Here is a 71,085-nt window from a genome sequence, read left to right on the forward strand (position 1 = left end):
ATAATCTAGTAATAATAAATATTTATGATGTAAATATTTTTTGACGACGTCACTGCTAAAGATTACTTGTGTCGTTGCGGTGTTGTTTCCTTTTTCTCTAATATAGGGACGTTATCGACATTCATTTAACTAACTTTGAATGTTGATTTCTTTATAGAGTATGTTATCATATTTTATGGAAAAAATGCCTCATATTTTATTAAAGAGGAATAGTATTATTTTGCGCCTATCAAAATAAGTGACAAATTTTCACATCACATCGGGTGCATTCGATTTAAGACTCTGTGGAAGTAAAGTTTAGCTACCAACAATGTCCAGTCATTATTTTACTCTTGATTTATGCAAGATTAATTACTCATAATTACTTTCCAATAGATTTCGCTGCACGTGGATGAGGTTGCCGGTTTAGGCTTAGATGGGAAGTTAATTATGTAGATTTCGAGGGCAATTTAATAGTTTAACTTGTTTATTTTTTTTATTTTATTGAAAAAAAAGTGGATTCCCTGTGCCTCCTGGCAGGTAGCCGCCACTGGTGTTTATTGTCATTTAATTGAGAATAAAACGATTTGTGATTTGATTTGCGAACGTGTGTCATGAATCGGTTGACTATTTTTGTGCATCGAGCGTTTTAATTCCCAATTTAACAAATATTAAAAACGCTACATTGGTGTGAGATGTGAAATAAACGCTAGACAACTGAACATTGGTGAAAAATAAATAATAGTGAACTAAGTTAATAAATTAGATTAATGGGTGAAAATGGCAAGATTTGTGTAAGTTACTGAGCTGAAGAGGGAGAGATATAGAGGAAACAAACTGCGGGAAGAAAGCGGTTTTACAGGAGCGGCTTTGTAAAGCATTATTTGAGGAAGTCGATGACCCGGCAACTTTGCTTTTGCTAGTATAAGAGAGGTTGGATAAAGGTTGCACGAGTTGAAACTGAAAATACGAGAAAATTCCGCGAATCTGGAAGCTAAGTTAATAGAAAATTTTGAAAAGATCAAAGAAGGTTTAAAAAATCAATTACTAGAATGCCATCGATTAAGCTGGTGCGCTTCAATTTGATGGTACTACATTATGGAATATTTATCACCATCAGTAATAATAAACTGCTTTATTGTCAAAAAAAATATAGAAATTTTGTAAACAAAGCTAGTAAAAAAACCAATAAAAACATAAAAACATAAAATAGTTTAAAACGGAAAAGCAAACAACCTACTCAGAGAAAGGGCGACTGCCCTTATTGCCTTAAGGTAAGATGCTGCTGCCATAATACAAATAATATTCTCTGAAGAGCAATAAATTTACGACGACCTAGTGAGGCATTTGAAGATGCGTTATGGTTAGTCAAATCTGGAATAGATTTATCACATGAAATCGGTGCTAAAAATCAGTCCTGGACGGACTTCGCGATGCTGAAATGAGAAAGGCTTTTATTACTAGCACATCCTCCTAAGCTACAAGATGCACTAAAACGGGTTCTTAAATTCGAAGCTGCCAAGAGCACGAATAAGAGCCAGGCTCGTGTCCGGCAAGTAATTGCTGGAGAAGAGGACTTTAAGGAATCGGTTAAGCAGATTATTGGGCAGGATATTAGACAACGTAGCCACCAACCAAGTATTGGAAATGCGGCAAAGCAGGTCACATAAGAAGACACTGTCCAGAAGGCGCTAGTTCCACTCCCGCCAATCGAGAGGTTGATAAGAAGAGGCGATCATCGACCTGTATTCAGCAAGTTCCAGATAAATACCACCCAGATCTCCTCCCCGCAAAACCTATAACAGTGTTTTCGTCGACGCGTATGCTCTTCACATTGTGCTGCTGAATATAGGTGCGACAAAAGCAATCAATGAGATCCGACATAGTAAAATCTGTAGCTAAGTCTCGACAATCACAATGACGTTTATGAACAGCGACGGGAGATCGAGCAAATGTGCATTGTGAAACAAATGTCACGTTTACCATAGGAAAAGCCACATTTAAACATTCTGTGACAGTGTCTGAGATTAAGGATGTGGTGATCATTGGGATAGACATATTGAACACACAGGGCTTCAAGTTAAGCGTTAAGCAGTGAGTACCGAAGGTGGACGATGCGGAAGTTGAGTGATCGAGTCCTATTTCCGAAAGAAACCTTGATACCAGAATGAAGCCAGATCGTTTTGTACAACTGCGTTAATAGCAGGACTACAAATAGTAAAATAGTCATGTTTAAACCCGCAGTATGTGACGAGGCTGTTGAATTGGGATCGTAAAAAGACTTTTATACGTGCTTGCACAAGCATTGACTAGGCTGACAAAAGGAGAACGACTATTGTAATAGTTTCAAGCTATCAATCACCTACAAAGGGTTCTGACAAGCGTACCTATGCTGGGCTATCCCTTACCTAAAGGAAAATTTGTACTGGATACTGACGCTAGCAATGTGAGCATAGGAGCCACGCTGTCCCAAATCCAGGATTGCCAAGAAGAAAAAGTCATTATCTATTTTATTAAGACGCTGTCCAAGCCAGAACGTAACGATTGCGTTACCCGCCGAGCGTTGCTAGCTATTGGCAAAGCGATGAAACCCGTACACAAGTACAAGTACAAGTACAAGGAGGAAGTTCGTGCTGTGAACTGACCATACAGCTTTAAAATCGCTACCTCAGCCTAAAAATCCGGAGGATCAAGTGACAAGATGGATAGAGAGCCTACAGGAGTAGGAAGAATCCAGAGAAATTCAGATGCTTTATTAAAAAGACTGTAAAGAAGACTGTAATCATTGTCAGCGGGCAGAGCAGAAAAATTATCATTTCTTAAGAACCACCACCGTCGGTGATATTTGACAAAAGGGGAATCTTATAAAAGGCCAGATCCCGATATCCAAACATAATTAAACTAGATAAAGTCAAAAATAAAAGTCAACTTGGGAAGAAATTGCCAAGTATTTTCTCAACGTCAAGTCATATTGGGAACAATAGGATTTCTGTTGATCTGGCAGGTAGCCGCCACTAGGATTTCTGTTGGAAGATGAACTCTTGCGAAAGCAAATGTTGACCACGATGGCAAAATGGAAAGAAGGAAAGTTTTTGTACCTAAATGTCGGATATCGAAATCACTAGAGAAAATCAATGCCAATGCATCAGGAAGAGATCGTTAAGTACCAAAGACTCTAGAAAAAGTGAGGGATAGATCTTACAAAGTCAATAGCAAGACATACTTAAAGGACATGTGCAGGAAATGCATTGTATGTTACCACCCGTTGAAGTTTGTCTGTGTATTTTTGAGATACCCTGTATATACGAATACATCACTACAAGTAGGTTAACTTAAAAAATTGGTATATTCACTCATCTTTAAAAATATATGTAAAATTTATACATATAGTTGTAATAAATTCATAATTTTATTAATTACTTTTTCTGTTGGTGCGACGTAATCGCTATTTAAGTCTTTAAACTGACAGTTTGAATGTTAAACTGAATGTTTGATTTAGAGGCATTGATAACTAAGTTGTGTTTATGGGCATAGAAAGAATTCTTATTCTGATTGTTGATAATTTTTTAAATTTAAAGTTTAGTACAGCTGTGAGTCGTGAGCATACTGTAGAATTTTAAAGTATTTTTCGGATTTTTTTATATCTGCAACATACACTAAAAAAAGTAGCTGTGACAATATTGACCCTTGTGGAACTCCCCTCTTTAATAGGGTAAATGTTGATTTTAAACTATGATTTTCATTTTTAATAACTACACAGCAACACCTATTCTAAAAAATAGCTTTGATATAATTTAACATAACTGGGAGAAGAACTAAAATAATATAGTTTCGATAAAAACAGGTCGTGTTCCAAGGTATCAAACACCTTACCAAAATCCAGCATTTTTAAGTCTTTTTTTCTTCATTGCATCCTATGTCATCGGTTATTTTAAAATCATATTATGCTAAAACCTTTCTAAAGCCAGATTGGCACTCCGAAATCAACTGATTTTTTAAATAAAATTAAACATTTGATTATATAAGAATTTTTCTATTATCTTGGACACAACTGGCAAAATACTTATTGGCCTAAGGTCTTTTTCGCCCTTGGGATCATTATTTTTTGTTAGAGGTTTAATATTAGCCCGTTTCCATATATCTGGAAATACACCGTTTAAAAAACATGAATTTATTATGTTTATTAGTCCATTTATACAGTAAGGGAGGCAAATATTTAGGTCTCTAATTGATATATTATCTTCACCAACAGCATTTGTTTTAATTTGTTTCACTATGTTACTTACTGTTTGTTTATCTATTAAACTAAATGCAAATCATTCTATATTTAGTATTATATTTCTATGTACATTTGAGTTAAGAAAATTAATGGTGTTTATTTTTAAGGGGCTGCTGTGCCTATACTAGGGGTCAAAAAATTAGTGTTCAGTTTTTTGGGGTCTTTTAAGAATTGTGGAATGTCAGGAGTTTTACGTTGATTTACAATTTTTAATTTTGTCGCTGTAGCCTAAAATTCTTTGCCAGTTTTTTGTGACATTTGCTTAAAGTAACTCACTTTTTCTCTTATTATGGGATATTTTATAACATTTCACAGTGATCGTACTATAGATTTAATAGTTTTAACTTATTTTCAGTTTTGACTTACGTTCAGTTTGCAATCACGCCTTACTTTATCCCTGAGTTTTTTTTGGAATTTCATATTTTCTGTTATCCGTGAATTAAACATTTTTTTTTTGTAAATTTTCTTGTTGCGAAAAGGTGCATGTTTATGAAGCAGGTTGGTAATAGAGGAATTAAACATAGTCTGTTTCTCATTTACCTCGCTAATTGAAAAAATTTGGTGCCAGGGTATACTTAGAGCATCGGTTTCAAAGTCTATTAGGTTTATATTTTTATAAACTCTATTCGATATTGATTTTTTAAACTGTGTTCATTAGTGATATTAAAATTTGCAAAAATTAGGTTAGGCTCAGATTCAGCTTCTGAAATCGCTACAGAAGATTACCCAATACGCAAAATTACCCAAATTTGTAAATATTACAGGGTTTGAGAATTTGCGTTTTTGGTTACCATGAACGCTGATTCATTAATCGTCCAAGAAGACTTTTTCCTACTGCTGCCCGGGTTTTTTTTTTAAATAGCGCTAGACTGTTTTTCTCGTATTGTTTTTCACACTTTACTGTGAACTTCAACTTAAGCTGCTATGGCTCTAGTACTCATTGTTGGGTCATCTTCGACTATTTCTAAACCGTCTTTCTCAATTTGTAATCTCATTGTTCTTTTAATAACCCTGTGTCATGAAGTCTAATAGCTGAATTTACAAACGTACGTGGAGCATGGAGTAAAAGAAACGTTTTCGCATACAACCTGCATGCTGCATTTTGTTGGCTTTCTTCACATGTCCACTAGTTCATTATTTTCGTAAAAATGAGCCATTTTTTCCGCACAAAATTTTCAGACCAATGAAATCGCACTATTAAAAGGCTGATACAACTGATCAGCATAAAATCAGCAAAGAATTTACACGACGTTCAATCACAATATCAAATAATTTGTTATTATTTTAAATTTTAAATATTTTACAATCTCTTTTATTATGGAACAAGATAATGTTAGGGAATATCTCGTAAATGCATTACAGCGGATAAACCCACTTTCTTTTAAAACTATTTAAAGATAATATTATTGAACCTTGGTATTTTGCGGAGAATGCAACGCTCAACATTTGCGTGAAAATTTTATTTAAAAAATAATACTAATTTGTCTTTAGTCACTTTCTGCGCTTAAGTGCGCGGTATTTCCTCAACTTCCCTTACCTGCTTTTATTACTTACAATAAATACTATCAAATCCGGACTTAAAATGTAGCCACGGTTCCAAATAATCAATTTTCTTCAAGTCACTTTCTCTGAAGGGGGAAGGGCCATTTTATGTTTATAGGAAAAAAGTCTTTTGACTCATATAATACGCTCTTAAAATATTTGCATCGAATTTTGTAACACCCTGTATATCCTCAGAACTCAGAATAAATAAGGAAACTTAATTTTGAAATATAATGCCTTTAAATCCAATTTACGCATATTTTTATTAATTTTTGATATTATACGCTTTGTACATTATTAGTTTTAAACAAATTTTTGCTTCTAAGATCTTCCAGAACTTTAGCACTACAAAGTGGTACCTCTTGTGGAACTGTTTGATGAAATAGCTTTTTATTTACTAAGTATTCTTGTTTATTGGGGTCATATTCAAGACAGCGGCCAAATTGACATCCCCACATTATTTCTTTGTTTAGATAGGAACATTGGCTCTTGGTTGGCTGACCAGTTTTGACTGAACTGCCTGATATGACGAGTATGATTTCTAATCTAAAAAAAAAATTAAATAAAAGCTCATTTAAATAGATATACTTGTATATTTAGTTATTGCTTAAATTAGTAGTCATACAGCTATTCTTTTGGCTTCTTACGTACTTTGTAGTCATTAGTTCCTCAGCAGATATCTCCCATAAAGGACTAGAGGCTGTAATTACATGAACTATTTCTATTGGCCAAAAAGGCATACCAAATGGTTGAATATCTAACTCGATAAAGTAATTGAGAGTAATATCTCCTTCATCTGTAATTAATTCTCTTACGAAGTATATGTGTATGTCTGTGTGAATCCAGTGCCTTCCGTCTCTGTCGTTTATTTTTATTACAAGGCATAATTTATTGTTTCGAAGAGAAATCTATAGAAAAATTGATTCAGGATCATAAACTAGTAAGCTTACAATCAACAACCAACTACTTGAGCAATACGTACCACTCCTTTTTTACTAAATATTTGTCCATAAATATTATTTTCCTTCGGCTTGTTTAGTTTTGCATATACAACTGATACAAATGCACCGTCAATGGTTATACTGGTAAGAGTACTAAAAGTAAGCACTAAAATAAAAAGCTGACAGTATTCGGTTGGGTGTAAGTAGCCATATCCTGTGGTAGTGATTGTTTCAATGCCTAACATGAAGTATTCAACGATATTTTTGGTACCGATAATGCAAATGGTAGAATTGCCTAGTCCTAAAAATATTTATAAATATAGATACTATTTTCAATATAGGGTATTCAATACATTGCACTTTTTTTTCAGCATCGTGTACACGAGTTTATTATTTTCGTTAAGACTCCATATTGAAAAAAAAATTACAAACTATCAGATTTACTATTTATTATAACAAATTTTGTTAATAATGTTGCCCTGTTGCCCTGCGAACGACTCTTCTGAAAGAACTAACTTGATCTAAATCATTAATGCATCATTACAATTCCTTGCAATTCGATTATTTCCTAAGTCTTTAATAATGTTTGTGTTTCTAGATAACGTCGTCTTGATACTACATTTTCATAAATTCTCCATTCTCAGTGTTCAATGTCAAAATAAACTTCGGTAGCCTTTCATTCTTCTTGCCACTTGACCCTCTGGATTTTTAAACTTAAAGGGCCATCCATGGCCAATATGAGCCATTAATTCCATTGCATGGTCACTTTGCAGCAGAAACTTCATACAACTACTACTATAAAGATACCTGTAGAAGTGTTCCATTGCTTTAACAACAACTAGCAACTCTCGGGGAATGACGCAATAATTACGCTCTGACTTAGCAAGAATCTTACTACAATAGCCGATGGCTTTTCATCCTGGCCGTAGTGATGGACTTTTCCTTGGCCAAGAGCCTGGCCTTTGTTGGTGTTGTTTTTGGCCCGGAATAGTGCATCTGCTAACTTAGGTGGATATGTAAGTAAGGCCGTGGTCATTTCACCATGGCGGAGTCTATTCAGGAATGCTTGAATTGCCAAACATTCCATAGTCCTTTCTTGGACATCTGGAAATGCCAGTCGAACCAACTGTGCATATCAGCTTTAAAGTCTTACAAGGATTCCCCTGACTTTTGGCACCAAATTGTCAACTGCGTGTGGTAGACATGTGCCAGGTATGACTGGCCATAACGCATCTCCAAATGCCTGACTAGGTGGTCGTACACTTCTTGTTCTTCGGCAGACTTCTTGTTCTTTACAGGGTGGTAGCACCATCTCCTCTCAAGGCCGATGTAAGGGCAGCGGCCTTCTCCCTGGATGACCAACCGTTTTTATTCTGTAAAAAAAGCGAATTTTTGCAGTTGAATAAGTTCGTTTTCTGGGGCGGCTTCTAAATCCTCAAAATATGTTTTGACAAGTGTTTTCGCATTTTTCTCGAATTCTTTCGATTCCGTACTTAGCATGTACTAGCATACTTATGTAGCTATGACACAATTTTTTCTGTGAGTCGCTCGATTATTTCCCAAGCCGGTCAGATGAGCCACCCGGCTCATCCCTTATAGCCAGTATATTTAAATATATTATATATAATCTATATTGTATACAGGGTGTCCCAGCGAAAACGAAACAGAGCTATTTTCGGTATGAAAAATTTTTTTTTTTCAAAAATCTCGGACACGTCGATTTTATTTTTGACGGGGACAACTTTTCCTTACCAAGGCAGCCTCATACCAGCAACCCCCTTCGAGGGGGTGGAATCACCCCTAAAATCCTAAATAGAAAAAGGGGTCGTATGATACCTTATTTTAAAGGTCTTTTAATTCTGAATATAACTGCCAAATTTGAAGGGGATAAAATTATTTCTCTGGATAAAACAGCTTGTCAAAATTGCGGAAACAGCGAAAATGAAAAAGGTATTATGGACTCTATTTTGGATAATATTTTTAAAAGAACAAGGAAATCCTATTTTCGAAGGGGTCACTTATTAATTAAGATGCCACCTAATACCTGGAATCCTTTACGAGGGGTTGAAAGCACCCCTTAAATCTTAAACAGAAAGAGGGATCGTGTTATGCCTTTTGTTGAAAGCGTTTTCACTTAAAATTAAATGGTGACTTCTGAGTGACTGATGGATTTCTTCTGGATATGAAAGCCAAATAAAATTCTGGAAAAAATGCTTTTAATAAACCTTAATGCCTGAAAACCTTTCTTACAATTTTTTTTATTGGATCATTAAAACATGATTAAAAATTTATTAGTATTGTTAATATTATTGTTATTACACCTTATCAGAATATCATAAATAAAAACAAAATACCAAATAAAATGCAAACACAAGTATCTGAAGAATTTATTTAGCTTGCTAAATATCATTGGTACTTTTTTCATAAAGCAGCATTTATTTAAATAGTTTTAAATTATTACCCAGTCTTTTACGTGTTGAAACACTGTTAGCAATGGTTTATTCTACTGCAGAGAGGGTTGAGATGATAGAGTTTTTCTTTCGGCATAACAATTGTGTCAATAGAACGGTACAAGAATTTAATGACCTTCATCCAGAAAAACGAGTCAACAGAAAATACGTTCTAGAAATAGTTGCTAAATTTAGGGAATCTGGCAGTGTCTTAAATAAAAAGCGTGAGGTTCAAAATGCTGTTGTTGTCAATGAAGCAATGCAAATAACTGTCCTAGGTCAACTTCATGCCGAGCCAGGAATAAGTGTCAGAAAATTGGCGACGAGTACAGGAGTAAGCAAAAGTAGTGTTCATAGGATACTTAAGCATAATAAATTCCATGCTTACAAAATTCATCTGGTGCAAGAACTGAATGAGGACGATTTTGACAGACGAGTGCAATTTTGTGAATCGCTTAGTGATATGATAACTGTTAATCCGCGTCTTATTTACAACATTTGCTTTTCAGATAAATGTACTTTTTTTCTTAATGGCAACGTAAATCGTCATAACTGCCGCTACTGGCCAAATGCAAATCCGGGCCAGTTTCGTGAAGTTCATACCCAGTTCCCTGAGAAGTTAAATGTTTGGGCGGGAATCTTGGGCGGCTCCATTGTTGGTCCGTTTTTTCTGCCCGGAAATTTGAATGGAGAAATGTACCGAGATCTCTTGGAAAATGCCGTATATTCAAGAATAGTAGAAATAATGGAAGGCGGAAATCATTCTGATGATGATCAAGTCGTTTTCCAACAAGACGGAGCGCCTCCACATTATGTTGCTGGTGTGAGGCAATATCTTGATGAGATATTTCCTGATCGTTGGATTGGAAGGAGAGGACCTTTTATGAAATGGCCAGCTAGGTCACCTGATTTAACCCCATTAGATTTTTTTTATGGGGGCATTTAAAAACAAAAGTTTACGCTACCCAACCAGACACCCTAGAAGACTTACGCCAGAGAATTATAAATGAGTGTCAGATGATAGGTAACACCTGAAGTTCTACAAAACGTCAGGCATCGTTTTGAGCAAAACCTGTATTCCTGCATGGAAGTAGGCGGGGCACAATTTGAACATTTAATAAATTAACATAATTTAAATAAACTTGTTTTATTTAAAAGACACAAAAGGAAAAGGGTAGGTATTTCTTATCTCTCCACTTTTACTGGCAGTAAAGATATTTCTTGCTATTTTTATATCCACAAGATATCCATCAGTCACTCAGAAGTCACCATTTAAATTCAGAGTAAAATGGCCTTCAAAATAAGGAATGACACGACCCCTTTTTCTATTTAAGATTTAAGGGGTGCTTTCAACCCCTCGTAAAGGATTCCAGGTATTAGGGTGGCCTCTTAATTAATAAGTGACCCCTTTGAAATTAGGACTTCCTTATTCTTTTAAAAATATTATCCAAAACAGAGTTTAAAATACCTTTTTCATTTTCGCTGTTTCTACAATTTTGACAAGCTGTCATATCCGGATAAAAAATTTTAGCCACTTCAAATTTGGCAGTTATATTCAGAATTAAAAGACCTTTAAAATAAGGTATCACACGACCCCTTTTTCTATTTAAGATTTTAGGGGTGATCCCACCCCCTCGAAGAGGGTTACTGGTATGAGGGTGCCTTGGTAAGGAAAAATTGTCTCCCTCGAAAATAAAATCGACGTGTTCGAGATTTTTGTAAAAAAAATTTTTTTCATACCAAAAATACCTCTGTTTTTTTCGCTGGGACACCCTGTATATTATATATTAAATATTTGATTCCTTTTGAACATTTAATTAAATATTAATAAAAAATGCCAAAAATATGGTTTCCTTGAAAAACAGAGAAAAGTTTTCTAAAATGTGGCTTTCTATAGTATCATTGGATTCCCTACAATTAGCACAACTGAGATTTGTCAGAGTGCCCAACATCGAAAGAACACAATCACGTAAAATGGCGGCCCCCTGTTAGTGGTAATTTACTTTTTATTGAATTGGCAGTCCAGGTATATTTATTAAAATCGTGCCTAAATGGCACCACTGTGTTTGTTTAAAAAAATAATAATAAAAACATACTTGGTAGCATCATCCATGCCTTAAAAATATAACCAACAAAGCCGCGTACTGCGTAGCCGGAGATTCCAGCCTCGTTGAAAACCTCACTCAAAGAAGCCAAGTTCAAGCAGCTTAAATGAATCGTTCCTGGATTTGCCGCTTCGTGGCAGCACCACACAGTAAACAAAACTGAACGGCTATCGATAGTTGACCGGGTACATTTTAAAACACAGGATTGCGTATCTTCCCAAATATTCAATCAACCGTTCTACTCTTTATCTTTTACCCACTGCTTTCATTAATGCCACGAAGTTTTCTTCCATATATGTTCTTTGCTAAACTTTTAATAGTACCGTTTTAACAATATAAATGTAGAGTTTCAAAAATTAAATTATTTTTGTTACTCGAATTATGTTATAGTTATAAGAACATATAAACTCTAAATAAAACTTCATTTTTTGTATGTATCTTATTGGGATCTTCAATGAATATAATTGAATTTGCTTTTGTGCCTGTTGAGCTAAGTAAATACATAAAATAATTTACAATAAAATTAATTTATTATACATCTAACTACAAATTTACTTACCATCGATTATTTCTGAATCACCACTCACCCAAGAATCAAAATAAAACAAGAGTGCACACACAAAATATGCCAAAGTATTTACAACTGCTACAATTAATATAAGCCATCGCCATTGCATGTTTACCAAGGTATTCCAAAGATCTTTAGCATAGTACATTGACTTATTAGAAATTCCTTTAAAGTACACTTGGATCCGTCCTCTCTTATTTACTAGTCTGGCATCTCGCTTGTGATAGTAGGAATGGGAACGATTCAGCGGGATGTTTCTTCTAAGTGTATCGTATTTGCCACTGAGAAGAAAAAATCTAATATAGTTCTGGATAAAAAAATCTGGTAAAATTAGCTTTTCTTGAAATTCAATCTAAATACTCTTCGTATTATTTTAAATTTAGATTAACTCATCGTTGAATACTAAGTTTACAAAAAGTTTTAGGCATTATAATTCTAATGCTTTTTACGTATAAGGTTTGTCAAATGTAAAGATTAGCGAGGCAGAGTCAACTTGTAGTTCCACACCCTTCAGTAGAGGAAGCGAGTTTGTTGATTCTTGCCAGAAGCAAGCTCGTTGCAGGTCTAATCTCACACTTATATTCATTCCAGTAGAAAAGAGTAGAGAAGCGCATCATTGTGAGTTAGACGCTCTTCTTGAGATTTATGTCCGGCGTCAGACACAGCATAATTTTTAAAACCCGGGTTGGTGTGGTTCTCATTGCTCTCGTTATATTCAGACAAGCCATTCTCTAAGCATTGTCTAGTTTTCGAGGAATTGTGACATTTTACACACTCACTTTATACCTACTTTGGGCGAGAAGCTCCAAGCCTCGCCTATATTGCGCCTATACTGTTCATAAGAGATATATGCTTTCTGTAATCTCTTTATAATGTGAGAGTTCCAATTTTGTATACTATCGAATACTTTATTTACGAATTATCAGACAACTTAGTAAGTTGTCTGATAATTTGGATGCTAGAAGAACGTTACTTTTCCCTTTTTAGTGAATACACCATTTAAGTCTTTTTGGGGTGTATAGTATGAGAGTATTCTGCACACTTTTTTTCTATAATTTGAAGAGCCGCTTACATTTGTTTGCAAAGCGATTGCATAAATTTACCTGTTTGCAGAATGACTTTTCCAGGAGCAACATTTAAGACCGAAGATATTTGATGGAGATATCTTTTGGTAGGTAGAACTAAAAATTCTCTTAACCTATTACAAGTTGATGATGACTGAGAAAATATTATTAATGAAAATAGTAATGTAGACATCGAGTATGGCCTGGTCATCATATTAACTGTAAAGTTGTTGCAAACTCGCAAATGTTGCAATTTGAGCAGAAAGAGTACTTGAAAAGAATAGATTAAGAGAAAAAAAATTGCGTATTATTCATATTTACTTTAAATTATGCCAAAAAAGAGGTCTACTCTAGTCTATTTGATGATCAAAACTCGTTGCTATTGATAATTACATTGTCAAACTTTTGACTTATGAACTCGCACTTGCCAAATTGTGTATATTTTCTATAATAAATATTTATTATAGAATGTGATTATTACGCTAAATCTGAACGTAAGTGATAAGAAACAAGCATGTCTAAAAATCACATCCTATATAAAAAGAGAAAACACGGAATACATCTAAAGCTATCTGGCAAAATGATAGCAGAGTTTTCACATTCTAATAATAAACGGGTTTTTAGTTTTTTTTTTTTTTTTTTTAATATCAAGCTAATACCCAGCGCTGAAAAATTCATACCCTTATGCAGAGTTTCGTAGCCTCCATATTTTCAAACATTTTGAGATTCTATTCATATGAAAAAATATATAGAGAAATATATAGGGGCTTACTTTATATGCCTATATACTTTATAGGGCTTACTAGGCTAAAAATATATAGAGGTAGTAAAAATATATATAGGATAGAAAAAATATATGTCAAAATGAATGAAAATCATGAAAAAAATATATAGAAAAAATAAGCGCCGGTTTTGAGCACATGGGGGGGCTTACGCCTTATTAGTTTTAATCTTCTCCCGAAGATCCTAAAACGATGAAACCTTTGATAATCAAGGAGGCGTGAACTGTTTAGATCTTGCAACGTCGTAAGTGGTGCTTTGTATCGAAAATCCGAAGTTGAGTTATGTGTTATGTTATTAGTTTTATACTTTTATGTATTAATACTTAAATAATACGTAAGAAAAACAACCAAAGTTCTGAATCATCGAATCTCGAATCGAATCGACGAGTGTTTAGAATCATCAAGTAACACATCAATCGAATAGAGAAATTAAGCATTTTAGGGTTGACTGTTTTGACAAAGGAAGTATATTTCCTTAGGTTAAAAAATAAAATCAAAATAACAATAATAATTATCTATATAATTTAAGTCCTATGGTTGGAACCTTTGGTGTGTGATGCTCAAATTACGAGACAGTTTTACCTCTAACCAAAACTCTTTATTTTTACTCTCGACACGTGTTTCATCGTTTTAGGATCTTCGGGAGAAGATTAAAACTAATAAGGCGTAAGCCTCCCCATGTGCTCAAAACCGGCGCTTTCCAAAGGGAGGAGCCATCTTAAAATATCATCTAAGGGATGCGTGGCATGGACTCACAGAACCAGGCAAATACGAACTTAATAAATATACCTGGACTGCCAATTTAATGAAAAGTAAATGACCACTACTAGGGGGTACATTTTGCGTGATTCTGTCCTTTCTATGTTGGAAACTCTGACAAATTTCAGTTCTGTCAATTGCAGGGAACAAAACAATTGTTTTTGTTTACAAATACAAAATAGAAAGTTACATTTAATTAAGAATTCAAGATATCTTTTATCTTATAAATTCTAATACCATGAGAATGATGATCATTATTTAATTTTTTGCTTGTATTTATTAAACAAATTCAGTTAAAAACACTTAGGTACAACCATCTATAAAAATCAAAATATAGTTTGTAATTAGCAAGGGTTTATATAAAAATAAACAACTCCTTAATTATTACAATACTATTATAATTATAATTATAATTACAACTCTATTATATATATTATTCTATCATAAACACAGACAGACAATTCACAATAATTCGGTTTTGAGAAACAGTGAACCAAATACGTTTAAATAAGGATGGTCATACACTATTAACGTATTGAATAAGGAAGAAGCTATATCGCCTGTTGTAGACGATATACCCAAGCGCCGTTTACAAATCGTCAAAAACTAGGCAATTTGCTGTACTCGCATGTTAAACGTCAGCGTCGTCAACTTCATTACCGTTATTTAATATATTTTTTGTTGGCACACTGAAAACAGTGAATATGTTCAGAGTGACCAACATCAAAAGGACACAACCACAACTTCAGCAACAATATGCCGCCGCTTTGATGTCATGCCAAACACAATAGCACTTATTCAAAAACCCTGGATAACACAAAATAAATTCTTGGGTTTGAGTTCACCAACTGGCCGTATTTTTAACTTTCCCAGTAATAAGCAACCTAAGGACAGCCATCTAAAGTTCGCGCATGAATTAGTCGTGGACGCATGAGACGTGCGAGGGGAAATTCGGATGGAATTTTTCCGTGTCATTGGCGTGCATCCTTTTTTTATTAATAATTTATTTTTCTTTTTGCGAATAAATTAAGATTTTGACCAAATAAATAAATACTTAAAACTTTTTTTGATGTAGTAATTATGTTATAGAATTTAAAAAAAATTATTACATATTTTTTAATTTAAAAAGCTAAATATATTTTATTCTTATATTATATAATTTTCTTGACCTTATTTCAGCCTATTTTGCAATTTTATGCTTTGATGTTATTTTCTATAATCCAAAATATGCCGTTGTTAAAAATGTAAAAGCTATCCTAATCTTTAACCTACAACGTAATTTTAAAATTCTATGATTTTGGGACTCTTTTTTTGTATCTCTGTTATTATTTAAAATTTTAAAAAAGTAAACAACAGTTTTTATTGGATTTTATCCACATTGATATGTTTTATTATGTGTCTGGTTTACTGTAGTGTTTTTGAATTTTGAGATAAAAAACTAAATTCTGAATTCCCTTTTGAGCAATTTAACACACTTACACATCAAATAAGTGATTCCAGTATACTATTCAGGACTCACTTATCTGATGTGCAATACTTTCTATTAGAATTATATGAGAGGGAAAGAATCTCATTTACAAGGAGAGCATCTCTCTTCCTTTTACAGGTTCTTATTGGAAATACACGAACCCCGGCTATATCTGGCAATCTATCATTATATGCTTGTATGATATATCGTTAAACAAAGAATTAATTAGTCTATCTACTAGTGCTAAAATATAGAGGGTTTCCTATTAAAAAAAACATAAGTATATTTTTTTATCTCAAAATCCTACATCTCTACAATAGAACAGATAAAATAATCGTGTTCTACCAAAAAACCATATCAAGATAAGTTTTACTTTTTAAATATAGTATATATTAATGGAGATACAATTAAATATAATCACAAGATAAAAAAAAATAAATAAAATTGCCTTGTAGAATAAAAACTATGACATCTTTCAAATTTTTGACAATAGCAAATTTCATTTCATAAAAAAATAGCAATGCAAAACCGCAAGGTTCTGCTACCTCCTACATAGCAAACCAATAACCTAACAGAGTGTGCGAATTTGGACACCCTGTACATACAAGTAAATCCTTAGATATGAAATATCTGCTGCCCTAAATATTATTAAGAATATTTGTATGTAGATATAATAATTTATTAATATTCCCTATATCAGCTTTTTAATTTAAATTAAAAAAATTGTTAAATAACTCTTATCATAATATTATAGGGATATTAGTGGCCCTTGAAATAGAGGAAAATATTAACAAAACAATTTCACCAACAAAATATACCACAAGAAAAAACAAGTAATAAAGTCAATGAAAGAAGAAAAATGGAAACACAACACAAATATCGAAGCAGAGAGTGCCAAAAGCTATAAATTATATTGGACGCCTATGATCAAAACCAGATTCAAATACAAATCAGATACAGAAGTAAAAGAAAAAGTGGGATATTTGATTGCTAAACAATTAAAAAATCGCGTACTTTGAGTGCAGAGAAGATCCCACCCACTTTGACCCCGAAATTGTGTCGTCTCACCACTAGTCATTTGAAAACGTAATATTCCTTGGGTATTTTAATTAAAACTTTAATTTAACAACTAGACTATTGATAGTACAAAGCTATGAAACTTATTATTATTAGTTTCATAGTTTTATTGTTCTAGATATTTTTAGCAAAATTAGTCCTATTTAAAAGAAATTTTAAGACATTTTTAATACAAAATATCATAAATAATAGATAACGAAGTTCGTAAATGAAGTCTAACAATTTCGTAAATGCCACAAATATTTGTTTTCTGTATTCTATAAATTCTTTCCGTCCACGTCTATTTGCTGGGCGAACTAAACATGCTTAGGCTATATGCAGCCCAATCTCTATCGCATCTCTGTCCGTCGGGCCTTCCAGTAGCTTAACTGACCTTGGAAGGTGATGGGAAAAAGAGAACCATTTAGAGAGTCCTGCATCTGTCTACCTACCAGTGGATGCGGAGACCCGACCACCCAATAGGGATCTGGTGGAAATGGTAGAATACTACACAGAAAAAACATATTTTCAAATAATGTATTTAGATATTCTTATTAATATTTATTTATAATAAATTTACAAATTCTTATGGAGTTTCGTCATGACATGCTTATAGTAATTATAGTTTATTAACTTTAATTTTCTTTTGATCAATACTTAGTAATACTTTAATTTTAATTTAATTCTTTGGTTATATTTAATAATTATGCATTGAAAAATACATTTTGCTAATAACTTATGAAGCAACTTTACAATACATAATTTGCCTTACACCTTTTCCTTTTCCCACCTTTTGTATATTCCTGAACATACATATCTGACCTTAAAATAAATACAAATGCGCAAAGAGTGGGAGAAAAGGAGAAGAAGGTCGTGCTAAGCTGTGAACTGAGTAGCAGCAATTCTGGCATTGACCGAAGACCGGATTCATCGATAAGGTGTCGACACCGTTTTACGCGCTTATTTTTCGGTACGTGCCCTACTACTCCCATCCCCAAATATCCAGAGTAAGTTACTAAAAGGAATATTTCAAAATTATTAATAAAATTATATCATATCCTCAGTATATATTTTCAGATATTTTTGTTTTATTTCAGATATATTTGTTTTAAGTATTCGTATTATTATATTTACTTAGAATAGCACATTTACTTTATTAAGCCAGTAAATTGATAAAAGTAGCTTGTGGCAACATGTTTATCATGTTTTGTTTTAGTAACTTCTAATGTTAATATTTTCTCTTAGGGTGTGCTAAATAGTTATACAGATGATTTGTGATTATTGAACTAAAATTGAAATACTGTAGCCTTATATTAATATTAATATGCTTAAATTAAGTATTTTATTTTTTTTCCACGTACCAGTCACAATGCATCGACCAGGTAATCGGATGTGAATCCAACTCATGTCAACTGTGGTAGCCAAGACAATAATCCTAGAGGTAAATATCTCTTTGTGTGCAGTATTGGAACTTTACTAACCTTCATTAACTCTCGTAGTCAAACTGTCATAGATATAATACTGTGCACTTCACATATATCAAATTCAATAGTTAATTGGGGTGTTTCTAATGAAGTTTTTGTGTCAGATCATCCCTGGATAAATTTTACCTTAAACTGCAATGTTATACCCTCTAGAAATTATCGAGACCCTAGAAAAGCCGATAAATCTCTTTACTGGAATTGTTCGGGTAGGGTCCTACAAACAGTAGTAATTGAAATATTCGATGATGAGAATAAATCGGAGCAGTACGCTACTAGCATCCAAATCCACATCATAAAGACATACAAAAAGTCATGGCCATTGAGGCGATTCCAGAACTCTGGAAAACCTCGGTTTGTGGAACCAAGAACTAGACAACTTTAGGGCAGAGTCAAGAAAAGTCTCCAATAAACCAAAAAAAAAACAAAGAACGAGCACCTTTTTTTTTCAAGACAAAAGCAGAGAGAAGCATGAGGAACGTACTGCAGCGAAAAAGAGAACTATATCGATGCTGCGAGATTCCAAAAAGCTCCCAATAAGGTCTTTATTCTCATGTCATGTCTAGAAATAGGAAGAATGGATCCTCTCCTCTTAAAATTTCAGGACCTGACGGCATCTCTCCAGCACTACTTCCCTGGGCCCTGCAACAGTTATTGCCGCACCTGGCGGAGATGTTCAGAGCGCATTTGATGGAAAGATACATTCTTAAAGCAGGGAGAGAAGCCAGGGTTGTTTCTTCCAAAATTAGATATGCTGGACAATAGTATCAAAGCTTATCACTCTATTAGCCTACTCTACATCCTTTTGCTTTAAATCCATGGAAAGAATGTGCGAAAAATATATAAGGAATAAAGTCCTGATTTGTAACCCGCTTCATCGGAATGATACGCATACATTCCAGGGAGATCAACAAACTCAGCCCTAAAATTAATAATACGATGGGTGAAAAGGCCGTGGGTATATTCATTGACATCAAGGGTGTGTTTGACAAAACAATCTTCTGTAAAATAGGCCAGTCGCTAGAAAGTAGAAACACTCCATACACGTTGATCGGGTTATTCGGACGCTTCCGAAACTAAAACACGTTCAGGCTGCGGCGTATACTTTAAAAACCTCCAGTTGAACACAGTGGTTGTATTAGACACCACGAGAATTATCATGTGTTAAACCCAAATTTATAGCATAACCCTGGCAGCAGAACAAATAATCGGTGGCAACGGTACTAATAAAATAGTAATAATCTGCACAGATTGCAGCCAGGCCGTTCCTCATGTCGGAACTAGTGCAACAATGCCATCATACCCTCGTGGAGGCCTCTTCAAAAAACAAAGTGGAAGTCAGCTAGATTAAGAGGCACAATCACAGCAAATGAAATCGGACTATTGACTCCATTGCCAAAAGGGCTGCCGCTCTTCAACCAGTAGTACCAGAGCCCTTCGTAGGACTGATCATGGTGAATTTCAAAGAGCTAATAAAATCACACTTTTACACGTTTTTCAAAAAGCGGTGGGATTTACTCAAGGCTGAATTTATCCAAGGAGTTTCTCAGCTACCCGGACAAACTAGAGGCAATCCGCAAATTGTCTCTAATTAAAGGGAAACTACGTCTTATAATAGGCATCCATTAATTATATCTTTAGTATATAAGGCCACTTGTAATTAGTTTTAGTTTCTAAAACTAACTTCGTTAGCGAAACATGTTTTGGTTCGTGGTAAAGCTTTTTTGTAGTTTCATTGAAATATGGTGGTAATAGATCTATAATCTTTATTTAACAGCTGTTAAATTTACCATTTTTAACATCACTGTTATTAGAGCATACTTATTACTTTTTAAAATTATTCTTATACCCCAAATAAATAGTATTCGTAGAGATATAAAAGATTTTTTACATTAAGTATAATATTTTTAGGTCGTATATTTGCACTACTAAATTTTTATTAAGCAATAAGAGTCTAAAAATAAATAAATAAAATTTTACTTACTTCATACTATGATGGGTTTTAAGTATTACAGGAAAATCAAATCTATTTTCCTTTTCCCTCTCCAAAAAGTTCAACAACACATCGTTTTCTGTAGACATTGTTAAACGTTAAAAAAAAATAGATTATGGTTTGCAGCAGTATATAAGCATTGATAAGATATGAATGTGATGATTTTAGGATTTGATGGTCGGAGAATTAATTATTATTTATAATCTGATAATGAGATATTATTTATTAACATAAAATATTATTATGGGGAATATTTTACTTAAGATATTTCTTTATTAATCTAGTAACATACTTAAGATAGTTACGCAATTTGTCTTCTATACCTATACATAAAACTGAATGTCTGTTCATTTGGTGATATAACTTTTCCCTCGCGGCAAGGTTTGACGTAAATATTTGCATGAGAATTTGTTTTAACCCCAGGGAGACTTAAGGAATATATTTAGTCAAAGACGAACAAGATCCTTCCAAGACTGTCACTGTAATCAAGTACCACGCGGCCCGCGGGCCGAGCAGCGGGTTTAGTCGTGGCCGATCGATAGTTCTAGCCTGGACACTTATTCCCGCTTCCATCGATACCTCACAACAGAAGCCGAAATCATGCGAGGCGACGACCGCATCGCGATGGCAAAAATTCCGCGCTGGCGCACATATTTTGCCTTGATTCGAAATAATATCTTACTGCAGTTATTATTGTAGTTTATAGTAAGATTACGCATTTAAAATTTTAAACTACCAAACTATTTTGATACTCGCTTTGAGTTTTAAAAAGAATAAAAATTCGGTATTTAAATTAGGTGGGTAAATTAACAATTTTATTTTTAACTTACATTTTATAATCTTAATTTTATTTTGAATAATGCCTACCTCTTGCTGCATTCCTGTTTAAGCTCAGAAAAAATTAAAATGGATTTTAAATTTTTTTTTTTGGTTCTTTTTGATTATCTTCGGAATCATTCAAATTTTCGATTTTTTAAATAAGCAACAAAAATTTGCCGTAGGTACCTACCTAATTTTGTTTTCGGCATTAACATTTTTACGAAAAAGTAATACAGCAATGCAAAAACTTTCCGATAGCAACCAAGATAATCCACAAAAGTGTCAAGAATAAGTTTTTGAAAAATTATTTTTTTTTCAATAATCTTCAAAACCACATAAAATATAATATATATTATAATTTTTTATATAGCATATTCTTTAACAAGTAAATAATATGCAGCTTTGGGGTAAATTATCCATTTTCGTATTTTGAGGGTAGACAAATTTGAAACACCGTTTATGTATATTTCTCCAATAAAATAAATAATAAAAAATATTTAAAACATTTATCATATACCTAAAAATACGTAATAATAAAAAAAATCTTGTAAAATGTAAAATATTAGGTCCCGCGGTATCTCCACTTAGTCGTTCCACTGTACGGCGTGCGCCACCAAATCTCGGCTTCAATTTTGACGCCACGAAACCAGTGTCACGGCTAGAACTCTCGATCGGCTACGGTTTAGTCTAGTACTATATAAATACCACCAGCAAATTACCGTGCGTACTATTAACCGCGTGTCAATGCTCTGTTATTGTTCAAAACTACTGTTAACCATAATTTTAGTATAATTCATTCTTGTACGTAGTTAAGTAATGAAAAAGTTTACCCTTTTAGTAAAATAAATCTCCTTTACAAAAATCTTCGCAAATCTTGGCATTTAACTGGCGCTAAGAACAGGATAGTGAAATTTCGTTTAATTTTTTTCCTTTTAAATATCCAAAAGATACAGTGTATGTAGTGTTAAAGATTGATAAACCGTTAGATTGCCTGCTGAGTAATCGCAAGGTGTACCAGTTAAACTAAACTAACCAAACCAGATTTGCTGTATTTGGATATCCACATATGAGTTTGGTACCTATCTGGCTTTATGATCGAACTATGCAAATATGGTAAGTAGTTGCCAAATTCCCATTTCTATTTTAATGTATGTATTTAACCATCAGGCAAGTTTAACCTTTTTGCTGATAACAAGATGGTTGCATGTGCCGAGGACTCTTTTGAGGCTGTGGAGATAAAAAGACTTGGCAGGAGCAAATCCTGGAGTGGTCCAGCACGAATCGGTTGCATCTTAATGCACACAAGTTACTTTTACCCTGAGAGTTAAATTAAAATTATTTAAGGTTTCCCATTTATAAACAGAGTATTTTATCCACGATAAACCGACCGTATTGTCAGTAAATGCAAAAATCGAATCAATTTTATTTGAACACAAACCTGTGACAAAATTCATTAATTTAGCTAACAAGCGACAACCTAAAAGTTCCAGTCGGGGTAAAGTTAATTTCGGCTATGAAGGAGCGATCCGTGATTTACCACAAATGACACTTTATTATTATCGTCTTAAAAGACACGAATGTATATTACGCAATAATAAGCACGTTCAGTAACCGTTCAGTAGCACGTTCTGAATCCTACTAATTGGGTTTTATTTGCCTTGGTATTTTTAGTTCACATAAAAACGTTCGCTTTTAAATCTTTCCGTTTAGAAACAATTTCTGAGGTGATTGGATCATCCTTCCAAGTTCTGTGACTAGCATTATTGCCCTAATGATTTTGAAAGTAAAATTATTGGTGTTAAAAATCCTAGGAAGCAAAAAATTTTGCTAGATCACTCAAAATAATATGATTTGTGCATTTCTGACAAGAGCATCAAAGAAGTAAAAAGCTATCGGAATGTGGATTCCGCTTAAGGCCTAAGACTTTGAGAGTAATGTTTTGATCCCATAAATCAAAGGAAAAGGGGTTAATTTATTAGGTAGTTACCAGCCCATTTTAGTGGCTCGAATTTACCGACACAACAATTCTATAAGTCGATTTTTCATCATGATAGAATACTCAAAATTATCATGGCCCTTTGTCCAAGTCTTTTTGTAGTTAGTATGAAGAGCTTCATTCAGGAAAATTTTGCCGGACACATTGTAATGTGGAGATAGAACATCCAATAGATTTAACAATTAATATTATAGACCACACGTGTGTCGATTCAGTAAGTATAAAGTATGTTATAATAGATTAATGTAAATGCATATCTCAGCATTGACACAAATACACACTGACATCTCTGTAATACAGATTACGCCAGAAATAAATTAGACTATGGAAAAGGCAGATGGTTTCATTAATTACCAAAAAGTTAAGCTAAATCAAATGAAAAATCAAAAACCGAAATAACTATAATGAAGCATATATTATAAGTAAAAAAAAATTAGCAGTGCGAAATCAAAGGAAGAAATTGTAATAAACCAAGCTTTAACCGAAGATCTTTTGGTGTTTCTAAGTACCCCTAATAGCATATGTGGCAATAAAACGTTTAAGGAGAAGCTTGAGGATGATCGTCAGAAAAGAAATATACAAAAATGAACTAAGAAAATCCAGCGACGAAGGGAGAGAAGAAGTCATTTAATCATTTTTGCTTCTTTTTTAGTCACTATATAAGTATTGGAATGGAATATAATAGGGAAAGCTAATAATGGAAAAATAACATGGAATGGAAAATGTACAAATAACTATTAGTTTAAGTAAATAATGTCAATGAAAATATCAAGTTATATATGTATATAATATGGAAAAATAGAGATAATTATATATTAAATAGTCGAATAAGTGATTTTTATAGTTAATTAAATTATTCATTTATATTTTAATGGCGAATAAACTTATACCAAATATTAAAGTCTCTCACTGATATTAACACTAATTTAGGAAAATTAAGTTATGAATGACGAAAAACGTTAATAGTTCAATCTAAATCAAATGAAGCAAAAGCTATTTATTCTAAATTATATATCGAAGTTACAGGAATCAATAAAAGATTAAAAGAATAAAAGATTCAGAAGTAGATGGTGCGGATATTGTGGCGATGAGAGCAATACATTTATGAGAGAAAAAGGATAATAAAAATTAACATACCATAGGCTGTTGATTCCTTTCTTCTATATACTTGAGCTGCCTGTCACTCCCGCTACCGGCCGGTATTTTCGATAATCGGGAAGGTTTTACGGGATTGGTTACTTAATTTGAGTACTAGTGAAGTTTACATTCAAATGCTTTAAATACATGAAAATGGTTCCCTTTTAAGTGCTTGTCCCCTCCTCTCACGTGTGGTTCCTCGTTCATTTTTAGGAGTGGAATGAGGAATTTTGGCGTTAGCGAGCAGACATATTTTTAGATATAGGGGTCATTTAAAATTTACTTAGAGAAGTGAGATTAATATAAGTATCTAAACAATTACTGCAAGTAATGCTAATGCCATTACTGAACAGTTACTATTGTCATAAAAAACACGGTTGACGAAATTCAGAAAGTATATTATTGTTGTATATATAGTTGATTTTTGGAAGTAGCATTAAAACTAATAGCTTAAAAATGTCAAGTTTTGACCTAAAAGTGACAACAAGTCTGTTACCTCTATTAGATGATTGGGAAGACACTACTTTAAAACTAATCGAATCTGCTGAATTTTACGATTCTAGTGCTGAAGATAAACCTATGTTAATAAAATGTATTCTTAAAACACGCCTTTCGAAAAATCCCAAATTAAGACTAAAATCTAACTATAAATCCATGCAAAACCTTTTGAATCTCTCTTAAAAAATCACTCATCCATAAAAAATCCAACATCGCCCTTCAGGGTAAACTTTTCGGCAGAAGCAACTTATAGCATATAGAATATAGAATATAGAATTTGGTACAGAATTAGAGGATTTATTTGTACATTTGTAAATTTAACGATTTCAGAGGCAAATAGTAATAACAATGCATTTGGAATCTTCAGACTAAGTAACGAGACTCTGGCCATTAAAAGATTTACTAGTGGACTGCAAAATCAAAAGCTCAGTACTATTATATCTTCTAGGGATTTTCTTTATTTAAAAGATGTTATAAAATACAGTCCGCACAGGATGAAGATACATCTAAGTAATCATTTATCTAGTAATAATCAATACATTTTTTATTTTTCGCACAGGGGTAGAGAAAATTCTAGTAGACATTTTTCTAGAGGGTTGAATAGTCCAAGAAATATAGGCAGGAATGAGGGAGATAGTAATTTTCGACAGTATAATGGCGGAAGCCGAAATTTTGATAACTATAATAATAATTATCAGTCAATAAATAACTCAAATACGAATCACCACACAACACATCAAAATCAGCAGTTTTCGGGAAGTTATAGAGGTCGTTCATCTATGCGGTGTAATCGAGGTGTAAAGGTGGCTACACACACAACTGCAAGCTTGACAAGCATGCATGAACAATCTTTTTGTACAAGCAAACTGTAGCATCTGTAGGGAAATTTTGCGCAAGCATTTTAATTGTGCAAGTCGCTTGATGATTGATTGAATTAGAATCATGCAAGCTTGGACAAGCCATGTGTAAGCGAAACGTGTATACCGCATGTATTCGGCTTGTACAAACAATTTAGTCAGTCCGTGACCGTGAATGGCTACGTCGGTCGGCGTCGTCATCATCATAATGCCTTTAGAACAAATTATAGGAGAGAAAATAAAAAAGTTGACGCATCTCATCGCTCCGGCAGTGGCACAGATGACTTATATGAACCTACACTATAGTACTACCACTTATTTAGCTTTTTGGCAGATCAAGAGAAATATAGGCACTCATTATTACATCACAATTTTTATCTAAATATTACGTAAGTTATGTCACAGTCCCTTATGGAGAATGCTGATCATTGCTTATGCTTAACTTGCTTTTTTACTCATATAAATATCCACCATTTATAATTTTTAGTTAGTCAGTTGAAATTGTAGCTACGCTAAGTTTGTACGAAATAAATATTGTATTTTTTAAAAAAGAGTTTGGCACATTTGAATAGTTAACTGGCGCAGTCGGTAGTATTCGTGTAAAGTCGTTCTATCGTAGAAGTCTTTTAAAATCACGGATTCGAATCTACGGTTCGCTAAGTTCGACGTTACATCGGATTTTTAAGAACATTGTGAGCTGTATAAACTGTGATCTGGAAAGTGGTTAATCGTTAAGTGCTTTTTGAATTGCTGGGAAACTGCCACTACATAGGGCAATTTCGCAAGGATTGCTGCTTCGAGTAGGACTACATTGCCTCTGGAAGGATCATCCTTATAGGACCGGATATAACCAGAACAATAGGCATAGGAATATTAATGTAAGTGCAATTTGAATTGGAAACTTGTTATAATGTCAGAGCTTGATGATATAATCGAAGAATTAAAGGTTTTAAAAATAAGTGAACTTTCAGCTCACTCAAGTACTAAAAATCAATTATTTAATCCTATTGAAAGTAATTTTAAATTGGAAATCGATAATTTAGTAGTAATTAGTGATAACAATTCTGCACTGACTTTATAAGAAAATAAATTTCTTTCCAGTAACGGTAATACAAAAGCATCAATAATGAGTCAATTCAAACCGGAATATCTTAATTGTGTTCCGAAATTTGATGGAAATCCTAACGATTTACATCGCTATCTATCAACTTGTGAAAGTCTTATAACTAATTTTTATAGGGCATGAAACCCAGCTGATTTTCAAAATATCTTTTTGTTAAATTGCTTAATTGGAAAACTAACCGGACAAGCAAAAGTTATCATAAATATTTAAAATGTTACAACTTGGGACGATTTGAAAGATACTTTAAGGCGTAACTTTGCGCACCAACGAGACGAAACATGTCTTAATAGGGATCTCGTCATGTTGAGACAAAACAATAATGAACAACCTAGCCAATTTTACGATAGAGTACTGCATATTTTAAATCTTTTATGCTCTCATATTGATATAAACGAAAACAGCATTGAAGGAAAAAATACCAAAAAACAGTTATATAATGAACTAGCTTTAAAAACTTTTCTCTCTGGCCTAAAAGAACCCTTAGGGACAACTATTCGATGCATGAGATCTTTGAATTTAGCTCAAGCCTTACAATTTGTGACTCAAGAAAATAATACTCATTATTTTCAAAACAACATAAGACAAAATCCTCAAATTAAATCAAATAATACATCTGAACCCCAACAAAATAGAACGCAACCAATTTATAGTCAAAATAGACTCCAATCTTTTTCTTATTTTAATAATCATCAAACCCCAATGCCAAGGCCAAATATTTTTAGACCTCTCTCTGGAAATCTTAACCTTTTTAGGCAAAATTATTTTGAGAATAATTTCCAACGAAACCCTGGAAATAATTTTCAACGATTTCCTTTCCCGTTATCTAAAATTTATCCCAGACCAAATCAGGTCAATGTATTTGGACCCAACCAAAATAAACCACTGCCTGCCCCTGAACCAATGAGCATTTGTTCTAGTGGCCCTAAGCTAAACCAACCACATAACAAAAATCAAAACATATTTCGAAATACAGGAAGCCAACCCAATTTCAACTTTGAGGAATTATATTCCACAGAAATGTATGATGATAACGAAAACGCTCACTATGTTGACCCGTATTATTCTCCGATGTGTTATTATAATGCACCTACGTACTACAATCAAGAACACGTGTACGACAATTCTTATCAAGAATACCAAGTTACCGATGAGGCGACAAGTTCATATGAGATGGCCAACTAAACCACAGCTGATGATGGGAATACTGAAAATCATCACCTACAGGAATCAAATTTTCGCAAGCGAAGTCATCTCAACAACGAGAAATAGTAATATCCTTAAACTCTACTAATTCGAATTCCAGCGAATTATCATATATAATTTTCCCGGAATACGGTATAAAACTTTTAATCGATTCAGGATCAACAAAATCATTTTTAAATCCGGAAATTGCTTTTAAATTTTTTCCTGACTGAATTATCAATGACCCTTTTATCGTTAGCACAGTTTTTCAAAAATCCTCTCACAAATTTAGTACCACAGTACCGGCTTCAAACATTTTTAAATTGCAAAAAAATAAAGACTTAAAGTTTTATTTATTTAAGTTTCATAATGTTTTTGACGGTTTAATAGGATTAGATAACCCGAAACTGCTAGAAGCTAATATCTATTTTAAAAAAGGCTTTCTAGTAACGCCGTTTTCGAAAATCAAATTAGAATTTCATAAGACCAAAATGGAACTTAATTGTGTAACTGTTTCTTCTAGAACCGAGCAAGTCATAAAAATTAAAACTAATATTCAAAATGGAGAAGTTATAATACCGCACACGAAAATACATAATTGCGAAATCCCAGAATGTTTAACTTTAGCAAAAAACGGTCATGCGCTAACTACGATTTTAAATAATTCTTGTGACGAAGTTATTTTAGATTTTTCTGAACCATTAGAAGTAGAAAAATTTTCTCGAAAAATTTTTACTGACATTAACCTCAACAATTTTAATGACGCGCATTGCGATAATCCTACATTAGATTCTCCAAAAATTAGAGTAGATCGCTTAAATCCTGAATAAAAGGAAGCTATTCTTAACCTCTGTAAAAAATACGCTGACGTTTTTTATCAGGAAGACCAGTTCTTAACTTTTACAACAAAAATAAAACACTCAATAAAAACAACAGATGAAATTCCCATTTATACCAAGTCCTATAGATATCCGTTTATCCATAAAAAAGAAGTAGAATGTCAGATAAACAAAATGTTAAATCAAAATATCATAAGACCATCAAATAGCCCCTGGTCGAGCCCAATTTGGGTAGTCCCAAAAAAGATAGACGCTTCCGGCCAACAAAAATGGAGAGTAGTTGTGGATTACCGAAAATTAAATGAAAAGACCATTGGTGATAAACTTCCTCTTCCAAATATAACAGACTTACTGGACAAATTAGGAAGGTGTCAGTACTTTACTACTTTGGACCTAGCGTCGGGATTCCACCAGATTGAGATGGATAAAAAGGATATTGAAAAGACCGCCTTTAGCACAGAAAGTGGACACTTTGAATACCTAAGGATGCCTTTCGGGCTTAAGAACGCCCCCGCGACGTTCCAAAGAGTAATGGATTCTATACTCACGGGTATCCAAAACGAGAAATGTCTAGTCTACATGGACGACATATCGTCTTTCCGTCGTCACTACAAGAACATATTGAAAACCTTAAATAAGTATTTTAGAGATTAAGGGAAGCGAACTTCAAAATACAACTTGACAAAAGCGAATTCCTACGACGAGAGGTAGCCTATCTTGGTCATATCGTTACCCCTCATGGAGTAAAACCCAACCCCGAAAAGATCATCGCTATCAAGAAATATCCAATTCCTAAAACAACAAAGGAAATTAAGGGATTCCTCGGACTGCTGGGATACTATAGAAAGTTTATCAATGGATTCGCAAGAATAACTAAACCTCTTACGAAGTGTCTAAAAAAGGGAGCAAGGATTGTACACGACCAAGAATTTCTAGATTGTTTTGAAACATGTAAAAATCTTCTAACCAGCGAGCCAATATTGCAATATCCAGACTTTTCAAAGCCATTTAACCTGACAACGGACGCTAGTAATATTGCCTTAGGAGCTGTTTTAAGCCAAGGACCTCCAGGAAGAGAATTGCCAGTAGCTTACGCCTCCAGAACACTTAATGACTCAGAGCAAAATTATTCTATAATAGAAAAGGAGTGTTTATGTTTAGTCTGGGCTACTAACAACTTTAGGCCATACTTATTTGGTCGACAGATGATCACAGACGACGATCACAGACCATTTTTTTCGCTCAAAGACCCAAGTTTAAAAAAGTTTTACGCTGGCGTATTAAACTCGAAGAATACGACTACAACATCACTTATAAAAAAGGAAAAGCTAAAACCAATGCAGATGCTCTATCTCGTATCGAGTTACACGTTAAAGAAGGAGATTTTTCACTGAAAAAATATATAGAAGAACTAAACAAACAACTTGAAGAAGAAGGCACTGGTCTACCCTCAACGTTTAAGGAAAATAACACCAATAATGATACTGTAGATTTAGCCTCAGTGTTTGTTAACCCCGACGATGACATAAGGGAGATGCCTGATGAGCAACAGGAACCAGAACATGAACGAATTTATTCAAAACTACCATACAAGGAAAAAGTAACCACAAAGGTATTGAAGAGACCGTAGAAAAAATTAAGGCAAAATATTATTGGCCAAATTTGAAAAATTCGGTACAAACTTTTATTAATGAATGCGAGCTTTGTATTAAAACAAAGTATGAACGTCATCCTATTAATATCGAAATGAATATAACCCCTACTGCTACCCGACCGTTTGAAATTATACATGTTGACACCTACACCCTAGAAAAAATTAAATTCTTAACAATCTTAGACAGTTTTTCCAAATACGCTCAAGCTTATATGCTTAAATCATTGGTGGCTAATGAAATAGCAGACCACCTCATTTCTTTCTTTTCACATCACGGTATACCCAAACAGGTTATTTCAGACAATGGAACCGAATTTAAAAATACAGTTATCACAGAACTTCTCCAATTACATAAAATAAAAATTCATTTTATTTCGCCTAATCACCCTCAATCTAATGTAGTAATAGAAAGATTCCATTCCAATAGAAATCCGATTCGCGAAAATGAATGAAATTCTTATGAGAAATAAAGAACATGTTATAAAAAACATTAACCAGAAACGTAATAGCCCAGAGTTGTTTAAGCCCGAACAAAAGATTTTTATTAAAAAACATAGTCGGCAAAAACTTAGCGACAAATTCTCGGGAAAAGAACATATTGTTAACCTGGACGAAAACCGAAAAACTGTAGAGACAAATTCTCATAAAAAGATTCATATGGACAATATTAAAAGGCCTTTGAGAAACACGTACAGTTTCGATAAAAAAATACATATATTTAAGTAGGATCGTTAATTAATTTAAGTTTTACATTAAGATTTATTTACTTTTTAATTTTTATAGTAATTTTTATATATTAAACATACTTTTACTTAATTGCAACCACAGGCTTAGGCTAAGAAAAAACATTATTATTTGCAGTGCGACTCTGCATGCTACTATCGGATTACCTCAAGATCGGATTACCTTAAGCAAATTAGAGCACAATCCTGGAATTCTACCAATTAAATTAGGGCATGCTAAAATTCGCGATTTTGAATATAATTTAATTCATGTTTATGACCTTAATCCGATAATGTTGGAGATGAACAAATTGCATAGAAAATCAATAAATATCACTACACTTTTTATTAAACATTCTCAGTATCTGCCAGATAATTATGATTATCTTAAAATACTAGATTTAATTCAAAATAGAGTAGAGAATAAACTTCTCTACTCTAAGAGCTTGTACCACATCCTAACAGAATGAAACGCGGGTTAATCAATATTGTAGGCTCAGCATTTAAAGTTATAACCGGTAACTTGGATGCAGCGGATGGTGAACGTTACGATCATCTAATCGATGAACTGCAAAAGAACGACAATAAATTGTCTCAAAGTGTAATGAACCAAAACTCCTTAATCCTTAGTGTTATAAAGAAATTTAACATCACAATTTTACAAATTGCTGAGCGAGAAGAAATGTTGGAATTCCGGATAAATCAAATAGCTGATGTTATCATACTCAGAATTCTAATAATATTAGAAACATTCTTGATGCTCTTGTTAATGTTTATGAATTTATAGATTCTACGTTACAAGACTTTGTAGCGGGGGGGTACTTACGTACTTGCCGTATGTCCACCCTCTAATCTTTGACGTCACAGGGTATCCGTCAACCCCCCTCACTATTTCTTTGTACAGTTATAGGAGAAAGTCGACAAAATGCCTCGGGCGCCACTCTAAGTAATTAAAGGAGCTTAGATTCCCCTCTAGCCTCTCGTGTAAGCCTTTAGACAGTGGAGAAACCAGGTAGAGATTAAAAGTAGACTGTCCGGTTATAATGAGATCTTATTGCTCTTAATCTTTATTATTACAAATACTAATAAATAACAGGTTTGGTTGCTTAAAACTAAATGAACAAAAGTGTCCTTAAAATCTAAAAATCCCCATTAACAATTTCTATGATTAAGCACAGGCAGTTATTTGGGAAAATGTACCGGAAAATTCGGGATTCTATTAATGACGCAAAATAGTATGATTTAAGGGACGGGGTTATGATGTTTTGTACAAGCGGTTACGGATGACATTCGTTAAGCAAAGCCGGAAACTCAACACAAATCAAGCGAAGCAATCTTAATCAATCGGTCAACATTTGCCTCTGCTCTGTTGCTATACGGATAGTAATTATGACATCACGGACTTGGTTATTACTTGTCTCTCACCACTTTGAGAAGCCAAGTAATAATTAATAAACGGGGCTACTGCCTGCGCTACAAAACACGAAGAAAGATAGTGTCCAAGCAGTAGTTTTCATCAATCAAACAATTAAACGGAACGGTACGGCCGCGGACAGAGTAGAAAATAAAAAGTCAACAATAAAAATTATCAATTAAATACAAATTAAATCCGCAGTGAGTGTTTCTCCGGCTGCAAACAAGAATGTAACTTTTCGCGAACGGAATTAATGAAACGTTGGTTTAATCACCCCCTTACTACCTGCCCTACAAAACAGGGAGAAAGATAGTGTCCAAACCACAGTTTTAAAAATAAATTGAACGGGACGGAACGATATCAATAGCAACGTATTCGATAAAGATCTTAATACGCGAGCTTGGAAGCGACCGGTAAACTGTCAACAGGTGGCTCTTACCTAACCCAATTCACACTGTCAACGTCAAGACAAAGTTTTAATGTAAATATTGAATATTTAACGGTATTCAAATATGGAAAAATTACTGATACTTCGACAAAAGCTGGCCACATGTGTACAAGAAAACCGGCTTTTCAGGAAAACCGCGGGAAACCGAATCATGATTTATATTATATTTTGCCACACCAGGCATGCCCCTTCATTTAACAGGGCTTCCCAAGGTAGGTAAACCTTGAAACTTGCAAAATAGAACATGTAAACAATGCAATAGCATGAAAGGAAAATTTCATGGAAAATAACCAGAAAACTGAAAGCATAGTGATAAAAACCCTCTCAGTTTTAGGCATTTGTGGTTATTTATCATCCTAAGAATAACCAGGGCTGAAAACAATAAGGCCAGAGGTCAACATAGTCAACGGAGAGCTAGGCATAACCTATAAGAAATCAAACCTTTCCAGGATACTATCAGGCTAGAAACCTCTTTAAGTTGGTTTCTTTATGTAGATTTACATTTATAAACCACTCATGACTCACAGGTAAAGCTTAAAATGTATCTTTTTGTTATGTAAATTATAAATTTAGAGGTTAAAATGTTAACGGAGCAAAATTATCTAAGTTGTCCCATAAAAGACTGCCTGGGCTTATTACTATAAAATAAAAGGGTATTACTTACCCTTATTACTATAAAATAAAGACAAAATCTTGTACAACATAGAAAACTCTATAACTTTTGCTAAACTTAAAACGATGCATCCTAGTATTATTAAAACCACAGATCTATTTAATGAATTAAGACAATTAGAACAACGAGTAGATTCTAATCAACTACCAATAAAAATTGAACTTGAGAACATGCTTTTAATAGAAAAAATAATAAAAATAAGCTCTTACATTCTAAATAATAGAATTACATTTATCCTACATGTTCCCGTAACATTAACCGAAAATTTTGAGATATTTCACTTATATGCTGCCCCTGTCCTTGTACAGAGTCGGCTTAAGGTTATATTACCGCGAAATAAATATATAATAAAAAACAAATTGCATTACGCATATCAAAGCCAGGCTTGTCAAGAAGTCTCCACACAGCCTCTGAACAACTGTTTGGTCAAGGTCAATGAACTTGTTATTACTAACGATGATAAACCCACAGCCACTACTGTTTCCAGATCTAAACAAAAAAGATCAATGAACCATTGCCACTACTAAACCTAAGTTTCACATCAACTGATGTAAAGCTAGATGAACTTTAGGAGTTGCAGAGCCAGATAGTTGCAATCGACCCTTCACTAGAATTCTCCAGAGTAGCTGCTGTACCCTCATTTTGGACAATCCTTATCTATATCATGTTGGTAACTGGGATTAGCTACCTATGTTATGCCAAATTGAGAAAAAGATACTGTACCCAGAAAAAATGTCAAGAGGACAACTAGCGGCAGAGCTGTCACTAGGGGTGGAGGAGTTATGTCACAGTCCCTTATGGAGAATGCTGATCATTGCTTATGCTTAACTTGCTTTTTTACTCGTATAAATATCCACCATTTGTAATTTTTAGTTAGTCAGTTGAAATTGTAGCTACGCTAAGTTTGTACGAAATAAATATTGTATTTTTTAAAAAGGAGTTTGGCATATTCAAATAGTTAACTCGTGTAACATGTAAATATCTAATAGGATATATAATTGTCATGAATAAATAACTATTTTTATTACAGAAAATAAAAAATAACTATTTTTTATTACTCCATTTACAGAAGATTCAGAAGAATCTTGCCAAGGAACTGAGGCAACTATTTCAAAAGCAAAACTACTTCTACTTCAAAACTTTTTTTTAAAGGAGTTAAAACCACCCTTTAGGATTTAAACATCTGTTTTTTTATCCTTAAATTGATTGCTTTTCAGAAAAAAACTGCAAAACACTTCAATTTAATTTCATTTTAATGAAAACAACAGATTCTCGAAAATTCCGCCACCCTGAAGGGGTGAAATGGAATGAAAACTTCTTGTGCAAAAATTCTTTCTTTTTAAACTTATAGAGTTGAAAATTAATATTTTTACATATTATTAAGTATACCTAAGTAATGCATACAAAATAAAAATTGTGATTTAAATTTTGTTTATGTCAGGGGTTTATTAAGGTAAACGGGGTTAAAATCTACAATTATTTAAAAAATTGATAATTTCAAAAACGATTTCTTATTTTAAAAAACGAAGAAAAAACACCACTGGTAATTCATAATATTATTTCTATGTTACATACATATTACGTACCATATTCTTTATGTTGGCCAGAAAGAGGCAAGGTGAAAAGGAAACTTTTTATATTTATTTTTAACTTTAAAAAGCGGTATTCAAATATTCTTTTTGCATAAAAGTACTAAAAAGTTAAAAAAAAGAAAATAACACAACGACGTAGTGAAAACATCTTGTCGAACTTGCATTGTCTTATTTATTTAATGTAACACGACGTTTCGGTTGGTAAGTATCTCCAACCGTTATCAAGTGTAAACTGACGGCAAACTACTATTCTATAGGCTTATATACTAGATGTGTGCAGCGATGTGGAAAGGAAAGTCATCCGTGAAAAGAGTTGGGGGGAGGACACGCCTCTCTAGATCCTACACTGTCCTGAGAGTAGAGGCTTCCAGATGTTGGGTACATCGACGCTTGGCTGGCTGAAGATCTGTCCTTTCGAAGAAATCAAAGAAGTTACATTGGAGGAAGACTATCAACCAATCTTTGACAAAATAGACTTCGCTTGCCAGAAACTAAGAGAAAAGCTAAGAGCAGGCCACCTTTCAAAACTCCAAAACCTTAAATCCAGACGAACCAACAGGACTCAACCAGCACCAACCTCTAACCTCCCCGCCACCATCATTAATGTATCAAAAAGAACCCTTACCGATGCTGAACAAAAGGTGTTAAACAGAGGACTAAACTTCGTCATATCCTCAAAACCATCCTTCTAGCAATTAATTCGCAAATTAATAATTCTGGCACAAGAAGGCAAAACAAAAAATTTTGTTTACAAAGAGGTTCTTCAGTAGAACTTTTCATTTATTTTCAAATTCCACGCGAGCAACGCCACGGGTATTTAGCTAGTACAATATATAAATAATTGACACTGTTAATTTATAATATAATACACATTGTAATATCGTAATAATTAGTTCAATGATGACAAAGTTTGAAAATAGTAACAACATATAGTTACACTAGGGCAGAAAAAAATATAAACTCTTAAAATATATTTCAATATATCTCAACAATCACTATAAATATAAAAAAATAATATATATGTATGTATAAAAACTAGTACTTATATGTATAGCTGAAATCACCTAAATATAGCTAAAAAAATCTGCATAAAAATATATACTTTAAATACAACAATAATAAAAATATTCTTATACAGGACATCGCCTATTAATAAGTTGTTCAATTATAATATACCTCGCATATACATATATATTTACTCATTTTCCAATTTAAGATTAAATCAGTGATGGTGGCTAAATAAGGCAATAATTAAATCCAGTTTCAAATCAATGACACTGGTTAAATATTGATAAAAATGTATAAATTGCGTGTGCGTCCCGACAAATTAGTACCCAAAGTGACCAAACCGGAAACGGTAACTGACTATTTGAGTCGCCGACTCGCAGCAGGGCCCGAATTGGGCCCCTTTGTTGAACTTTAGGATTAGACTAAAGAAGTCAACAGGAGATAAGCCAGTTATTTATTTATTTATTTATTTATTTATTTATTTATTTACACCACTTCACAGAATAAATTCCAATTAATGAGTGGGAAAATTACAACAATAAATTACAAAACATAGGTATCTTAAGAAAATCAAAAAGAATACAATATTATCAATAATTACAAGCAAATGGTATTAAAAGAAATATAGACAAAGTAAATTAAAGGTAAAACATCTAGGAAAAGTGTACCCTTTTAATTTCCGACAAACTGCAATTAAAGATGTCACACTGATCCAGAACAGAGTCATGTATGTTACATGCTCTGCGCAGAGGAGAAAATTTACAAATGTTGGTTCTAGGTCTTGATAGGTAAAAAGTTGATGTATTCCTTGCTGATATGCGAGGCACATGAAAATTTAGTTGCTGCAATAGATCTGGTGAATCAATAATATTATTTACCAACTTAAATAAAAATTGCAAATCAGCGGATTTTCGCCGATCCTCCAGCAAAGCAAACGAAAATCTTTCCAATAAACGCTGATGTGGGAAACCAATTTCTGGGTACACTCCGTCACTCTTGTACCAAAGATATTTGAGAAATTTTCGTTGAATATTTTCAAGTTCATGAATATGATTTGTATAATATGGTGACCAAACTTGGGATGCATATTCCAATATTGATCTGACATAAGAAAAGTACAGAATTTTTAGACTAAGAACATTATTAAAATTTTGCGAGTTCCTGATGATATATCCCAACATTCTATAACTGCGCTTGACAATATCTAAAATATGCGGTTGAAAAGAGAAAGAGCTGTCAAAGATCACCCCTAAATCTCTAAATTCAGTTGATCTAGGCAGAATAACATCATCTATGGTATAGTTGTAAGTAATGAAGTTTTTCTTTAAGCCAAATGAGACAACATTACATTTAGCCGCATTAAGGGGTAGATTATTATTTTTACACCATGTATTCAAAAGACTTAAATTATTTTGTAGCCGCTCACAATCCAAAATAGAGTCAATTCTAATATATAGTTTATTGTCATCTGCGTACAGCAGGCTATTAACATCAAGTTGGTCAGATATTGTATTAATGAATGAATTGAAAAGAAGTGGTCCCAGAATTGAGCCCTGTGGGACTCCGGAAGTGGCAACTATCTGCACCGAACTACGACCAAAACATTCCACGTGTTGTGGTCGCTCGGTAAGATAGGACTGTAAAAGATTTGACAAAGAAGAAGAAAATCCATAATATAGGTCGAAATTATTAATGAGAATGTTGTGGTCTAGTCGGTCAAATGCTTTTGAAAAGTCTGTATAAATAACATCGACTTGAGAGTTTGCATTTATTGATTCGGTGATATATTCTGTAAGAGAAATCAAATTTGTAGTGGTAGATCTACCTTTCATGAATCCATGTTGTCGAGTATTTATAAGACTCCCCACTTTAGGATATAAAGCAGAATGAAGTGCGCGCTCAAAACATTTGGAGAAGTTATTTATTATTGTGATAGGCCGGTAATTTTCAACCATGTTTTTGTCATTCTTTTTATGTATGGGAACAATTTTAGACGACTTCCAAAGATCAGGAAAACATTCTTGTTTAAGGGCCAAGTTAAAAAGAATTGTTAATGGTTTTGCAAAAACATGTCTACAGTCTGATAAAAGAAATGCGGGTATTTTGTCAGGTCCAACTATCGGTGTGGGTTTTATAGTTTTTAAAGCACTTAATACCTCGTTTTCAGTAAATCTAGTTATGGTTATGCACTCCGGGTACGGTGTCTGAATATTATTAGAGTTAGAGGCTTGAGGTGAACTAAAAGTCGTGTATGAGCTCCGAAAGAAAGCTGCAAATGCATCAGTAATACTCTGCGGATCCGATAACAAAGTTCCTTGTTGATCAAACATATTTTGGGGCAGGGAGTTATTTTTTTGTGAACTCCGAATTAACTTCCAAAAGTTATTAGGCTGCGAGTTTAAATCATTCTCAAGTCTCGCACAGTATTGTTTGTATGACAGCTCAACATTTCTTTTTATTTTAGAACGCAATTCTCGAAAATTTATTAAATCTTGTTGAAAATGAAAGCGTCTAAATTTTATCCAAAATTTATGTTTTTGTTTTATGTCTCTTACTATTTCAAAAGAAAACCAGGGCGGGTAGGTACGAGCTCTTTTTGCAGTTTTCGGAACATACATATCAAGACAAGAATAAATCTTCAGATAGAAAATGTTCATAGCAGTATTAACATTTTTAACCGCTTCCAAATCACTCCAATCAACTCTAAGAAAACTGTCATATAACAATCTGAGGTCAGCTTTTTTAAAGTTATAAAAAATATTATCTATTTTACAGTTATTAAACTTTTTGTCAGGGGTATAATTGAACCTTATAAATAACGAAGGATGGATAGCTTCCTCGTCAACCAAGAAGTCGTAGCATCGCTCCACAGTACAGAATTGAGGCTCTGATGTAATGACCAGATCCAATAATTTACCTTGAGAATTTTTAATAAAATTTACCTGATTCCAGTCAAAAAAGTTTAAAGTATAAATAATCTGGTTTAATCTGTTGGATGATAATGAATTTTCCGAATAATTAATATACTCAGGTATATTAAAGTCTCCTAGCAAAATTATTTTTGAGTTGAAAAGATAGGTTAAAGAAGATAAGTATTCAAAAATATTTTCATATATATCAGCATTAAGTCCGGGTGGTATGTATATTAAAATAACATATACATAAGAGTGCTCAAATATAATTTTTATACCTATGATTTCAATAATATTTTTAAGGTTATAAGAAAGCGCCAAGTTTAACTTTACCACCGAAAATGACTGCTTTACTGCTAATGCCACCCCCCCCGCCCCTCTTCTCGGACATCTCTGCATAGTTTCTATCGCAGCGGTAGACAGAGTACGCATTCGGAAAAAGTTCCGAGCTATAAATCCCATCATTCAGCCAAGTCTCGGCCAAAGCAATAACGTCAAAATTGCATGTTAAAAGAGAATTGTAAAGTACTTTTGTTTTCGAACGAAGTCCTCTAACGTTTTGATAACAGATGCGAAGGTCATTGCAACGACCATGCTGCCGAGACTCGACTGAATGCGAGCCGCAGGAACCACGAGAGAGAGGGCAGGCGGTTTCACCTTGCAGGTTGGGGGAAACCAATAAAGTTGGTTGCTACAGAGTGGACCCAAAAATATCGGACTTGAATTTGCTATTAGATTGTTTGTATGCATAGCAAGCAAAATGGTCCCAAGCAGCGTGATTGATTTCAATATTCAATTTATATTTATTTTTTAAAGACTCGCAATTAGCACACTTATAATTTTTTTTATCTGCTGCTTTTAATGTGCACATTCTAACTTCATGTGCGCCTGCGCAAAGAGGACAAACGACGTTACCTTGGCAAAACTTCACTGAATGACCAAGAACATTGCATCTAAAACAGCGTGTTATTGATGTGGAGTCATAAATGTTGCAATTGTCAAGACCCACAACAATTCTTTTTTGATCAATTAGCTTTTTAAAAGTAAAAGTATCTAAACGTAAAGTAGCCTGAAATATAGTTTCATTTTTTTTTGTAGGCCAGACCTTAAGTACACTCATCCTAGATGCACCACTAAACAACAATTTATTTTGAGACCGCAAATGAAATTCTAGTGCTTCGTTAGAGTAATCTTCTGATAAACCAACTATTCGGATCAACGGCATTGTCGACTGAAGTTCTCGAATCTCGTAGTCTTCCCTAAGTTTCTCATTGGCCAGATCCTTCATTTTTTCTGCGCTATTAGGTTCAACTGTGACAAGAACACCGCCATTTGCAATGTGTTTAACATGGTTGAAGGATATGCTTTCATCCGCTGGCTTGATACGGTTTAAGATGTCAGCCTTAGTGTGACTGTTATCTTGTGCCGTATTCTTCGGTTTTATAATAAGCCTTGTTTTTTGACCGCTCAACGCATCTGCATAACTAACTCTAGGTTGCTGGATCTCAGTAGGTTGTAGAACAGAGAGTTTCTCATCTATGGTCTGCAATATTGATTCTTTGACAGAAGAAATGTCGTTCTGCAAAGCTTCCCGAATGGTACTTTTAATTTCATCCAAAGGTAGATTACGACAGGAAAGACAACGCCAAGTCAGTCCAGGAATCGCTGTAATAACATTTACTGCATCACTGGGTATACGCATGCATTCAGCATGGAATCGCTTCTTACAAGATCCTGCGCAGGTGAGATGCGGCTTGCTGCGAGAGGATCCCGCCGACGTGTTGCAAAGCCCACACAAGGACATTTTTTATCTCTATAGACTGATAAGAGATTTCATGCGGTGTGGATCAAACTGACTTTATTGATGGAATTCAATGGGTTAAGTGAAATTAAATCACTTACCAATCTGTAGTGGTCACCAGAGAAGCTTCTGTGAAAATTTCAGAATTTTCGAACCATAAATACAGCCAAACCTTAACACTTTACTGGTCAGCGCAAAAACACACGTCCGCTCAGGTCAGCGCCTAAACGATTTTTGGTTATGGTGCTTCGAGAACTTCCAGCAGGTAGTAGATATGTATATCCAACGGGGAGGAATCTCATCGCGTAGGTTCCAGAGGTGGTGTCTCAAGCAACCGGATATGGATGCCAGTGGAAAATGGTAAAAGAGAGATGAGGTGAGACCAGCAACACCAACAAGATAAGCAGCAAAATTAGGAATACAGGAAGTACAGGTCAGTAATGGAATGTGGTCTCTTCTGGGTTAAACCACTAAATATGTCAAAAATTGATTTCTCCCAGATTTTAAGGATTGCAAGATGCTGGATCTAACTACTAACTACCATCTTGGACCCACACTGGTTAAAGTTGTTTTTAAACTATAGAGCAACTTATCTACTTATTTAAGGCAATGGTACAGCCACAATGAAGACTGATGAACCAGACCATTGACATTACTATTAGGACAACTGAACTTGATTAAATTGACTTCCAAGGTAAAATCAATAGTGGTTGTTGCTAATAATACTACTTAACGGTGTTACTGTGCTCCCGCCAGGTAAGTTGGGAGATTTAAATAAATAAATAGAACTAGTAATAAAAACACTGAGTATAAATATTACTTCAAAAGTGTCAAATATGGTAGTATTTCATGTTATGCCGTAGTATTATATTCTGCAGTCATGTGTGTGTGACCCTTAGTTAAATATTTAAAAGTAAATTTTTTAGTCCCTTCAGGGGAATTAACCAGAGACACCAGGAAAGAGTACAAAACGTAATTTTTGTTTTGGCTGGAACAATTATCCGCCCAAAAAACAAATTCTTCTGCATCTCTTTCTGTCTTTATTATTTGCAAAACTGCATCAGCTATCGACTCCGCTTTACGACTACCCAATGCTTCATGACAAAAAATACAATAGCTACTGTTTTTAAGGTCTGGTTTAAGTGTAGCAAAGGTTTCGTTAAAACCAATCAAGCGGCTGGTAAAAAAGCAGGATTTACTCGCAGGCATGATCGGCAAAATAATTACTTTTTGTAAATCCATGGAGTAAAATCTAGTATTTGCAGTAGTTGTTGACTTTTCTCCATCTTTTTTATACTCCCTCTCTGCACTTTTTGCTTGTTCTTTGTGTTTTCTAAGTTTATCCTCGGCCTCGATCTTTGAATCCTCCGTTATTGCTCCACTTATATCGTTTTCTAGAGTCTGACAGTCGTCACATTTATCCGAGTTGGGCATATAAAAACTTAGGTTCATATCTTTTATGACTTTCTATAAGTTTCTGTAGAACATATTTTAATGTTTGGATTTTTGTCTTTAAAATCCTTATACATGAACTGACAGTTTAGTTCACGTGACAAATACTTAACATTTGGAGCATTTTTGCGCCTGTAGTGGCTAACACATGGATGGAAAGTGTGCTCTACGATGGGAGTTTTGTTAATTTCAAGGTATGGTTTGGGGTGAATTCCTCTTCTTTCTTTTACGAGCTTATCACACGGTGCTATTTTTATCGATGCCACCAAGTGAGTTAAAACGGAGTCATTTTTATAACCCAGTGTATTCAGGAAAGTTAGCCTACAAACTTGTTCTTCTGTACCGCCAGGTAATGGTAATGAATAAATTTTTGAGTCTTTTCTTGGTCTTTTAGCATCAACAAGCCTTCTTTTTATAGGTACCAAGGTAACATTCTTGCTCATTCATTTTCTTCGGGAAGTATAGTCTAAAGACCAAAAAGTTTCCCATATATTTTTCCGCATTTCTTCTGTAAACACTCTGCACTTTTTTTTGCATTTTTCTTTACATTTGTCTAGCATTATTTGGTGCTTATTTTTTGCTTTCTCTAGTATGCTTTGTTTATTCCTTTTTAAAACACTTTTTTGCTTTCGTGTTACACTAGAATCTGAAGTCTTGTAAATTTTCATCTACACCTGATAAAGCTACATTTTCCTTTCCATCTTCATGTTCTATGCTTGGTAAAATATTACTTCCAGAGTCACAAACTTCTTTTACCGGGCGACCCTAAAATAAAAGTAAAAACAAAAAAATTAAAAAAAAATTAATGATATTATTTTAAATTAAAATATTTGCTAAAATATAATTATATTTAACGATTTACCCATTTCTTTATCATGAACATAAGAAATATATTTATTTTTAATAATATCATGTTGACAATAATTTAATTTTAGAAATAAAAATTTATGGTTCATATTTAAAAAACAAAACAATTAAAAAAGCTCTTACATTTTATATTTTATTTTTCATTTGCTTATTTCATACCACAGTTTCATAGATTTAAATATTGGTGTTCTTTTTTATTGCAGCTATTTATCATGCAATATTATAATTTAATACATGTTACCATTAACACGAAGTGTCAACACTAATTATATCATTAAAAACACCAACCTTTATTTTATACGGCCGTTTTTTAGGTTTATTTTCGTCATCGTCGATGCTTGAGCTACTTGATGGCGAACAAGTTCGGTCTTGATCGCTATCATCAAAAATGCTGATTTCTGCATCACTGTCATAATTTAGCAGCCATCGCATCGTTTTTCTATAGGAACTACTTATCTCGTCCCTATTATTTTCTATATTGTCCAAGAAGTAACCTGAAGTTTCATACTTAACATCGAGTAAAAAAGATGAACAATAATTATTATTAATATCAAAAGCATTTTGTATAGTTCGGCACCGACCACTGCATATTATTATGTTGTTGCTATCCTAAAATAAATTAAACAAAAAATAATACTCGATGGAAATTTAGTAATGTATTAAATATAGAAAAAAAGAAAGAAAGGTCAAAGACCAAAAAGGTCATTACATTATCTGTATATTTAATTCATGTCCATTTTATACAGATAATTATTAACTCTGATTTAATTGTCCATAGTTATTTATAATATTAACATAAATTTAACCTGTTTTTATTTAGTGCCCTGAGGATGATCTAATTTAAATCAAAACGTCGGCAAATACAATTTTTTTTCAAAGTGTTCTTCTAGCTTAGACCTATAACTCCAACTAAAATCCACCAACAGTAAATAATTACTCTAGAACTGTAATTTTTACTTTTATTCCAAATAAATTTTTTATTTAAAATATTTATAGCTTAACTTTTTTCCTATCTACTAGTAGTTTTATGAAAGCTAAAAAAAGTCCAAGGCCAAGATTTTTAGCTATACATTCTACATCTATTTCTATAATAACTATATTATACATAGAAATAACAAATTAACTGCAATGAAGCAAAAGCTGAGATGATATTGCTTTTATATAATAATTCGGCTGGATGGCCGTCAGTCGTATTATAATACGCCTGATCTCATGTAGTCATATTGTAATATACTCACGTAAAGATTGAATTTACCACTAAGCCTACTAAGATTCAGTCATATTATAATACGCCTAAAATTATTAGTCAAATTGTGATATTTTGAATTATTTGAACTATATGACAATATGCCTAGGCATATTAAAAAAGCCTAGGCGTATTACAATACGACTGATTTTACAATAAGCCTGCGACATATATAACATACAGATACTTCAACGAAAAGAAGTTCTTATAATAGATCTACTACTGGAACTCCTGCATTGTCAGTCAATGAAAAAGTTATTGTTTTAAATGTGCATTATTGCTTAAAACATGACCATCCTAGTTTTTGCTGTAGATGAAGTTGTACTGAAATGTTCCCGAATGACTGGAATAGGAAAATCTACGATTTACAAACTATTGCGGGAAAGAAAGGCAAAACAAGTAGAACCTCCGAGCCAGAGTACAGACCAGCCAGAATTCTTGACGAAAATATTAAACGTAAAGTTAGAAGAAAAGTTTATTTTTTTTATTTCAAAAAAGAAATACCAACGTTGTACAAAATAATAATGGAACTTCGCCGAGACGATAGTATTGCTTTGATGAGTACAAATCTCCTATGGATCACTTTAAAAGATATGCATTTTTATTGGAAAAGCATCATCGCAAATCAGTTGTAGAAGAAAATTCTAAGAAATCATCAAGCAGTAGCACAGGGAGCAAAAGATTTTTTTTTAATCTTTATGAAACGTGGCTTAACGAAGGATGTATTAATCAAAAAATATGGCAAGATAAAAATTTCGCCACTGCTCGCCAAGCACACGTGAAACCTGCCTGTCAACGGGCATTAAAGTGCTATCGGGAAAAGGTAAAAGACTCATAATTATATAGATTAGAAAGGAAGACGGCTTTATAAAAAAAGGTTTGATAAGCTTTTTTCGAGAAATAATAAAATGCTGATTCGATGGTGGTCGTGGACAATGTACCCTGCACGGCGCATAGAAAAATCCTCCATTACATCCTCAAGAAAACAAAAAAATATGGATTGGCTAACTGACAAGAATATTGAGTTTGCACTCAACAGGATAAAAAAAGAGTTACGAGCCATAGCAAATATTCTCCCAATATATATGCTATTAAAAATATGCTGTCGAATATTCTAAATCCTATTGAATTAATTTGGGGCCAAGTGAAAGAATTTGTTGCAAGACGGAATACCACTTTTAAAATGAAAAACTTATAAATACTATTTGATTAGGTAACCCATTAAGGAAGTGACTTCAGAAAACTAGCGAAAAGCAGTCGAACAAGCTACAGAAAATATTGGATGGAAAATGGGATCTGCTAAAATTATTATTTTGTTGACCGTTTAATTATTATTTTACGGGGTAATGTTTTTTTTTAATAATTTAATTATTTGTTATTTATTATAATGCTTAAAATATTGTTTTAAATTATTTATTAATGTTTATTTAAATCCGATGACGAAAAATACAATTTTTTATTATTAAAAACATAATATGTATTTATTATTATTTATATTTTTTAAAATATTCAATAAAGTTTTAACACTTAGTTTAATCTAAATTATAGTACGTTGCCTGCACTTCGTAAAAAGAATTAATTTTGCAATTCAAACTATGGGAGTGGCATACATTAATAGAAGGTCACTCTTTGCATACTTAATAAGGTTTTATTACTGTTTACCTTTTTGAAATAGAGTATAATTAAAGTTTACTGAATAAAATATATTTATTAAATAGTATTTATTTAATAAAATATAAATAAAAATTATTATTAATATTAAAAAAATATAGTATTTTATTCAGTAAACTTCGGTGTCTGTTGTATGTTTCGGGTCAGGTGTATGAGGAGGTCTATCTCATTTTTGTGCAGTATATATTGAATTTGAAATAAATTATTTAAAAAAACTGTAACCTTAGTCGAGACTTATTTTATTCTGATTATAAAATATTAGCCATTAATGTTTAATATTTGTCTTTTAAATTAAAAATTATTAGCTGAGCATAAATATTTTTTTTTTTTGGAAAATAAAATCGTAACAGCTAGTCTATTTATACACTTCAAAATACAGTGCGAATCTAGAAATCAAAAATAATACATACCACCAGTGGCGCCAGCCGCCAACGGCGGTCTTCTCCGAAACTAAGCCGTTTATTTCGACTTAAAAACAATATCTAGTTGCGCCATCTGCTACAAAATTTTAAGCTGAAAGTCAGGTATGGCCGTCGACTATACCACCTTAAGGCGATGGTAGAAGACCGCCCTTAAAGGGTGGCGGCGACTGATCAGACGGAAAGGCAATTTGATTTATTTTATTTATTACCTTTATTTTTAATTTCTAGAAAACCGGGCGGTGCTTTGAAGTGTGTAAATACACAAAGGCAATAAGGTTTTAAGGTTTTAAGTAAAAGGCAATAATTTTTTCGAGACTAGTAGTAGGTTCGAATCTCACTTAGGATAATAATTATATATTTTTGTATTTCATCAATTTTAATTTAATTCTTTTGGTTTCTTACAAACTTGTGGCGTATCACATTCCTAAGAATTTATTTTATTTAATGTGTGTGTATAATGTGATCGTAAAACATGTACTGTTTGTAGTCAATTTTTAAGGTACCAATTTTATCTAACTTTAGGATTGTTATTGTATTTAGTTTCTTTGTTTTTAATTTTTAGGTCTGATGATGCTCCTAATATGAGCGAAACACGTGTAACCTACTGTTAGAATTAATAGATACTTTTAAGACTACTTGCAGCAGTCGTACGAGACGGTCGTGTTTTCGTTTGTTGGCTCTGTTAGTATTGAATGTTTGTTTTGTTTTGATTTGACCGCGTGTTTTAGAAAACTTTTTTGTTTAAAAATAACAACGGTGTGTTTTCCGATATACATACGCTTCCTGATAAATTCTAGTTCCTATTCTACTGTTTACGTTCCGCTAGTATAAACTTTTCCGGTGTAACTTAACGTGACCTTGTATAGCTACCATTGACTTTTTCGATATTTATTGAACTTTTAATATTGAACATTAATTGCTGTGCATGCTTTCTAGTTAAAAAACATTTCCCGCTAACTATTTAGTTCCTGTGTAACTCTGTCTGTTGAACTATTTTTGAGTTTTTCCTGTATAAACATCTACCGTCCACTTGAGAATAATGGCTGAATTCAAGTGCGATTCCTGCCAAAAAATCATCTCGGATAAAGAGAAATACAAACTTCGTTGCAGTGGGGAATGCCGCCGTAATTTCTGTATGGGCTGCACAGGTCTGGACAAGGTAACTACAAAGGTCCTTCATCAGCAGAAATACAACAACATTAGATTTTTCTGCAGTGTTTGTGATTCACCAACATTAAAATATCTTCATGATAAAGTTTCGCAGCTGCAAAACTCTCAGATATCTCTAGAAAATGTCAATGCTCTGGGAACCTGTCTAAAGAAGAATAACGACCTTCTTCCAGTGTTTTCAGAGATGTACGAGATTTTAAGTTCTCACGACTCCAAATGGAAGAATCTGTATGACAAAATTGATGACATTCATCGCCTCCATACTGTCTCTGAAAATGGACAAGAATCTCTTTTCCATTCAATCAGAGATATGAAACAGGAAATTTTCAACCTGTCATCAATTCTTATGGACAACCATGGTGAGACGGTAAAGGTACAGGTCCATGATTCTTCCAATGAAGAGTTAAAAAGTGAAGTAGTGAATCTGAGGAAAGATGTTAAACAAATGGCTCGCACCATAGAACAATTAGCTAAAGAAAAATATAATGTTAAAAGTTACCAACCTGTAACTAAAAGGACGATAGCCTGCCAGACTGATCATACAGAAAAACCAGACCCGGAGGTTCTGACGTCACCGAAGGACAACACAATGAACAAAGATAAATGGCATTACGTGGTTGTATCAAATATCCCACTTCCGTATACCGGAAATCAGCTTGCACACTTTATCAAAGAAAAACTGGGAACGACGGACTTTATCCGATGTTTCCCAATGCTAAAAACCAAGGACACTGCACATTCCGACTTCAAAATTGGTGTGCAGAACTTAAATCAATTAAAGCGGCTGAAGGATATTAGTATGTGGCCACCGGGCACTCTCATAAATTCATGTTTGGAAACCTCTAAAGCGCCAGTCCAAATAAATAGTACCACCTCGCCCAAATCTAAGCCTTCCCAGTCTAAGTCTAAGCCTCACTCTCCAGACAGCCATAACCTGCCACATTCAGTTTCATCAACATCTGCTACAATATCCAGAGAGGTTCAATCTTTGAAAATTAGTTCTGATAGGGAGGCCATTGCTGCCTCTAAGTCCCTTGCAACAGAATTATTAGAGGTTGATTTTGTCATCGATAATAATTCAGTGGCGAATAAAACAGCAAATAATATGGACCCGTTGACTCCACCAATAGTGCGGTTATCAAGAGACTCGGATGCGACTGATGGTCGCTATTTATTGGCCAGACTGAGAGACCCTTCCATCTTAAAACCTCTTAGGCTATTCCTTGCCTATCTGCATGATCAACCCTCCAGTGTGTGTTTTGAAGGACATACCAACACCAGCATCCGATTGGCACTTGCATCAGAGGGACTTCCTGGTGACGTGGACTCTTTGCGGAGGCTCTACTTTCGCTACCATGATGCCTATGGTATTGGTCCAACTGAAGTTGAAGCAGATCTGTCAGCCTTCAGGTCCTTCTTCTCATCAGAAAAGCTGCTACACCTTCAAAAAATCAGAGAGAGTCATAGCAATTATTATTCTGGTGGATCTCCCGCCAGGAATAAAAATTTTTAAATGACTTGACGCGAACAGAGGATCAAGCACCCTCTAAAATACTGGACAATGGCAAGCTTAGTATTTTCTCTCTAAATATTCAGTCCTTAAGACATAAAACTAATGATTTATTTCTTTTACTGGAAGAGCTTCATTTTCCAGAAATCGTTGCCATAACTGAACATTGGTTGCATGTTGGTGAGCCTGTGGTGGTGGATAATTACACTACACTTGCCAGATTTGATAGAACAAATCTAACTCATGGAGGTACTGTGATATTATCTACTAGCAACGACTTTTCAATGGTAACCAGGTTCGATAATTTAGTTTCCGAAAAAATATTTGAGTTTTCCATTGTCTACAATAATAATTTTGATCTTTACGTTGTTTGTATTTACAGAACACCTGATGCTGACGTAAATGTTTTTTTCCAAAAATTACTAAGCTTGCTTGAGTCTCTGCCATTAAAAAGCAAACTCATTTTATATGGCGACCTAAACATTGATTTTTCCAGTGTGTGTGCTGCTCAGGAATCTCTCCAGTCCATTTTCGACTCTTTTGGCTTAATCATGCACATTAAATCACCTACCAGAATAACTAAAACCAGCTCTAGTACAATAGATTATGTCGTATCTTCCTTTGAGCCAGATTTCGTCGATTGTACTGTCTTAAGCCCAGGTTTCTCAGACCATGAAGCAATGTTAACAAAGTTTTCCATAACTAAATCTAAAAGTAAAAATGTTCCACGCAAATTAGGCCGTATTTTCTCGGATAATTTTTTTTTACATTTTAGGCACCTTTGTCAATCAACTGGAATATTCTCTCTGACGACGTTGATTCAGAATTCTCTAGATTCGTAAAAACGCTATCTAGTCTTTCTCACAAGTCCTTTCCTTTGAGACCTCTTAAAAAGAAGCAACATAACCCCTGGTCTACCCAAGGCTTGCGTACATCTGCTAAGAACATGCGCTTATTATCTCATCTTAAGAAATTTTCAGACAGCGCTTTTTTTCATGAGTACGTAAGACTTTACAAAAAGATTTATCAGAGAACTTTAAAAGCCGCCAAGGATATTTACTATAATAGGAGACTGGCTAAATCTAAAAATGTGGCTAAGGAAACATGGTCGATTGTTAATGCTTTGAGAAATAAGCCTTCTTTGTCGAATACTATCTCCACTTCATCTGAAAACCTTAATGATTATTTTGTAAATGTGGCAAATAATTTAATGAGTACCATAACTCCTTCCCATGATCCACTTTCATATTTTCCCATTGCAAATGAGAATTTCCACAGCTTCTTCTTTACGCCCGTAGTGTTACCAGAGCTTTGCAGTTCAATTAGGGAAATCAAAAACAAAGGCTCTTCTGGAATTGATGGAATTACTCTCAAAATGTTTTCAAATCTGCCCGAATGTACATTATGTCATCTTATTACTCTAATTAATCAGTCTTTTCAAAAAGGTGTTTTTCCTAACTGCCTTAAGTTGGCGATAATAATTCCACTACATAAAGGAGGAGACAAAGATCAGTCTTCCAACTATCGCCCTATTGCTCTTCTTCCCACACTTTCAAAAATTATTGAAAGATTGGTTAAAAAAGACTTCAATCACTTTTGCTAAAATATAAAATACTTACTTCCCATCAATTTGGATTTTTAAATAACAAATGCACAAATGATGCTATGTTTTCTCTTTTTAATAATGTATACTCTAGCTTAAACAACCAACACCCTACAGCAACAATTTTCTGTGATTTTTCTAAAGCCTTTGATTGTGTTAATCATGACATCTTATTAAAAAAGTTGCAATATTACGGGTTCAGAGGAGCGCCTTTTGAATGGTTTAAGTCGTATCTCAGTAACAGAAGTCAAGCTGTGAGAATTGATTCGACTATGTCTTCTTGCAAGCCAATACAAAGTGGAGTGCCTCAAGGTTCCGTACTTGGCCCTATTTTGTTTCTTATCTTCATCAATGACATTGCTAATCTAAATATTAACGGTAAAGTCTGTCTATTTGCTGATGATACTAGTTTTACCTGGAGTGATCCGGATATTTCTAAACTTCATAGAACCGTATCAAGTGACTTAACTACCATCAAATCATGGTGCGACTCTAATCTCCTTTGTCTCAACATTTTCAAAACTAAAATGTTGTCCTATAAAAATACCTTGCAATCTTTTGTACTTGTTAATGCAACAATTGACGAAGTTGATTCTGTAAAGTTTTTAGGGCTAACTGTTGACAACTCGTTAAAATGGGACACACATATTGACTTTTATCAAGAAAATTAAGTTCCGCTTGTTTTGCGTTAAGATCAATTTCTAAGGAGCTTAGCCTGTCTACTTCTAGAACAGTTTATTTTGCCCTTTTTGAATCGCACCTTCGATACGTCCTTCCATTCTGGGGTACATGTAGTGCAACTCAATTTGACCGTATTTTTAGACTACAAAAGAGAGCTTTACGTTATACACTGAGACTTAAATACAGAAGTCATTGCCAGCATTTCTTCAAAAAATTTTAAATATTAACTTTTCCATTTTTATTCATATTTGAGTCCCTTTGTCTAATACGCAAACACGGTTCAGCATCTGATAGGCCTTCCCATAGTTATCTACTTAGATACACGGAACATGATCTATACCTGCCTACCCCTCATTCAGAGTTGGTCAAAAGTTCCATATTATATAATGCAAAAAAAATGCACAATCATCTGCCATTGGAAATTAAATCCATCACATCTTATTTTGCATTTCGTAAAGCATTAAAAGCATTCTTACTGGAGAGAGCTTTTTACACAGTTAACGATTTTTTTTTGTAATCATTGATTTGAAATTTCGCACTAGCAGATTATGTATTTTTACTATCTGTACATGTTTAGGTATACTGCTTTTTGTAGCTATTTTAGGATTTTTTATAATTTTTTACTTTTTTAAACATTTTTTAAATTTTTTTTTAGTACGTAGAGAGATTTTTTAATGATCTTTTTTTTTTGACATTGTATACATTAAATTGTATATTTTATAATAATATTTTTGACTACTTACAATTTCTAAATTGTATTAATCTGTATATATTGTAGATAATCTATTCTATTTATTTATTTATATTTTTTTTAAATTTTGTTTTGTTTTTCTTTTTTTTAATTGTGTTTTGTTTGCATTTTTGTGTCTTTTTTGTTTTACAGCTTTGTCTACAAATTGTAACAATTTCTTGACAATAAAGCATTAATTGATTGAAGACCGAGACTTTGTGTAGTTTCCTTTAGATTATTAAAAAATCTTATGATACTTTTCTATTTTAAACTCTTAAATCGAGTACTTACCGCACTCACTTTATTAGTGCAAGAATTTAATATACACTTATGGCTAATTCATAATGGTATCGCGGTCCTGGAATTAAACAACAAAATAAGAACACAAAACAAAACCGCAAAAAATGGCTACCAACGCATGGCAACCGAAGGCATGCATCCCATTCGCAATCGTAAGACCGTAACGCACGAAGGAAATAGAAACCCGACACGACTTCGATCGAGAAACGAGCAGCGCACCAATAGCCGATGCGAACCAGCAATCACGTGAACCGGATGCACTGCAGCGCCATCGTACAGACAAGAATTAAAGCTTTGGCAGTAAATTTAGTTAAATCAACTCTAGACAACAAATTAAAGTTAGTTAAAATCATAATATGCTTGTTTTAAATTAAAATGATGCATATTTTCAAGTCATTGTAAAAAAATAGACATTTAAAAATTATCGTTGACATTTTATGATCTATAGAATCGATATAACGAAAATAAGACGCATGCGTCTAGATAGTTATATGAATAAAAAAAATAAATAAAACAAGAATCCTGTGAAGTTTCAAATCGGTGGTAAAATAACGTTCTTCCGACGATTTTCTATGATGTCTTCCAAACGTACTTAAAATGACTTCGTGAAGACAATAATCTATGTTCCAATGACGTCCACCACCAATGAAGAATGAAGACGTCTTCAAGACCACACCCGTCTAACTGGGTTGTGTTACCGGTTGGCCCAGGATAACGAAACATTATAACCTCTACTTTTTAAACAAAATAAATAAAATATGGCATATATTTTATTTACATATATAGTGTACATATATACATAGGTACATATATAGGTATGTTAGATTAATGCATATTTTTTGACATATTCAGTTATGTTCAGTTCTATAATGTTTTTTTAAGTATTTATAATTTTTGCATTCTGTCATATGTTCCAAATAAAACCCTATGGGAAGAATTATTCTAGATTTTTTAAAAAATATTTTGGTATAGGGTTTATTGAAATTCATTAAAAAATAGTTTCTAGTATATGTATATTAGGAGCATCTTACAGCAACAAGTCTCAACTTAAATGCAATACTTTTTGTTTAAAATTATAAAAAAATAAGTATTAAAAAATTATCTGAAAATCTGCATTAGGTACCCTAGAGATATATCAAATAAGTTAAAGAGTATACAGAACAACTTTTCCTTTGGATAAAATTTCCGTGATAACTTTCTTTTGAGATTTATTTTAAAGTGACTTAATTATTTTCTTTCCGTGAAGTTATTTTTAAGGGATTTTAAAAAAGATTACACTAAAACGTTTAGAAAAAATCTACATATAAAAAGTAATTGTTCCAATTGGGGTGTCATTTGAAAAAAATGATTAAACCCCAAGGAAACAGCTGATACAATTGAGTATGTTTAAAAATGGACTTTTAAGTAAGTAATATATAAACCTTATATCATTTCTTTATCATAAAATTCAACGTGTGTAGGTATTAATAGGTATTCTCTTTATCCCCTTTAAATTTCTTAATGCCCTATTAAGTAATGTGTCACTCATTGTAGGACACCATGTAGATTAACATTGTAGATTAATTTTTAATTTCTGAGAAAATTTGTAAAAAATTATTATGATGAGACATAAATATAGTTTGCAATTTCACTTTTCCATTTCATAAATATATTTTATATAGGTATCTTAAATCTAGTGTAGGAAAAATTAAGAAAAACATAAAATTATTAAACATATCAATATCACAATACATCTGTTTTTAAGAACTGACATGTTTCCAGTGTTAATTTCAAGCTATAGAGTATATTTTGAAAACAAAATAAGTTAAAACAAGGCTATAATATAAAATTATTATAGAATTAGATTGAAATGACTTTAAGAACCATTTTTCTCCTTTTTGAAATTTCATTGAGAGTTTAAAACTTAAAAAAAAAGTATTAAATGAGCAATATATAGAAATGCACATCCACGGTGTAATTTAAAGTACCTTACTTATATAAAAACTAAATTTTGAGATTTAAAAAAATATCGTGCAATTAATAGTTGTACCGATAATTATTTATTATCTTTTGATTTTATGTATTATGTATTGACTGTTTTATGTATTATGTTCAGTATCTTATCTTTTATCCTTGTAAATAAAAGATTTAAGTCCTATTATCAGAAATATGAAGGAAACTTTTTAAAAGTTGTAATTTATTATATTACATATTATACTACTTTGTCATTTTTAAACATCAAAATATTAATAATGATTTTAAGTACGTCCCTGTCTTTTAATAATTTCTGTATTGTCAGTTGGCAATACTTCTTGTCAGCTGTTTAGTATTTAGTAACTTTTCTGTCATTTTGTAATAAAGTAGTTAGTTGAGATTGAACTGTAATGCAAGCTTGTTTCATTTTTACCACCTTTTTTGAACAGGTTATGGACCCAGACAGCAGCAGTTAGCGCGGGGTTTTGTTCTTTGTGCAAGTCTTGTGTTCATTATCTTGAGTCATGGCAGTGAATTTTGTGTCGAATGTGCCGAAATTAAAAGGCCGGGAGAAATATAGTAGTTGGGCGTTCGCGGTTCGGAATATGCTAGTTTTAGACGACTTGTCAAATTGCTTAGACGGTACCGAGTCGGACAGCAATAAAGATGCAAAGGCGTTAGCGAAATTAGTTTTGACTATCGATCCAAGTTTGTACGTGCATATCAAAGACGCCAAGAAAACTAGTGAATTGTGGACTCAGTTGCAGAAGTTGTTTGATGACACGGGATTCTGCAGAAAAATTGGGTTGCTGCGATCGTTAATTTCGATCAGATTAGAGGGCTGTGATTCAATGGAAACATATGTTACCCAGCTAATTCAAACCGCCCAGAAACTAAAAGGTACAGGCTTTAATATAGACGAAAATTGGATTGGTTCATTGCTTTTGGCCGGACTACCTGAAAAATTTGCGCCCATGATAATGGCCATCGAACATTCCGGAATCCAGTTGACAGTTGACAGCATCAAGACCAAGCTGTTAGACATGGAGCTCTCGGACAAAAAAACTGGAGGCAGCGCTTTCTTTGGTGCCAATAGAAGCAGTAAATATAGCAAGCGTAGCAACCTAAATTATGGTGTTGGCAACACTGGCAGGCTCAGTAGTTCGAATGCACCACAGATGACTTCTGTCAATCAGACCTCTGGTGTCAAAAATGTGAAGTGTTACAAATGTCAACAAACAGGACATTTTAAAAACAAATGTCCAAATATTGGCCCAAAAGTGGCTTTTAACACTGTATTTTTAAGCTCCCAGTTTAGTAAAAGGGAATAGTATGTCGATTCTGGGGCTAGCTGTCATTTAACTGTGCATAGGGAATGGCTTTCTGAAATTTGTGATAATGTGGAACAAAAGGAGATTGTAACAGCTAACAATCACAAACTCCTTGTGACTTGTTGTGGTGATGTAAATATAAAAACAACAGTAGAAAATTGTTCTTATGATGTTGTCATAAAGAGAGCTATGTGTGTACCAAATTTGGCAACAAATCTTTTGTCAGTTGGCACTTTAACCAAGAGTGGAAACAAAGTCACATTTAATACAAAAGGCTGTAAAATTTTTAGCAGTGATGGGACTTTAGTGGCAGTAGCAGATTTGGTAAATAATGTCTATAAACTGAGGATTGATGAGGAACATTAATATTTTTGCTCTTCTACTGTGACACCAGCAGTGGGGAGTGAAGTATGGCACAGGAGGTTTGGACACACCAATTACCAAGATTTATACAAAATGCGAGATGGTGCTGTTGAGGGTATGGTATTTAAATCAAATTTGGGCAGTTCAAAAGATTGTCAGGCATGCTACGAAGGTAAGCAAAAAAGGCTTTCATTTAAACCTAGTAGTACAAAAACAAATTCTGTTCTTGAACTTGTGCACACTGATGTATGTGGTCCAATGGACGTAAGATCTATTGGAGGTTCCAAATATTTTGTCTTATTTGAAGATGACTATAGCAGATTTGTGTTTGTTTATTTTTTGAAGCAAAAGTCAGATGTATTTGAATGTTTTAAAAATTTTAAAGTATTGGTAGAGAACCAGACAGGAAAAAAGCTCAAAAAATTGAGGTCAGACAATGGGGGTGAGTTTTGTAGCAGGGAGATGGAAAATTTTTTGGCCAAAAATGGAGTGATTCATCAGACTACAAATTCTTATTGCCCAGAACAAAACGGTATTGTGGAACGCATGAACAGATCCATTGTGGAAAAAGCGAAGTGTATGCTGTTTGATGCCAAACTTGACCAAAATCTTTGGGGAGAAGCTGTGATTACAGCTGTATATTTAAAAAATAGATGTATTGCTTCATCTTTAGGTAACATAACACCATATGAAGCTTGGTATAAAAAAAACCCACTGTTGGATACCTAAGGGTTTTTGGAAGCATGGCTATGGTCCATGTACCAAAAGAAAAAAGGACAAAATGGAGCAAAAAATCCCAGAAGCTGATATTGGTTGGTTATAGTGAAACAACAAAAGGTTACCGTGTTTATAACCCCGAGACCAATACTGTAAGCACCAGCAGGGATGTTGTTATTATAGAAGACAAAGAAGAGCGTGGTATAATAAGTGTCGAGACATCAGATCCGGTGGGGGACCATGGTAAAGATCCAGAGCCTATTACAGATATGCCTGAAGTGTGTGATGATTCTAGTAGCAGTACTAAGCAGGGTTTGATGAGTTTGGTGAAATTGAAGAGGAGACATCCAGTGAGTCACTCTCTGACAGTGACTATGTACCGGAGGAAAATCTAGATGGTTCCTTGGAACAGATGCTGGCTGATGATGTTAGACGATCACAAAGGGTCCAAAAGCCGAAGGTATTTGATGATTATGTTTCCTACATGTGTGCTGGTGGTATCGAGCTTGGAAGCAATCCAGTGACAGTGGAGCAGGCTCTTTCTGGCACAGAGAAAGAGCAGTGGCGTCAAGCAATGAGGGAGGAGTACCAATCCTTCATAGACTGCGAGGCATGGGATGTGGTTGATTGTCCAGATGGAGCCAATATTATTGGGAACAAATGGGTCTTTAGGAAGAAAAGGAACAAGGATGACACTGTACGCTACCGTGCTAGGTTAGTGGCTAAGGGGTTTACCCAACAACATGGTGTGGACTATGATGAAACTTTTTCTCCTGTGGTAAGGCATAGCACCCTTAGATTATTAATTGCTCTTTCTGTACAGTTAGATTTAGTAATAAGTCATTATGATGTTATGACAGCTTTCTTGAATGGTGATTTAACAGAATGTTTGTATATGAGTCAGCTAGAGGGTTTTGTAAAGGGGCCTAATAATAAAATTTGTAAACTTAAAAAGGCAATATATGGGCTGAAACAAGCTTCACGGGTCTGGTACATTAAAGTCGACAAAATTCTAGGTGATATAGATTATCATAGGTCGGAACTTGAGCATTGTATGTATATTAAAACTAACGAAGCAGGTTTAACAATAGTGGCCTTATATGTGGATAATTTTTTCGTTTTTTCTAACAATTCTCAAGAAACTAGTTTTTTAAAAGAAAAACTTAGTAATAATTTCAAGTTAAAAGATCTGGGAGAAGCTAAAGAATGTTTGGGTATGAAGATTACATGAAATTGGGAAAAGGGTTTAATCAGGTTAGATCAGACAGATTATGTAAAGGAAATTTTAAAAAGATTCAACTTGTTAGATTGTAAACCGATAGCAACACCTTTAGAGATGAATGTAGAATTTCCATTAGATGTAAATATTTGTGACAAGAATATACCTTATCAAAAGGCTATAGACAGCTTAATGTATTTGGCCGTTCTAACGAGACCAGATATTTCATATGCAGTAAGTTTTATGAGTCAATTTAATAATAAGTATACTGAGTCTCATTGGAAGTGTGCCAAGAGAATACTAAAATATTTACAGGGTACTAAGGGATATGGGTTAACATTTAAAAAATCGACTTTAGATTTACAAGGATTTGTCGATGCAGATTGGGGCAGTGATAAGATAGATCGTAAGTCTTATACGGGATATGTATTTAGGCTTTCTGAAGGTGCCATATCCTGGGAAAGTAAAAAACAAAAAACTGTTGCCCTTTCAAGTACAGAAGCCGAGTATATGGGACTTTCAGAAGCATCTAAAGAAGCCATTTATTTAAGGAATATTTTGTATGAAATTTTTGGCAAAACTTTCTGTATCACTTTATTTGACGATAATATAAGTGCTCAAAAATTAGCTGTAAATCCTCTATATCATAAACGTTCAAAACATATAGATATCAGGCACCATTTTGTTAGAGAGGCAGTCAGTGATGATAAGGTTAAATTGATATATTTGCAAACCAATGAAATGAGTGCTGATATACTAACAAAAGGTTTGGGTCGTGATAAACATTATAAATTTATGCAGGACTTAGGTTTAGAAATGTAGTTTACATGTTTTGATGTAGTGGGGGTGTTATTTTTAAACATCAAAATATGAATAATGATTTTAAGTACGTCCCTGTCTAATAATAATTTCTGTATTGTCAGTTGGCAATACTTCTTGTCAGCTGTTTAGTATTTAGTAATTTTTCTGTCATTTTGTAATAAAGTAGTTAGTTGAGATTGAACTGTAATGCAAGCTTGTTTCATTTTTACCACCTTTTTTGAACATACTTTAATAGTTTTTTTTTACTACTACTTGGACTAGATAAATAAATTTCCCAAAAACCATAAGCAACTTATGTTTTTAAATCTATAATAATTATATTTATATTTAATAGTATATTTTATTTATTAATTTTTTTATAGGTAATAATACTAATAATAAAGACATATACACCTTAGTATTTATTTACTAATACACTTCTTTTACATATACTTAGAGCAGGTACAATTTTGTTTATATTATTTTGCTACAATTGACTACCTAAATCATAAAAATTAGCAAGCCAAAAAAATATTTAAAAACACTTATTTATTTTCCTGCATCATTTCTTGTTTAGTTTATATTTGCGGTAATGATAATGTAGACTTTATGAGTCACTAGTTTGCCATGTTGACGTTAGTAGCAATAAAATTATTAAAGTTCACACATATTCATTATCTATCTTTCTGCTAATAATCCTGATACTTTGATCCTAGCAACAGTTTTTCACAAATAGCAAATATCAGAATACCTAATAAACAAGATTTATTCCATATTAGCCATAAAAATTGAAATAGGGTGGGTGCACAATTTTTGTGTAATTGGGTAAATTTTCGACGATTAAATGATAAATCTTAAACGATCAAATGATATCGACATTTTAGTTTGTAGATTAATAATTTTACGAATTGCAAAATAAATTAGATAAACGCCAACATAAACAAAAAAACCAACTACCATTATTTTGTTAAGATTTGCATTTGGCGTCATCCTTTAAAAGCTGCTTGAACATCTAATGCCGTAATCTTCGGTAAAATTGATAAGAGCAACAACGTCTTTGCTCTTACACCTAAATAGGATAAAATCGTACAAAAATACAAGATTTAAAAAAAACCTTAGATCAGTTTTGTCTGAAATTTGGGACACAGATTCTCGCATATATTCCGCTCACACCTTCTATTATGTTTTTCAATATTTAATCTAGTTATCTTTAAATTAAATAAACTGCACATAGTGACCATCGGTAAAATCGGCAACCACGCCGCCGCTGACAAAGGTGGAAGCCAGCCTGAGCAGCTGACGAGGGAAGCTAATAATGGCAACCACAGAATGTTAAGTTCACTTATTCTGACGTGAGGTTTTGTTTTCTTGTATTTTTAAAAAATCACTAGTGGGCTAGACGCTGGAGAACCGGCAACTAGGCACGATTACGTCGCCTTATCATAAAACAACGTATTTATAACACCCGACACTGTCTAATATTTTCTAAAGTTTATAATAGGGTAAAACAATTATTTGCTTGTTTTACCCTATTAACAGTCATATTCTTCATTAAAATTAGGAGCATCTTCACTGAGTAGTAAAGCGCTGCGGTATGTTGTAACACGGAGACTCCAAGAATTGTTGATTCTCAAAAAAAAACACTAATAAAATGTTCACTTTAATATTTGATACATAAATTTATCAAATTTAAATAAGAAGCTCATTACTGAACTGTCCGGTATACGTAGGAATAATGTATATTTTTTTAAAACTGTTTATTTTAGTTAAACTTACATATACCTCAAAAGTCTTCGCACTACACACTTTATACTGTACTGTGGAAAAAATTATATTAATTGTATTTATTTAAATTTAGCACATAACCTAAAATTGTGAAGTTTACGTCCAGAACATTCTTCTTATGTCCGTGTTCTACTATAAATACTACAACTAATAAATTATAATAGGTTTTTTTATCATTGTCTATGATCATCTCTTATTTCTATTTGTCCTTCTACGTATATAAATTCTACCGCTCATATAGGTCGAAAATAGCAGTTTCTTCTCCACAGCCCATTTTTAATTTACTATTAATAGTTTAAATTTGGGGTATCCTATAGTTTTTAAAGCTCCACCAAAACATAAACCAACGGAGTCAAATGCATGAGTATGATGGCCAGTTAATGAGATCGTCATTTTCCTTTCGACCTACATTTTAATCTTACCCACATTGAACTTAAACTTTTGTTCATAATGAGTTACCGGATATGTAAATAAAATTTGTTTAGCAAAATTTATAATCTTTTGTCTATTAATCAATTGATTTAGTCCCCTTAAAGATATACTCTATTTAAGCTAGGTCGTCAGCTGTATCTACTTACACAAAAATGAATCCACTTTTTAATAAATAAACTTTTAAAGAATGAAGACAATAATCTCACTATACCGCAGCCTACAATTCCATAATTCAATTTAGTATGAACCAGTGCAAGAAATTAAACTATAAAAATCTCGTCTCTTTCAAAAAGCACTAAATTATTTAAGAAAATAAAATTATTTCATATTTTTTGGTGCTTTGGTGATAAAGTTTATCAAAATTGGCATATCGGGTTTTGTTAGAAGCAAATATGTGAAATTATTTCATGTGCATATCAATGAACTTAAGTTAACTTGGCATCATCGTAAACAATTTGAAGTTGACAGTCAGGTTAGAAAAGGAAGATAATAAAATTTGCATTAGTCTGTTATTTTCTAATTTGCTGTATAAAAAAGTTGTGTCTTTTATTTACTGCAAACCACGTTTTTTAATCGGTTATGGGCCCAGGTCATCCAAGTGCCCGTTTTAATATTTCTCGTGTAAACCCAGTGAAAATCTCTACAGGTAATTTTATTGCCATTGTACCAACATTAAAGGGTCGGGAAAACTATTCTGAGTGGGCATTCGCAGTGGAAAATGCACTTTTTCTCGATGGCTTGCAAAAGTGTATTGAGGGTAGTAAAAGTGTTGACCCAGCCAGAGCCCACGTAATCCTAACTATTGAGGGCTCTGTATTTATCGACATAAAAGAAACCAAAACAGCGAGAGAGTTATGGCAAAAGTTGAAGATTGTCTACAGTGGTGCTGGAAAACGGGGGCGCATGTAAACCATATTATTGAAATAGCGCAAAGGCTGTATGTTCCTTACGTCAGATTCCATTTCCAGTGGGGAAAGCTGGCAATAGTGTTGATGTTTTTAAGCCATCTGACAGTGACAGTCAGTCAATGTCACAAATCATGTGTTTTCGATGTAAACATATGGAGTATTTCAAAATTAATTATCCAGAAGGGAGAAAAAACAGGCTGCCTAAAAATGTTTTTAGTGCAGCATGGACAGTGGGGCAAGAATCCATTTAACTTGTAATAAGGATTGGATTTATGACATCAATAGTGTCAGTGTGACAAAACAAATTTTGATTATAGAGAAGTCCAAAGTACCGGTGGAATATGCCGGAAATGTGAATGTAACTACAAGGGTAGGCAACCAAACATTTGAGATTCAAGATGTTTCGTATATTCCGCAGATGGCTACAAATGTTCAATCGGTAAGTCAGTTGACTAGCAAGGATAACAAACTTGTTTCTAGTTCATAAGGATGTGATGTTTACAATAAGAAAGGTCAGTTGATTGCTGTGGCAAAATTAATTTGTAATATCTATAAGCTAAATGAAGACATCCCTGGACAATATTTTTTAGCTGGCTAAAAAGAAAATTAAAATCCTTCGAAGTGATAATGGGGGTGAATTTTGTAGCAATGTTTTTGGCAGATACTTGCAACAAGTAGCTATAATTCAGAAATCCGTAAGAGACTCACCTGAACAAAATGGTTCTACAGAACAGTTTAATAGAACACTAGCGGAAAAGGCGAGATGCATGGTTTTTGATGCTCATCTAGACAAGATGTTTTGGGGCGACGCTGTTAATACGGCGGTATATTTACTAAATCGGACTGTGACCTCTGGACTTCCTAATCGTTAAGACTCCGTATGAGATCTGGTTTACCAAAAAAACTGACATAGAGCATCTACACACCTTTGGAAGCACTGCAATGGCACATATCCCAAAAGAGGCTCGACTAAAGTGGGATAGGAAATCAAACAAGACCATATTAGTGGGATATAGTGAAGGAATTAAAGGTTATAGACTATACGATACTAAATCAAGTAGTGTAATTATACGCAGCAGTGTGTAGATAATGGAAAACACTATGGAGAAGGTTCAAGTGCAAATACAGGAGTATAAAGCAACCCAGGGTCATCATCTTCAGTGGAAGCTTCCGAGGCTCCAGGATCAAAAAAATATTTTCGGAGGAGACCCTATGCGTTGAGTCAGTCTCACAGTCCGAGAGGAGTTTTAAAGACTATGGAGGTACAAGCAAGAATAATCACGGGATATTTTCTTATAAACAACACTTAAATGGAGGAGGTTCAAAAGCTAAGACCTTCCAGGAGGCAACCAAAGACAAAAGTTTTGCAGGATTTTGTAACACATATGAGTGTTACAGAGCACTAAAATCTTGAAGATCCAGTTACAGTAACAAAAGCTATGACAAGGCCAGATAGTAAAATGTGGGAAGAGGCGATCCGGGATGAGATCCAAAGTCTTGAAGAAAATGAATCCTGGGGAGAGTCGGAGTGGCCTGCAGATGGTTCAGTAGTGAAAAATATATGGGTGTCCTAAAGAAAAGAAAGTTGTGCAGCAAAAGTTAAGTATCGTGCTAGATTAATGGTCAAAGGCTTTTCACAAAGGGCTATATTAATATTACTATTAATAGTAATATTAGTTAGTACTATTAATAATAATATTAGTTAGTACTATTAATAGTAATATTATTAATTTATAGTAATATTAATTCTATATTAATATTACTAGTTGGTTTGTCTGTAAAACTAGGATTAGACATAGTTCGTCTTGATGTAAAACCTGCGTTTTTAAATGGTGATTTAAAAGAAAATGTGTATATGCAAATGCCAGATGGTTATGCAGGAGCTAATGTTAATCCAAATTCATGTTTAAGATTAAAAAGAGTTATTTATGGTTTAAAAGAAAAATCTAGGGCTTGGAATCATAAAGTAAGTGAAGTTTAATTTGAGTTGGGTTATGAAAGGTTCAAGCATGAACCCTTTCTCTATATTAGAAAGATTAATCATCTTTGACTACAGTAACGCTGTTTTAGATGACTTTTTTGTTTTCTTAAATAATAAAGCTTATTGTAATAGGATAAAAACAGAGTTGGGTTTAAAATTTAAGATAAAAAAAATTAGGATAAAGGAATGTTTAGTCATGGAGGTTGATAATAACCTGGACAACTATGTTATAATGTTGAAAAAATTTAATATGTTGGATGCTAAAACAATCCAGACTCCTACGGAATTTGTTGCGATTTGTTTAAAGGACCAGTCAAAACAATTAGTTTGACAAAAATTAACATTTATTTTACTAATGAAAGTGGACTAAATATAATATAATATATATAAGGAAATAAATTAAATACTAATCGTACAGCACGCCATTGATTCATGTACGGCGTACGCACAGCCGTCTCAGCTCGAACTCTCTCGGCGTCTCTCTCCCTTCCGTGGTCTCCTCGTCAAAGGTGAAAAATGCGGCGTTGTCGCTATTAAAATGTCGTTTAAGTCGGAACAGAATTTAAAGTAAATTTCTATAAAAAGGCTAATAGTATAGTATTTAATAGTATAGAGGTCCCATACCAAAGATTAAAATTCAATTCTCTTTAAATTCAAAAACAGAAATATTAAACAATTAACTGATAACTAAATTAATTTGTTTTTGTCAGGATAAAGTAAATTTCAACCATAGTTTTATTAAATGATTTATTTGGGAATCATGTATAAATGTATACGGATCGTGTTTTCGTTCGTTACTTATAGGAAGCCACGTAGAGGCGAAATTTTGCAACGTCGCGCATGTACGAGTGCCTGCGACAGAGCACCGCCCCGGCCGGCCCGAGGACGGGATTAGCAGAGACAACCAAAGAGACGTGCAACTAGTAAGAAATTTTTATCCTATTGTTGTTGCTCTCTTTAATCTGTATATACTGTATTTCGTTGTCTCTCTCTTCCCTTATAAAAGGCGAGCTAAGGTGGCCTCACAATATTTATTTTCAGAGCACTCAAGAGAAAACATTCTTCCATCTCCGTCTAAATGAATGCAAAAATACGGGATAGCTTGTGTCCAATTCTCTAGTATTTCTAAAACTATAATTAAGTACGGCAACAGTGCAATCCTTGCTCAATATGCTGAATAGTTATTGTTGCTGATTAATTTTGTTTTGTTTTACATCATTAGTTGAGATTTTGAACCAGTGCTTAAATTTTACGTATTTTTATTACCCACCGGATTTAGATGAACTTGGTAACAATAGTTAGTAGTTGTAGTTTTTTGTAGGATACAAATTTTAGTATTTTGACTTGTGTTAGGAAGAGAAATATGTTTATTCAGCTAATTGTTAAGGCTGTAGTTATTGTACATGGTGGTTCAAAAGGAAAAATTTTGCAAAAAAAGAGATTTGCAAAAACAAAGATTTAAAAAAAAGTAAAAAACTAACATAAATAGTCAAATGAATTTAATTTTAATAATATAACTTAATATAATTACAAGAATAATATTTGTTTGACTATCTGTGCTGCTATTTTTAATTTAGCTGTAATCTGTCTGTTTTTTCTTTTAATTAATTTTTATTGATTATAAAAATACTGCATCATAAATATTGAAACATGTGTATATGTATTGCATACACATACAAATTTAACAGTTTATTCATTATTATAGAATACCTAGAACAGACTTATCTATTCTTTACTAATTATTAGAAAAACAGTTTTACCATCACTTTACCAAATCAATTTAATTTATTCTGGATACCTGTTTCGCTAACGATATTAGCATCTTCAGCAAAACATTAAATTTCTTTTATTTTAAGTGTTACGCCAAAGGATATATTTTTTGGAATATTATTATAGTACAGTGATTATTAAAATCTTGAATTTTAATTGCATTTATGTATATACATGTTACTGCTACCGTCTTAAATTATAAATTATGAAAATAATTAATAAAATGCATGTAGATATTATAGTTATACCATATACTGACAATACAATACAATACGTTCTATAATCTGCTATCGTTCTAAGCAATTAAAAACATATCAATGATTTTTATTTGTTTTAATTAAAATCAGCCGTTCTGTCTCAGAACATATTTATGATGTTCTGACTTCTGAGGCATAACGGCTGATTTTAATTAAAATAAATCATTAAATGCTTAATAGCCGAGGTTTGAACTATGCGGCAAACGCTGTCTGCGCCATCTACGTTCACCTTTCACGAAGAAAGACAAAGATAGAAAATAATCGGATATTTTATTAGCGCACAGTTGCGCATCTCTTTGGTTGTCTCTGGGACAGAGAAAAACAAACCACCAAAAAAACCACACAAGATGGTTTGTTTTTCTCTGTCTGGGATTAGTAAACATCTGACTTTCGTGGGAGCTGCGTCGTTTGGCAAACAAACAAACCACACAAGGTGGTTTGTTTTTCTCTGTCTGGGATTAGTAAACGTCTGACTTTCGTGGGAGCTGCGTCGTTTGGCGACAAAATGTCCCACAATATTACGCGAAAATCCAGGCATTTTTAAAATATTTATTTTAATGCGGGTTTTACAGACATGAGAATATGTAAAACCCGCATAGAATTGTAATCTTAAAATGTTTAATATGCTGTGTTTTGCATAATAAAAATTAAAGCGTTATTCTAATATAAAATATCAACTCTGATAAAAATATAATAAAAAATCAGAAATAAAATTCTAATAAACAAACTTAACAACATATCATTTTTTAAATAAAAGGCTCAAATAAACCGCCTTCTTTCGCTAAACAAAAACTTAACCTATCGTAAAAGCTATTTCGCACCTCCAAAAAAGGTAAAATGGAATTGGCACCTTCGACAATTTTATTTCGCAACTCCTTTAAATTTGTTGGTCTTCTAAGTTTATGCTTTTAAATGGTCTGCTTGAGGTAACCCCACAGATAAAAGTCATTTGGAGATAAATCTGGAGATCTAGGAGGCCATTTTTGCACAAGGAATCGGTCTATTCTCAAATGTCACCGAAAACAAATCTCTACATTGTACTGCCAAATTGCCTCCATAAAACCATTTAATTAGTTGAACTCTTTCGGAAGGGGTATAAACAGCCATAGTGAAAAAAACACGAAAATAACGCTCAAAAATTATTAATGCAACGTGCAGTAACACAGCAAAGTGAGGTCTGCTGACTCCCGGTTTAAAGAATAAAAACGAAAAATTCCGCCGCCTGCAAGCCGCAACCAAGCGGTGTTGCCATTATTTTGGGTAATACGTAGCTCACGATAACACGATCTGTATATGTATGCTACACGGATGTGATACGCCGTTGGAATGGTCCCTCCTCACATACCCGATCTGAAACAGAAGGAAAACCATTATTGGATGAGAAAAGTAAATAATAATATGGGGTATTATTTCATATTTCTGTTAGTTGAATAGCATTAAGAACTGCCATTAATTTTACCTTGCAGGTCAATTTGGCCTGTTTTAGATTTTCATGAATACTAAGCATATATTAGTTAATTGTTTATTTGGTTCAAGTCATAAAGATCAATATTGATAACAATAGTAATGATAATAATCTGGTCTGTCAGTTTTTTTTGTAAATCATTTTTACTAAACCATGGCCTCAAGTTATAAGTTGCTCCAGAGTTGCAAATCACTTAAACCAATGTTGGTACCAGATAGTACCTAGTAGTTAAACCCAGCATGTTAACTCCTAGGTACTTGACAGAAAACTGACAATCCTATTTTTAATAGATTCATTCTTTATCTGGTCATAAAATAAGACAGAAACGCTTAATGCGGATGTGAAAAGGTAGAGCCTATCTTGGCGTAATTTTTTTGTAGTTAGCTACACCTTACACCTAATACCTATTGCACTTCACTGCCTGCTAGATCCTCTGGAGGCCTCCTAACTGGTTGATCTGCTGCTGCCTCTTTTGGCTCAAACGTATAGCTGCTAACAACGGAGCCCCATCAGGCTAGGTGGGTCCTGCTGCCAGTCGGAGAGACTCAGAATTTCAGGTACCCCTTTTTGGCCTGGTTTCTTCAGGTACTGATTTATCGACTCGCCGTAATTTATAGATTATTTTTTTTGGAATTAATATGTAGAAATGGTCACAGATTTTAAATTGAATTTAGCAAAATTGTTTATATAGCCACTATCATTGACTTGATTTGAAATTGGGAACTGAGTATATACGTATATGCAAGGTATTATCAGATGTACAATTGAATAAGAATTAAGTGCTAATTTTACTTTATTTTCCCTTATAGTCTTAAATTTCATAATTATAAATTATGAAGTAATACTGTATTTTTTTAAATTGAGGTTATAGATTAACTTAGTTGTCAATTATGACATTGATTTATTCTTCGATACTAAAGTGTGATGACTTTTCCTTTGATTATATTAAACATTGGTACTTATTTTTGATTAATCATTGAAATATTTCGTTGTGAAGGTTGGCTTTACCATTCTTATTTTTATTTTTTTTATATCTTCATCAGTTCAGTATTTCTTCTTATTTAGAATAAAAAAAAGAATAATTAATATATTTATTTAAGTTGGTGACCATTTACCAAAAGCCAAGAAAACATCTTCAGGTGTTGTAGGGAAGGATAAATGATACAGATGTTATAGGATTACAGGGTGGTGTGAAATTAAAAAAAAACATTTGTTTAAATTCTTGAATAGAGTATTAACATAATCGAAATTTGTTTGATTTTTTTTTTGAAAAATCTGTTCATGCGCAGTACATACAAGTACCTGACTATTCTTACTTTGTCTTCTTGCCGGCCCCGGCAGCGCGGTGGGTATATACCTGCCTAGCAGTCGTGTGGCCCTGGGTTCGAGTCCCAGACTTGGCATGGTCGTTTGTGATGTCCGATTTAGTTTAAGTACTAAAAAATTATATAGAGGTTTTTCGTGACTAATTGTGCTCAGCACAAGGTCAATAAATTAAAAAAAAAAAAATACTTTGTCTTCGTAGGTGTAAATCATAAATATATTGAGTCTTAACTGCTTTTATACATAGTGTATTTGCTGTTGGGCTTTGTTTCTTTTTTATTTGTTTTTTTTTCTCTTAGGAAAGGGAGGGAGTGTCCTTTGGACACTTCATATTTTCCTTTTAATTTACTTTTTTTAGCCTTATTTATTTAATTAACGTTATTAAATTTTATATAATATATCTATATATATATATTTTTTTTGGCCAACTATTTTGACATTTGAAATGGATGTTATCTAGGTGGTGAAGAACTAAAATATGAGTTACACTTTCGAGGTCTTCCATTAACTGGTTCTTTCGCTCAAAAAGAGTTCTTGCTCGCTCTTCGTGAGTCCTTGCGGTTGGAACGGAAGAAACACATCGATCCTCCTAATGCCACTGTCTTCGACACAGATAGTGCCTTTGTCGCAGTAAATTGATATCTATTCAACGGGATATTCAGACTCTCGGAAAGGATTATTGTGATGGAGAATCCAAACGAATCAATCAACCCTCTTGTTGCATTTGTACCAGAGTATCAGTCGAGTCCACGCAGTGTCAGAAATAGAATCGGTTTTAAAAAATTAGATTGTAAGTCCATGCACTAGACTTTTTGGTGATATTAATCTTGCGTCTCAAGCCATTACCGTGTGACCATCAAAGACAGTTATCCCATACCTTTTGTTTCTGTCACTTTAGATAAATTAAGAGATGCCAAGTTCCTTAGTACATTGGATATTAAGTCCGCGTATTGGTAAATGCTTATTGCACCAGAATCTCGCCCTCTTATTGCATTTACAGTCCCTACTAGAGGACTTTTCCAATTTACTCGGATGCCTTTTAGGTTGACTAATGCCCCTGCAGTGTGGCAAAGACTGTTCGATTTTGTTATAGGTGTTGACTTGGAGCCATACGTCTTCGTCTATTTTGATGACGTAATCATTTCCACTCCGTCGTTCGAGGAACATATTCGTGTTTTACGTGAGGTCATGCAGAGAATCGTTAAGGCTGGTCTAACTCTTAACAGAGAGAAGTATACCTGTTGTAAACCCGAGTTAAAATATTTGTGATACATTATTAATTCTTCCGGTCTACTAGTGGATCCCGAGAAGATTGAGGCTATTCTGAGTATACCAACCTATCCTCTCTTCTTTCCTTTACGATCAGCTACCGCAAGCAGTATATTAAAATGGCTCCAGGATCATGTGCTTTTGGTTTACGGAATCCCTGATAGCATCATTGCCGACAATGGAGCTCAGTTTCGTAGTGGAGCTTTCCAAAATAAAATGCAAGAGTATGGTATCCAAATACGTTATACTAATTATCACCCGCACGCTAACCCTGTAGAGCGTGTCCAGCGTGTTCTAAAAACCACCATCTCAAGCTATGTTGATAGGGATCATAGGACGTGGGATCACATTTTGGCTAAGACAGGTTGTGCAATCCGATCAGCAAGACACGAAGTTACGAATCTAATCCCAAACTTTGTAATTTTCGGTAAAGAACTTCGATTTCTGTGTCCCACCCCTACTTTAATTTCTTCATCTAACCCTAATGATTCAGATCCAATTTTGCGATCGGAAACATTGGAAAAGGTATTTGTCGATGTTTAGAAAAGACTTAAAAAGGCTTGCGAGCAATGTAGTAGGCGTTTTAACTTACGGCATCGTAATGAGCGTTTTTAACTTGGTCAGGAGGTGTGGCAGAGAAATTATGTTATCTCTAATGCTGCTAGAAACTGTACTTCAAAGGTTGCGCCTAAATATCTTGGGCCCTACAAGTTTAGC

At 33.5% G+C, this 71,085-nt stretch overlaps 1 protein-coding gene and 1 long non-coding RNA gene across 2 annotated transcripts; one reads left to right on the forward strand and one right to left on the reverse strand.

Moving 5' to 3' along the window:
• Positions 1 to 6,044: 6,044 nt before the first annotated feature.
• On the reverse strand, positions 6,045 to 20,606 carry LOC126744654 (inward rectifier potassium channel irk-1-like). Its single transcript, XM_050452171.1, has 5 exons — positions 20,459 to 20,606; positions 11,856 to 12,145; positions 6,783 to 7,042; positions 6,452 to 6,708; positions 6,045 to 6,346 (listed from the first exon to the last, which is right to left on the reverse strand). The coding sequence occupies exons 1-5, from the start codon at positions 20,554 to 20,556 to the stop codon at positions 6,079 to 6,081; spliced, it is 1,173 nt and encodes a 390-aa protein (XP_050308128.1). The 5' UTR covers positions 20,557 to 20,606; the 3' UTR covers positions 6,045 to 6,078.
• A 12,569-nt stretch (positions 20,607 to 33,175) lies between these two features.
• LOC126744661 (uncharacterized) lies at positions 33,176 to 35,255 on the forward strand. Its single transcript, XR_007663274.1, has 2 exons — positions 33,176 to 33,368; positions 33,485 to 35,255. It is a non-coding gene; the product is annotated as an uncharacterized LOC126744661 (long non-coding RNA).
• Positions 35,256 to 71,085: the final 35,830 nt, after the last annotated feature.

This window comes from Anthonomus grandis, chromosome 14, assembly GCF_022605725.1.
Source record: "Anthonomus grandis grandis chromosome 14, icAntGran1.3, whole genome shotgun sequence".
NCBI lineage: Eukaryota > Metazoa > Arthropoda > Insecta > Coleoptera > Curculionidae > Anthonomus > Anthonomus grandis.

What these genes read in the sequence shown, in the direction of transcription:
- LOC126744654 (XM_050452171.1), bottom strand. Translation starts at nt 20,556, where the DNA reads ATGTCTACAGAAAACGATGTGTTGTTGAACTTTTTGGAGAGGGAAAAG. An exon ending in TATTTAGTAAAAAAGGAGTG is followed by an intron (nt 6,709 to 6,782) that starts GTACGTATTGCT and finishes ATTTTTCTATAG; the next exon opens with ATTTCTCTTCGAAACAATAA. An exon ending in GAGGAACTAATGACTACAAA is followed by an intron (nt 6,347 to 6,451) that starts GTACGTAAGAAG and finishes TTTTTTTTTTAG; the next exon opens with ATTAGAAATCATACTCGTCA.